Below are 72,089 nucleotides of genomic sequence, written 5' to 3' on the forward strand. Positions count from 1 at the left end.
GCCTATCCTCGCATGAAGCCATTATAAACCATTAGGCTTAATTTATTCTTTTTGAACGTTCCCCGAGAATAGCAACAAGAAGAAGCGATACGATTAAATTAAAATTATAATGACATCGCGTGACCGTATTATTGAATAATTATTATTATTTGTTTATTAATTAAGAATGTTATTGTTAATTGTTGACAAGTTATATTCTACGCGCTAAACTATTCCAAATATGATTTGTTGTGTTAACAATATTATATTTATTACAATGTGTGAAACCTCAGTGAAAAAATGTCAGACGTGCGTTATGCGTATTAAGCGTAAACAGAGGGCTTATCGTTTCTGTTATGTTTTAGACGATTATGATTAGTAGGTACTTAGTATATTTTTTTCGCACATCATACGTCATGCGTATTTGTGTAATATAGGTACATTTAATACTAAAAATAATTCAGTTTTGATTTTTTTAAATAATATGGAGGTTTAAGGTAAAATTATATAGATATGAAAACAATATTTTGTCTAGTATTATTGTATTTTAGTACTATTTTCATAATCTTTTTCCCTTCATCTTCAGACAACTACCGGAGTACGTCAGAAAATACCAGATCCCACATAATGACTCGCAGCCTACAATACAAACAATATTATTAATGTAATATAATAAAACGATCGATCAGCTAGTGACGTACCTACTAATTGTATGATTATTAATAATATGTTAAATATTTTTATCTGCATGTACCTATAGAATTAGGTGTAGGTGTATGTCAGGCGTGTCTGACCCAATGTCCGCAGGCTGGATTCCAACTAGCCTATGACCATATTATAAAAATAAAAATGTCTACACCTAGGCATAAATAAAAATTATAATTTACACAAATTATAATCACAAACAATTCTTATAATTTTTTTAATTTTAATCACAAGAAAACGTTTGTTTGCAAATACAAGTAGAAACAAATATAATATAAGTATAGGTACCTACGCATTGATAATTCTTTTATTTTTAAAAAATCATCAGAAAGGGTCTTATAAAAATGTATTAAATTTGTGTTTTTATCTGTGATTTCTTTATACATATAAATATTTCAAATGATTATTTTTTTTTTAAATCAATAAGTTCATGTAGAACAGTTTCTTGAACCTCATTTTCATCAGACTGAAATAAATTTTTAATAATCCAAAATGAAATCATAATATGTGATTTGAAGTATTGAAAACGCTTTTCAAATTCAACTGATAATTTCTCAAACACATTCACAACATTTTCGTCGAAATGTCAATAAAATAATTTTGTTTGATTTCTTAACCCTATTTTAAAATAATAATTTCTTCTTAAAATCTTAATTCTAAGATTCTTTAAAAATATTAAAACTCTTTTATTTTTTAATTTATTTACCTAAAATATAAAAAAAAATAATGATAAATATGTACCTTTACAAATAGAATAAACGTATTTGCCTTGATGTCGTTTAATATTAAAATATTTAAAAACCGTGACAGTTTCGTATTTTCGTAGCATATTTAACGCTTATCTTTATTATGACATACAATAAAAAAAAATAGAAGAGACTCCAATTATTGTTAAAAATACGGAATTCAGTATCAATTTTGTGTTTTTTGTTTTGATAGATTTTAAAAGCTAAAATTAAATTTATTATTTTTTGAAACAAGAAATGTAATGCGAAAGCGAGACTATAGCGTTGAATAAAGAAAACAAACTATAGCGTCTACAGTGTGAAAATATTCAGAAGGTACTTTACACACGTCATGATAATAAGAGTTATAAATTCGATTAGTGATCAACGGTAATAATATTATAATATGATATAATATATCTATTGTTTATTTTATCAAAATTATCCGGTAATTGTTACGGCCGGTACGGGCCCACAGTATAAATATAAATTTCGAATATTGCCCACAAGTTGAAAAAAGTTGGGTACGCCTGGTGTATGCTATACGTATGTAGTATGGGTACTTGGAAATACAAGGGTACGTAACACCAGAAGACATTCATTATATGAAATAGTTTGTATATAAAATTGAATACAAATCATATAATTTTACGATTTTAAGTAGGTTTTTAAAAATGGAAATCGATTTTTATCACGTGTTAGGCAATTTTAATCATTGTTTGTATACATTTAAGCCGGTGAATATCTTTTTTAGTTTAGTGCATAGTATATTACACTATATTAATTATTTTAAGTGAGTTATAATATCGGTACTCGCCTATTTACAGCCTGCATCACAGTAGCCCACCTGTAAGAGCGCGGTCGTGACAAACGTTTCGCACAACAATGAGAACTATACATTATAATAGTGTTTATTATTGTGGAATGGTCGCCGGTCGTTATTATTATAATATAGAATTTATTGTAGTACGGTGGGCGTTCAAGCGGCATATACGAGAAATACTGTTGCGGCTGATTGGGTCTACCGCACTCGGAGAGCCATGTGAATTGTATGTCTTTTGATGGCGGCAACGAAACACTTTAATATTGCCGCGGCGTATAGTTGTCCATCGCGATATAATAATAGATTATCAGTGGTATACAGCCTATACCGCCGGTATATAAGTACCTACTAAAATGCAGTTAAATGTACATTATAATATGGTATTTTGCACCAACAATATCGCAAATAACGTCGTATGACAACGTTGATAGACGATAGGTATGTAGTATAAAATATTAATTCGTCCACTACCTAGTATAATTAACATGTACGGCTAATATGATATTTCATTCGGATACAAAATCTTGTGGGCATAATTTAGTTACTGAATTTACTAATAATTATTTTCTGTTTTGTTTTACCATTATCCCGTAATATCCATAGGTACTTACGATACAAATAAGAGCAGTGAGATTTACAACCCGCTAAAGGGTAAATATAGAGTACGTATAGGTATAATATTCTAAAGTTACAACTGATATTTATATCCTGAAGAGGGCTCTAGCATGTGGCGTATGCCTAATAATATGACCGGGGAGACAGCATTACGATTTAAACCTCATCGGTATATCAAAAAACATACACATTTCTTTGGACAGAACATTAGTCATTACATTAAAGGTTTAAATTCAGTGGCATAAGTACATTCGATATCGGGAGGGGATTTAAATGACATAGACACATGTTCAAGAAAAAACTTCGCCCACCATAATTAGTACTATCATATGCCATATAGTCGTTGACGGTAATCGAAATAGGACTACAGGAGAATAGATTTAGCCTCACAAAAATTCCTCTTAACTATTCTAATATAGTAAATGAAAAAATATTTTCTTCTTAGAAAAATACTAATATCAAATATTACCATGGTAAAAGTGAACTTCGGTATGAATTATCTATAACTTATTGCAGCATTAGTAGCTTCCATTGTTTTAAAAATAAATTATAAAAATCTATGGTAAATCGGAAACGTATATAAATGTATGTAAAGTTTGTATTCAATGTATACAATTAGTTGACAAAAAAAAAATTGATTTCATAAACAACTGAAAAAGAGGCAAAATATTTTAAGAATTATATCGTGTTTAGAAAATGCTATTCTCAATATTTATTATTCGGTGAACATTTCAAGTCTCCGATAGTCTGATTATTTTTCTTGAATTAAAACCAAAAACAAAAATTAATTTTGTCGAAAAATGGTATTGCCTAAATATCTCAGTTTTCACTATTTCCAGTTAGTGATAGGTAATTATTGATAAAATTAGGCACCGAGATTTTACTGTTTTTCGCCTCGATTTTAGCGACTGGAGGAAAATATCTTCTGATCCAAAACGTGTTGACGGACACGAAAATAATAAAACACATCACTGTAAAACCATTACATTCCTCGCTTTGCTCCATTTCACATTCCGACGCATTCACGAAGTATTTATATATTTTCGTTTTAACTTTTAGGATAATTTTTTTTTCTGGTTTTTGCAAGGGCTCTATTTCGAGTCCGTACGACATCGTGCGCACCTATATAATTCCCATATAACCTGCCGTATAACCGATGTGTATCAGCTACCGGGTGTAGCCGGTATATACCCACACGATTACCGAAAAACATGAACCACCCGTAAAAACGTCCGACGGATTATTGATGTTCCCACGGTGAAAACGAAATTACTTACCTACATATATATATATATTATAATCGCGGACGACATCAACACAACAGAGATTAATATTATTATTATTATTATTATCGTCGTCGCGGGTACAACGCGAGTACCTATATAATATATATATGTATACAAACCAATCGTGTAGGTAATAATAAAAAATAATATTTTACAGATGATATCTGCGCGGGGGGATCCTCCGGAGATACCACCGTGAGGGGTCGAGTCTGTCCGCACCCACATCGTACCCAATACCTACTAAAAAAAAAAAAAAAACATTTTATATATATATAATAATATTATTATCGTCGTCGTCGTTATCTCGTACGGGTCGATCGAAACGCGGTCGTCGCACCGACGATCGTGTTTCGAGTCGTCAACTACGAAATTCAATAACGATATTATTATATGTGCGCCGCCGTCACTGGCTCGGGCCGTGCCCGTCCGGTAAAAAAGCATAGTACGCACTCGGCGCACACGCACGCACCGACACGCGCGCGAACGCAAACGTCGCCGGACGGTCGGCGGCGGCTGCGATCGGACTAAAGATAAACGCGCGACCGTCCACCCCCCCGACCCGCCCGCCCGGTGGCCCCGCGCCACGGCCGCCAACACGGTCGCGCCGTCCGTCGTCCGTCCGTACAACTATTTCAGGTTCATCTCTCCGTCACACGCACACCGCCTCCGCCTCCGCCGCACACCGCGCACTGCACCTCTGCGCGCGCGGTGCACCGGTGCGGCGGCGGCGGCGATGCACTGCCGTCTCGTCTCCAACGACCAAGCTTTATCGGTCGTCGCTACTCGCTAACGTCCGATCTGCCGTTGCACCGTACGTCATGCACTAATATAGGTACCGACAACAACAACAACAACAAAAATAATAATATTTATATACCGACGATAACGTCACGTGTACAGCGCTGACGACCGATCGAAATGTAAAAATATGTTCCGGGTGGGCAACCGAATTCCAGACGGAAGTCTGCGGAGACTTCATCGCTATATTACTATTTCACCCCCCGTCACACTATAATAGTGCGTGCCATAACTATATAGCTATTACGAGTGTGTGCGTTTATAATTTGGTTTTTGTTTCGCTGCCGTCCGATCGACAGCGATATAATAATAATAATATTATTGTACACGATTTAAGTGCCCGCCGGTAGGGTAGGAAGAGGTACGTGTCGTCGTCGTGCGTGTACGAATTATCGCGGCGAACGATCGCCGAGGGACACAACTCGAATGTCGAGCAAACGACAACACACCTACAATATTGTGTACTGCGCCTGTATACGCGCGACGATTCGTTACACCCCGGAGAGACCTTTCTTCTTTCGGATATTTTATCATCGGGATGCGACAATAATATAATAATATATTTTAATAGAATGTAAGGTGTATATAGTATGATGTTTTATATCATATTATATTATTATTATAACGTTTTAATATTATGCAGTCTGCACCGTGCAGCGCCGAGTGTGTTATAATAGCGTATAATCGTGGTAGTCCGGCGGCGGCGGCGGCGGCGGCGGTGGTGGTGGTGGTGGTAGTGCATTATACTCCGTCGTCGTCGTCGTCGTAGTAATGACTTCGGAGGTTGTGGTGGTGGTAGTGGCGACGGAGGTGGCGGTGGCGGTGGCGGCTACGACGATAGAATACGCGCGCGTTGCACCGGTGTGCGACTAGTGTCTGCGCGGACGGTAAACCGTGTACAAGTGTGTGTGGTTTGAGTGTGAGTCTTAGCGTTTTCCGGTGTGTGGTGTGTGTGTGTGTGTGTGTTCTTCTCGGTCGTGCCCTAACGCGGCCCGTGTGATTCCTGCAGGCTTCTTGTTCCGGACTGCGTAGAGTCAACAGTTGTCGACGGTCTTACAATATCCGCACCGTTCGGGTCACAGCCGTGTATCGCCATTCTCCGCATCGGACGGATCGTGTCCGAGTGCAATGACCGCGTGAACGCGGCACACGCCGGACGACGGACTCTCGAGGAGCGCTCGCGAAAGACACACCGCGGACGGAGGACGCGCGACGACAGAATTATTCGCGACGCGATAGTCACACCATGTCATCGGCTGAGGGAGCACCCGCGGTCCGCGCCCGGTTCCGGCCGAAGTCGGCGCTGGCGACGGCGCTTCTGATGGTCCTGCTGTCGGTGGTGCCACCGGCCGAGATGGTCTCCGCCACTACAGGTAACGTCGCATCGTCATTATTAGTAATAATAATATTATGTATGTTTATATCTCGCGGTGACATAATATTATGACAATACGAAAATTGCCTCTTCCGTTTTCGACACTCGCCGGTAACGACGGGTTTCCGCGGGTTTCACTAGAAGAAACGAGGCGATGGGGTATTTGTTAATTTCGATGAAAATTATATCTATAATTATAATTATGGGGGGTGGGAGGGAAGAAACATAATATCATACTTAGTATTAATCTAGCTGTACGCCCTCCCGAAATGGATTACTATTTTCCGTGGGGACTTCATCCACCGACGCTTCACCACACGAGTCTACTCTCTAGTCCGAGTTAATCTTATGATGATAACAAAACACTTTTGAAAAATCTTAATTATTATTAGTGTTATGGGAAGGAAAACCAAAACAACTCGTTGTTAAATTTGTCTTTTTTTTTTACTTTTTTATTATTATTATTTTTTTTTGCGATGGACAGCGTTACGGCGCAAACGACAGCGTGCACACTTAAGTGCACATAGGTACGTCGTAATGTTGTCGTCGTAGTTTAAGTTACAATTTGAATCTCGGTATTAAGTATAGGCATGTAAGTACTATTATTTATTAGTGACCCGTGGTGAAGGTCCCTACTGACTAGAGCGTTCTAAACGATCGTCAGACTCGTACACAATGTTAATAATATATATAATATTAAAGGATACTGAAAAACAACTTTAGTTGTTTGTTAATAGCTAGTAGTTTTTATATCTATGTGATATTGTTTACTGTGGTCGAAAGATACTCAACATTAATGGTACTAAGAACAAAGTATTTTTATTTGTGTTTAAACTGTTAAATTCTGTTCCATACTACTATGAAATATATATTTACTATTTAGATATACATTAGTTTATACCACCCATCACTATTGATAGAGAGACATTAAAGAAATATTTAATGAAAAACGATTTTTTTATCCTGGTTTGATGCTTACTTCTTTAATTAGCGATTGACTAAGTAATGTTTAATTATGTTTACATTAGATACAATTATATGGAAAATATAATAAAATATAATATATAATATATAACTATACAAAACTCGTATCATAACTTTAAGTATTTACTATATACCTAGTATAGAATGATATTGTTGTTCATAGTACCTACTAGTGATAGTAAATATTGATATATTATAATATATCACAATATTATTCGTTTTTGGGTTAACGATCCAAAAAAAAAAAAAAAAAACAAAAAATTTAAATAACATTTCAATACATTTGTAAAAAATAAACTGACAATTAAATTATTGTTCTAAGTATAGTATAATATTATATTATATAGGCACAAAAAACAACAGATTAACATTTATACCTTTAGTTCTTAAAAACCGTATACATAAACCTATATATGCGATTCTACAACAAAAATCACTTAATCACTTACCTACCTATATTTAATATTTCTCCCGTATTTCTTAAATATCTCATATAACATATATATTAAGGATACTTATTTTTCTAGACATTAAAGTTGTTCATATAATCACAAAATTCTAGATCATTTCCTTTATCGGGTCTTCGGGTTTTTCTTGTGACAGTCTAATAAATTAATATTTTTCTTGTTTTAGTTTAATAAGCATAAGCATTTTATATTTTGTGTAGTTTTAGTTTTATACTTTCATCACATTATTGTGTTAAATGTTTAAGATTTAAAGTTATTATTATTAGATTAAGCAATTACTTTTTAGAACATATACTAAAAAAAATATTAAAAATTTACTTAGTCATTAGTCTTATCTAATATAAGTACAAATTTTTTATTCGATTATTTCTAAATAACTTATTTTAAGTAATATAGGTATTCTTTAATTCATTTAAATCGGATAAAAATCTAAAAAAAATATATTATTTAATTTAAAATATGAATATCAGTAAAAATATTTTTTAAGTACTGTTTGAAATAATGTTATAAAAATATATTTATTATATTTTCAAAGTACTAACAATTGTAATTGAATAACTTCCATATTTTTATTATCTTTTATTATTAGACTTCTAAAGTTATCATAATATTACGATCGTTGGAGTGATATATAATATGTGCATAAAGTAGAAAAAACTAAATAAAGCTTAATACATTTCTACAAAACAAGTTTTTAATGTACAATCATAGTATTTGGTATAAAATATTAACGAATTATTTTGAGTAGGACAGAGTAAGTATACAGTATATACCTGTGTATATTTTGTGTTTGAATAAGCTGTCATACATGTAATCACTTAAAATATTTATTTAAGAGCCTGAATTGTGATCCCTCGACACTAGCGACATTGTAGCGATAAAAATGATTCAAACGTTTTTAGTTAACTATATATTAAGTAGGTATATGTAAGAAGTAAACGGTTTTGTTTCGTACCGGTTATTGTTACCTAGAGGACTGTTCGGTATGCGGTTGTTGGTTGAAAGGTGATTATGAAGGAAGAGGAAACCATATGGTTGACGAAAAACTTTATTTTTGTTTAAGTTTAACACATCAAAATGGAAACGCAATTCTTTTATAGAATCATTTATAAAAAAGTATCACAATATACCTCATATCAGTAATTTAATTATATATTTAATTATTTGTATGTGTATATTCTATAGCGTATTGTATGTATATTTTCTATATACAAGAAAAAGATAGAAAATATATTTGCGTCAAACGTGTACAAATAATATATTTTATAATTATTTCTATGATATATCTATTATGAATAAGTTCAATTTAAAAGTATCAAATTCATAATTCTCTAAAATAAAATAATCTTAAGTTCCCACATTTTTCCCTCTCTTTAATCTCGATGTCGTGATATAATTGTTGCTCTAGAAAGTAGATTCAATATTACCTTCTATCTTATTTCTATTAATATAGAGGTATATACCAATAATAAAAATTTATGATAAATAGATGGCCGTTTTAATTATTTACCCTCTGGAGGTACACGTAATTTTTTAACTACACAATACGTATTGCCTATCAATAAATAAATAAAAACATTGTTGATAGTTTTCCTAAGTTACGATGTTCATATTTTCATTATTATTTTTTTTCAACTGTAACTTTAAATTAAAACTTAATGCCATATTGTACTTAGGTACCTAATTTATTATACATATGAAAGAAAATATTTATTATTTGACTAATCGCTCATTTTCCGAAGCTTATAGCACAAACAAAATAATAATATTAAAACAATACAGTTATACATTTTTTTTTTTTTAAATTCGCTGATGGTCTTAAACATTTTTATGAAAATGATATAAAACATTACATTGTTAACTATTCGCCACTATGGTTTGTCAGTCATGATTATAATATATAACATATATATTCATAATATGCTATAAAAATGATATGATTTTGCTATGGGTATATACGGTATACCCTATTATTGTGTATATTAGCAGTTATTGTATTAATAACAAGGACTATCCCTGATAATAAAAAAATAACCGTCTAATTAGTTTTTGGCGTACATTTTTGAATTGTTGAACTTATTTCCTAATTAATTACCAAGCATACCTACCAGTGCTACCTCCCATGTTATAGCTAAATATCACTTTTAGAGTTTAAAATAATGTCCATGCATTATATTTAAAATATTATATCAAGTGGAAGTTGTACCGTCATGTGTTGACTCTAGCTTACTGTAATGTATACCATATTAAACTATACGTCAATAGTTTCCAATCTGTGTCTTTACCTTTAATATTACAGTGAAATTATCTATTATCGAACTTAAAGGAAAGAACGTTATTTGTGTTATTTCGTAAGTTGTTTACGATACTTACTTTTTTAAACGAGTTATGAGTTTGTAAAATATTAATATTTAAAAATGCTTATAAATTACTTAAAAATGAAAACACCGTATAAAACCAACCAAAAAATACAGATAAGTAATGTAGTTACTCTTAAGTTTGATAATAGATAATCTAACTCTTATATTTAACCTAAACACAAAATTAATACTGCTGAACGTATCTTTTGGTATGGTATGCGTTTGCTGTATAAGATGGAAAAACAACACAGCGGGTACGACGCCCCTTTACCTCGTTCATTTCAAACGCATGTTTACTGTATATATAGTCCATTATTAAATAATATATTTTTTCTCTCTAGAGAAATTTATTGATAAATTCAGCATTCTATATTTATTTAATTTGTTTGCAGTTTTTTTTTTTCATTATTACCAATAACTTTGTAATTGGTTTACAGTCATCTGTTATATTACCTATGTATTTACTAAGAGGATGTCAATGCATTATTTATTTTATATTTTTGTCCCTTTTGGGGCTAAAATGTTAAATACTAAAATATATTACGTGCAATATGCCAAATTGTCGTTCAATAGAACCAATATTGTATTTATAGCTTGAATAAATTGACTTTAAACTGAACATAAGAATAGTATTGACAATTGCACGTTTTACGATTTTATTAATATCTTAATCGTATATTGAATTATATTTGGAAAATTGATATTAAATAGTATTTTCTTGATTTGATTTAAAATACAAATATTCATAAAAACCAGTGAGATAATTAAGATAATATTCTTAATTTTAAGTTTGATAATAGATGGAAACTGATCTCTTATATTATAGTTAACTAAATAATAGTAAAAAAAATAAGATTGGTTCTGCTGAACGCGTATTTGTTATGAATGTTATGATGCAGGTAGGTCGGAGAATGAAAACAGAATATAAAGTGATTTTAATGTGCTTTTTATATCTCTACATTCTTTTAATAAGCTCTTGTTGAATTTCTTTATAAATTACGTTACTGAAAAGTTGTAATTGTCTTGTGCAGCTCCAATGAACAACAAAGATAAAAATAAAAATAAAAAAAATATTGATTTTCCAATATTTATTTGTTGTTCACTAGATTATCGTTTTCTGTCATTAACGCTGATTTCGAATTCATATTTTTTTTCTGCAAAAGTGATTTAGTAATTTATTTCTGTGAGAGGTAAGCTTTAATTTTAAATACAAAGTTATTGCATTTTGTGTAACTAATAATTTTCGAATTAAAAACTATATTTTATTGGTTATAGACTTACAGTTATTATCGATGATATAGTTATCACATAATAGTTATTTGTTTGATTAAGAATCGAGGTAGTGTTCATTCTCTACTGTCACGATGAAGAAAATCAATGAAACAATTAATAGCTAACACGGGATACATTGGTTAATTTAAAAATAATGTATTAGCGATTGTATGAGACGTGAGTATAGGTACGTTTTATTAGCAAAAAATCTCGTAGTATCTGACGTTTTGGCAATAATGATAATGATAATAATCGTAATAATAATATATTTTGTATTGCGACCGGCCGTTGAGTTCAGCGCCTATGCCATAACTATACGTGTGTGTGTGTGTGATATTAAAAACAATTCGTGTGTGATCGTGCGTGTTGGTGTATGTCGATTCCATAAAAATAACATTTTAAAATCTCAAACTTAGAAAAATGTCTCGATGCCCTTCGTCGGTGTAACAGTATCTACAAAAAAAGAATATATACATCGTGGTGACTTATATATAATATCATCTAAATACCGGTGAAATTCTCCGGTCCGAAGGTCGTAAACATCCAATGTTATATAATATAGTGAACACACTGTTGGAGTATATTATATATTATAAGTACGTGACTTTTAGTGCGTAACATAATAAAATCAATTTGATCACTTCGGGGAAGAAAAGAAAGAAAATAAGATTTAGAACGGCTCATTCGTTTCGAGAACACCGCACGAAACCGTATATGTACAAGCACAATAGACGTGTATACATGTTACAATATTTTATTATATCGGACCTGCAGTGTAAGGTTCGGTTTTGACTTGTGAATATTGGGTGTATTTATTGTTATTTTTTTTTTCCCCCTTACACTTATTTTTTCTCTCTTCATATTATTCCGCATGCTCATTGCTCATATATTATTATTATATTATTGTACCGCACATAACGCGCTGGTCCGTGTTGCATTGTGTACCACATAGCCAAACACGACGGTCGGCCGTGTCGTGCAAGGGACAAACAATACGACACTGAACATAATAATATATATATATATATTATATATATAACAAAATGATATATTTACACCACCAAGCCACCCTGAGTTCGGACCTACACGTATAATAATAATACGTGCGTATAATACTTACATTCACGCACGCGCGCTCCGACCGCAGGGGCGGTACGTGTTGTTTCCTTTTTGGTGGTCCTTGTAATATATTATATATTATTATTATAAAAACTCTCCGAGAGCGCATAGGTGCCACATGGATTTAGATTTCGTTCGATTGCGTTATATTATTTGTTCTTTTCGTTTTATAACTTTTAACAATACCGCGTGCACTGCTCCGGGTAGGTAATATATCATATATTATTATTATAGGGCCTACCTATAGTGCACATTGTATACAATTATTTTAAAATCCGATTATACGGCCCGTACACGAAATCGATTGGTATTGAGCCGCTGTAAGGACCGACGACGATTGTTGTAAGATTCCAAACAAAACGGATTTCGAGCGGCACCGACAATCTTTCACACGTTTCGAATCGCACCCCCGACAAACTCGTATGTGAACGAGAGACAGGTAACCGTGACGTATAATCGCGTGTTTCGATTATAATATAATGTACAAGTGTACGGAAAAGTATAAGAGAAACGAGTCGTAGTGATGATAATATTATAATGGGCCATCCGTTGTAAACGGAATATACGTGCGGAGACCAAACGCCAATACTGCTATACTGGGACATTAAATAATGGGTACCTACCTATATTATATTATATTGGTATTAAACTAGAACGCCGTGAATATGAGAAATTTAAATACTTGAAATTCTCGAAACGAAAATTCGAAAAATCTACATGTCGCGTTCGCCGTTCACCTGATCTGCAAATGCGATATTAAAATAGTTTAATATATTAATATCCTCAATATTATTCCCTTACGAGTCACGGCAGCGTGCACAGATAAAACGTGGAAAATCTATTTATTCGTGCGAAAATTAACCCGGTGGGTGGTCGTCGCGTAAATGCTATACTCAAGCCGACGGAATACCCCGAATTCCTTATAGACCCGACGTTCTCCGGTTTGAATATCATTATTCATTACTTCATTAAATACACGCACTAACACATAATAATACATAATATACGACTCTAAGATCATCAATTCCGGGGAGGTCCGTCGTAACGACTGCCGCTGCGGGCGGCTGACAAACACGGATGACGTTTTATAATCGTTCGATGGGGACTTCGTAAAGACCAAACAGAAATAATATCGTTATATTATGTATACCGATGTCCTCTATACGAACGTGTTTTGATGTCGGCGGCGAGGGAAAGAAACGCGACGAAATTAACGACCTGCAATAAGAGGACAGCGGCTGAAAGTCGTGAATCACGAACTTATAATATATCCCTCGCGCTCGTTTGCTAAACACATACACCTGTACCGTACATCGCAGTGCGTATAATATAATAATAATAATAATATATTATTATTAACTACAACCACTATATATAGGTAGGTACCTGTATACTAACCGCTGCCGCCACAGGCTACGGCGGGTCGTCGATACACGTTTTTCTTTTTATATTCGTTTTTATTATTACAATCTGGGTACCTCCTATACCGTTTTTACCGCAAAACTTCAAACGGTTCCTCATTAAGAGACCGCGTCCGGCGCTGCTGCAGTCATTAAATATACAGATGCTGCGACGAGCGGGGCATGTAAACTTCGTTGTCGTCGTACCTAGTCTTCGGCTGCGTTTTGTATAATATTATGTTATATATACCCGTATAATATGCCCGCGTCTATAGTACGGTCTTACACGTTCGGACGCGTAATAAAAATCGGACGTTAACGTTTTTCACACGGCCAGAAGCGAACGTGGTACTGCAGCAATATATAGGTACGAACGTCGTGTGGTCATAGGTATATGGTATAGGTATTTATTTATTTATTTATTTTTTTTTTTAGTAGAGCGGCCAGTTATATTATTATTATCATTGCCGTATACCTATATACGGTTCGGTCAACGCGGTCGCCGTACCGGTTGGTGGTGGTGGTGGTGGTGGTACATGGAGTTGGGACGACGAGTGTAATATTTACGATGGGAAAAATTCGGTGGTAATAGATGGGAAAAAAAAATAATTTCGTCCATCCTCCGTCGACATTTCAAGTAGGTTTATACCTTTTACCTAATACGGTTATGTACTACCGCCTCCCCGCGCCGTTAACTAGGATACACACACACACACACACACACACACACACACACACACACACACACACACACACACACACACATACACACATACATTATAATGATATGACGATATTATTATAATATACTCTAAACGCCTCGACGGTGGTGCGGTGCATACCTGCTGCAACTGTGCATTTAATGTATTATACATGCGCACACACACACGCACCTAAACACACAGACACAAGCATATTATACAGCTACGACTTCTGTCACGTGCGTCTTGTTGACATAAATCCTCCCCCCGTGTACTTAGTACGGGGCCACGAACGACACGTGTCTTCGGCACATTCCTGCGAGAACGGTTTCCATTTTTGGACGGTAGACCGCTGTTCGGATCCGGACCACTTAACGGAATGACCGACCGAGCCGGTGGCGTAGTACAATACCTGTATAATACTTAAAAACCTATAAACATATATAGTATAATATATATTAACGTATCTATCTATATATACATGTGAGTGTGAGTATGTGTGTGTGTGTGTAGGTATGCTTGTGCCGCAGCGAGCGTTCGTTGCGACGTATATACTCGCATGCCATTGCACACGAGGAAAAAATAAAAATCGTGTGTAGCACCCAGTTAAATATTATTATTATTATTATCCGTCGCAGAGACGTTTATTAACAGGGATAACTGTCAACACGTGTTTAAAATATTGTACTCGCTCTTACGAATTATTATTACCACTCGTTATTCTCCGCATATATATAGCGTATAGACGCTTTTATGCACGCGCTTGTGTGTTTTTTTTCTCTTTTCACTTGGTACGTTCACTATATATAGCGAACCTATACTCACTACGCGCGTTTCTTCGTGGCGCATTTTATATAATAAAATAATAATACAATATAATATATAAGCGCACACAAAACTCAGTTTTTACCGCCGCCACCGCCGCCAAAAGACAAATTGTTTCTGCTTTCCGCGTTTTTAAAACGCCGTCGTACCACTCGCATCCCCTCGCCGCTCACCGTCGCGAACACCGGTTCGAACACATGCGGCCGATTATAATGGTAAAAAATGAGGTTCTGACCATTAACAACGGATCGCATTCCGGGAACCCCGTGAGACCATTACTGTGCTGCTGTATGGGTATATTATATATAAATATACAAACAACAAAAACGACAAAAAAATAAAAAAAAATTGTAAACGGAAATGCACAAGGCTTTGTTATCGTTTTTTTTTGCGCTCCCGAAACTTTTTTGTTTTAAAAAATGAATATTCATTTGTAATACAGAACAACGAAACGATCTATACCTAACTGTCGCTGTGTTGTATGGTAGGAAGTATTGTAGATAATAGTACCTATAGCGGTTATAATATAGAGTATAGTAGTCTGTAGTAGTCCACATGTTGTCATCGTTTGACCTCAACAATAGAGAAAAGCTTTGGTTTAAGTTTTTTATTATTATTATTATTATTTCCCACGTAAACCCTTTATAATGTAAACAATCGAATACATATTCCTATTTGTGTGTATAATGTATATATTGGGCAGTCTAAACAGACCGTCTGCCGTGTACACTGTGAATACTGCATGTTTTCGAGACGCTTTAATTACGATAACCCTCCGTCGGCGTGTGCATGTACGGATGGATATTATATTACGTGAATAATGTATATGCTCATAATATACAAGGAATCCGGCGGAGCTGGTTCGGACTGCTGAAATAACTTGGGAAGGTATAAGTGCTCGCCGACAGGAATATTCAAGTCACGGAGATGGTAATTTCTCGACATTTGCACACCCGCCACCGCTGTTACATATCCCAATTCAATTATATACGGCTTTGACATAAAAACCTCAACATCTAATAACATAATAATATTGACTCCGACAAAATGTCCTGGAATGTAGCAGTGTCGATTGTTCCCTTCGACTTTTTTTCAGCTCCAAATAATGCTATGTGTTACGACGTCACGCGGTACACGCATTTCAAATCTTTACTAATCCACATATTGACACACCTATTCAATAACCGCTCAGAGGTTCATTATCTAAATTTAAACTTAAATCGCAATATTTTTTTTTTGTTGAGTATTTATTTTAAATAAGATTGCAGATTTTGTAGTATTTTACATAGACTTATATTATATTAAAACAAAAGACGACTTATTATTCTGATTATTGTCTAACCATACATGGTAGTAGCACTCAAACAATCGTTTAACTATATGCAGGTATTAAGTGTACATACTATATACATATCATTCAAACATCAAGACAAACTGTCTAAGCTTAATTTTAATACGAGTGAAAGTTGTACTTTTTTAAAATATAAATACACTTCATATTTGAATTTTTTTAAATACCTACATACGTATATATATATTATATACATAACAAATAAGAATATGATTTAAAAATGTAAGTTATGCATTTAATATACTTAGTGAATGTGTCTTATGATAAATTTAATAGGTATTGAAAGTTAACTATATCAGTATTATCCATTGTAGAGTTCTTTTGGTCGGTCAGATTTTTTTCTAAGCACTGGTATTTAGTATTTTCAAGATGTCAAGATAATGACCACTTGTATGCGTTACAGGAAAAATAATATCTATAATTAATGTTATCCCACTGTGAATCATATATGTATATACAGTATTTCGACGTAGCGAAAACTTTACGACCTGTCTGTATTTTTAAAACTTGTAGTAATGAGGGTAAATTTAATTTTTATGCTTTCCATACGGGACATTACCACAGAAGTCGGACGTCATTGTGATGATGATCGTAGTATGTGTATAATAATGTATTATACTACACTTATAAGTCTTATGTCTTGATGTTACGCATGTAAGCATGTTTAATTTAGTTTTAAAGTAAAAATCGTTTAATGTAAGAGTCCATCACATACAATTCAAAGATTTACACAATGAAAAAATTCCATAAGCGCGAGTATACCTATAACTGCACCTAAGGTGCAGATTTAATTATTTAATCCAGCGCGCTTTTGTCACGAATGTCAATTATAATGGTAGGTAAAATAAATTAAATATTATATTATATTAGTAAAATTTACGACCGATAATAAACACTGATATTTTCTTGAATATAGATACACCACCGTGTACGTATATTATGTTATTATATAGGTAGGTACAAAAATTAAATGATCAAATGTCAAGATTTTCGGTGATTTGTAAATAGTTTTATTTGGTATGTGAATTCCGTGAACCAATGGAAATATAAAAAGAAAACTGAGTATAAAAAAGGTAGATCTACCGCCTACAAAACATATAAGGTTCATTAAATTTATTGACATGTTCGACTGAATTATTAACGATATGCTCCACCGCCTCTGTGTAGGATGTTACCTAAATGGTGTATTATTTTTTGTACACTCCAGACCCCTCAACAGTATAAATGCCGAAATTCTTTTGAAAACACATAAACCCGCAATCAAAATCCCACACTGGAAACGCACACGGTGGGATCGTCTCGTACTTTAAAAACTACCGGGGATTTATTTTACTCAGGGTATAATTCGTTTATTCGGTTAGTATACTATATATTATAAAAATATAATATATTATAGTTTGATCGTTTCAACTTAAAACATTTTTTGATTTATTTATACTTAAAAGACATAAAACAACTGAAGTATTTTAATGCATTTCATGTGAGATAAACTAGCAGGTAGGTAAAAGCAATTATTATGATTATGTGAGTATATATTTTATTATATCGGCATATTTTTATTAAAACTATAATCGAGATAAACTAATAATGTCTGAATGGAAATATGTCCATATGCATATAAATCTATGGATTTATTTAAAATTTAAAATACCTACGGTAGTGATAAATGAATAACGAATTTAAATTGTATACATTTTAAATTCAGAGCTGAGCGATGTACGCATTAGTTTTATAGTACGATGTGTGTTTTTGTTTTGTTTTTTCGGCTGAGTATTTCTTCAACATTGGTTGGGCTTTTTGGTAGACAATTTGACCATACACTTGATACCTATTCTAAACATGGCTACATCCTCGATTTTAGTTATTTAGTATATAAATTATATTTTTGTATTAAATTTGTATCAGTAATAATATTATGATGTATATGTTATGGGCAAAGTAGAAAGTCGGGCATTGTGCACAATGACGATGTTGCCCGGGCATTTTATATAGTACCCAATAACATTTGGGCACTGTAGATTAAATATTAAATACATAACAAATTAAATAAAAAATCTTACAGAAAATATCATTAACTTGCACAGCTTTTATTATTATCTAAAAGTGGTTTGATATGAATAAAATAACATTTATTTTTAAATTACAATTATTTTGATAATTTTATTTTAATTGATTACTAGGTACTAAAAATTAATGAAGGGCTAGCATTATTTTACATTATTCATTTACCACACATACACCACTGTCCACTAGTATGGCACTTTGAGTTGCAAAGTCGACCAGATTTTTTACATTTACACCGGTTGGTCTTACATAATGTATTGCAAGTACACCTATCGTAAGCTTGGTTACCTAAATTAGAAGATCATTAGAAATAATTAGATATTATAATATCCAAGTATAGTTTTGTAGTGATATTGTTAAGTATAAAATATAAATGCAATTTGATATAAATGTGTGCAGCGCGCTGTATTTAATTCAATTGCCTACTTGAATCTGGGCAGGGTAAATTGCCCGGGCAATCTAGTACAATGCCCGGTCAATGTATGAACAATTTTAGTATTAAAATTATCATTCTTACATTGTCCAAAATGTTCGGGCACTGTTATACAATGTCCGAATTTCCTACTTTGCCCGTAACATATACATCAGTACACCACGATAACACTCAAATAATAATTAATAACTACAATAAGTATTCCAATATAGTTATAGTTACGTATTAAAATATGTATCGAAAAACAATATAGCTTATTCATTAATATGTGGTCGTTGAATGCACTTTTTATAACTTAAATTATATTTTTGTTAAGTACACGTCATAAATGAAAATTACATAAATTTTTATTTTAAATTTCACTGAAGTCATCAACTGATAATTTTAAATAAAAATATCTAAGTTTCACTGATTTTAAAATACAATAGATTAAAAAAATAGGTTTGATACACAGCAGCTGGTAATACAAAATTTAACCAGAAATAAGTAGATTTAATTTATGAATTAAATTTGACATGCAAAACTGTACAATATCCAAATTATTAAAATAGATATGCATCGTTTAGTTCTATATAATATGCTTAATACATACGAGATGGATACAGAAATAAATTTTCAAAAATAATAAAAAATATGTTCTTGATTTTTAAAAAGCCATCATAAAGAGACAAATGCAGTACTAGTAATCTAATATATTCAGATATGTAATACTTCGTTTTATTTGTTATAATATTATGATGTAATTTATAATCGATATGATCATATAACAGTTATCAAAATAATAGGTATATGTAAATTAAGAGTCTATTATTTTTTTAATTTGTATTTAATCTTAACTTTTACTTTTGTACAGACGTACTTAATTTTTTTTTATTATTTAAATATATTCAATCTGTTTACAAAATAAAAACAATAAGTAATAAGGATAACATAGAAAATTTACAAACATGAATAACGTGAAAAGGAGACCGTTCATTAACAGAACCTCGGAAATTTTTTTATTTAAGTACCTTTATCTTAAGAAATCTCTAGACGGTGATCGACGGTGAATTTTTGGTAATATAAGATAGAACATATTTTGAATGAAGGGTTTTATGTGGTTTGTTAATTTTGAATGGAAACTTTTGTAGTGGCTTTTTGCAAGCTCGTTTACTGTTTGTATTTTTAAGTCATTATGGAGGGCTGCATTTGTTATATACCATGGAGCACCGGTGATGAGTCTTAGGGTAATTGACTGGAAGGCTTGAATAGGGCGAATGTTTGCGGGTTTAGCTGGGCCCCAAATTTAGATACCGTATGCCCATACTGGCCTAATGATTACTTTGTATAGGAGTAGTTTATTTTTGAGACTCGAGTTTGATTTTAGTAGTGGTTTAAGCAGATGGAGGCGAGAGTTTAGTTGTTTTTGCTTTTGCTTGGTGTAGTTTGATCAGGTTAATATTTTATCCAAAGTAATACCTAGGTTTTGGTTGACTGGTGAACAGGAATTGGTTGTTATTGAACTTTAGTGGGGGGCATTCCCTTTTAATATATTTAATTTAAAGTATCTTTTATAAAGACTTACTATGTCCATACATTTTAATTAATAAACAAATTTAAAAAAAAACTTAAGAAAATGAATAAGAAAACTTTTTTACTAGAATAATTAATTTGTTAAAACTATCAGTAAAAAAAATTAACTGTCATGTGCAAGATAATTTTAAAAATGTATAACCTATGTAGATATCATAACAATTCTACGATAATTTTTATCAAATTTTAATGGAATAACTAATAATAAATATTATCATTGTAGGAATATTTTATTGAAAATGTATTGTTCTTTTCTTATTAATTATAATTTATAATTATTTTATTTTATTTATAGGTCTTAATAATTTAATTATTATAATATTATTATAATTATTCATAGCAATGGACAAGTAGAAATTTTGCTAAAATGTTTCTTATAAATTATTTGCGGTTGACTTCAACTTTAAAACATTATTAATTGTTCTAGGACGTTTTTATTGCACGTTTATGTGAAAATAAAAATAAATTATTATAAATATTTAATTCTACATACTCGGGTTAAGAAATGTAATCAACACAACAACGCTATATTAACTTATATTTATAATCTTGCTATCAAAATAATTATTATGAAGATACTACTCAAGTTTAAAAACTGCTTGAAAAAAAAATGTCTAAATAATAAGTAGATGATAAAATTGTAAATTTAACATATTAGAAAAATGTTTTTGTTTCATTCATTATTTTAATAATTTTACTTGTTCATACTCAAGTGCGTAAACAACTATTTTTTGTTTGCAAAATAACTTAACGTGTTCCAGATAAATATAGGTATATTATTAGTTATTTCTTATTATACAAAACATATTACATATGGCAACATTCTGTGATTTTAATTAGGTTTTTAATTAATTAATAATTCCACTAATGAACCAACAAAAATAAATGTATAGTTCTAGATTGAATAATATGAATGTGATTCATCTTCCCTAAATAATTTCTATGAGGATATTATTATGTTATTTAATTTAATTTTTGCAATATTATTTTTTTATTAAATTTATCTATTAAAATAAATTCTTTAAAGGAAAAAAACTGTAACCGTTCTTACTTTTTTTAATTTTCTTTTTCGACGAATTACCAGCTATAGGTCACTGACTTAGCAAATATATAAGTATCAGTACTCTCTATTGTATTTTTTTAGTTTTTATATTGATAACCAAATTACCTAATGCAATCTCGTAAAAATTATTTTATTCAATCTGATTATTTTTGTATACATTTAAAAAAATATTAATTTTCTATTTTAAAACACGTGTTTTATTTTTCATATCAAACATTTTATGCAATTCAACAAACAAATTTCAACATTAATTTTTATAGATATTATATTGATGGTTTTGATATTTCGTTATCAACAACAAGAACGCCGTTTTAATTTATTCTTAAAAAATAGGATATAAACACGTAGCCATCATAATTAAATTAATATATATGCTGTGCATAATATTCATATTATTGTTTATGTTTATGACTGAAATAATAATAATTAATAATTGACTTATCCAATGTGCTATAATATAACAAACTATTAACATAATATTATTTTATTTGGAGTGCATATTATGTGCTATTATTATTATTATTATTATTATTATTATGAAACATTATAGTTTGTATTTTGTTTGCTTATTTGTACCTATCAGATTTTATTTATAAAAATGATAGATCGCTATGCTTTAAGATCAACAAGAAATTATCACGTTATTCTTATAGGTTGAAGTAAAAAATAAACTTATACAGGTTTCATTAAGTAATACAAATCTTATGAAAAGTGAATTCGAAATTTAATCAAAATACGTTTAATAGAAATAATAGATATATTTTAACTATTGTACCTATATATATTTCTTTATTAATAAAAAGTTTGATTTAATATAAACATTTTTAGAATAGGTATTATAAATGTATCCATTATAATTATCATAATCATAAGGCAATGTATTAAATATAATAAATTAGGTACACTCAAATAATGAATGGATAAAATGTATACATCTGTTAAGATTGTCACGTACATGTATAAGGAGTATGTTTTGTTCTTTCTTAATAAGTTCAATTCGTTCTTAATCAATAATGTCTATAATAGTATAAAATATAAACCGATAAAGAAAATACGTATAAATATATCTTAACTTTACACAATAAACATAGAATCATTTAAAGCTCAATAATAATAATAATATATTATATGTTTTAATATATAATATACAATAAAATACTCTTTAAGAATGTGAAACTCAATTATAAATGATCAAATAGCAATATGTAAAATAAATAATGGCATTATTTTTTTTGAACACATTTTATTACACATTCGTACATCGCATTATACTTGCGCCATCTATCTACGGGCTGTATGACTTGGTCTAACAGAGAATCGAGATTTTGAACAAAATGTATTTTAAAAAATAATATTAAGAATTCTATAGTTTATGATGATTTAAAAATCACATCTGATTTGTTTAACATCTAATACGTATTCTAAACATACACGTTTATCAATTTACGTATATCTGCGTTACCTTTGATTCTATTATGCATATTTTGTTGTATTATAAAAATGTTTTATAACGCAAAAATAATTATTTTTATTTCGTCCATTAAAAACTAACTAAAATTTTTAAGACTATATTCATAACTCGAAGTGTTGGTTTTAAGTTTGTAATTGTTCTTCAAATGGTTATGTTTGAACAGGTAAAAAAGCATAGAACTACCTTTAGAATTGAATAATCTAAAATGTAATAATACTTAGAACAATGTGTAACACATTGAATCCATTAGCTCCGTATTCGTAACTATTAAGCTGCATTAAGCTACATTCCACGTTCATAAGTTTCTTAATATAGGTAATATATAGGTGTCTAATAAATCTAAGCCACTCTGTTCATTCGTCAAGAGATGATGAGTGTTACGTTTATGCATTACTAGATGATAATACAAATTGAATTTGTATTTTTACTGTTAAATTTACTTACTACTTCCTATCTAAATTAAAATTAAAATGGATACAATAAATAAATATATAAATAAATAACTATATAGGTACCTAATGAGTTTAATTTGATAAGGAAAAATAGATGCTATATTGTTTAAATAAATATAAACACAAATATTAAATATAAGATGAGATTTTGGAAATTACCCGTTCAACACATCATATTTACATATTTAACCATATTTTGTTATACTACTTAAGTGTCTTGTAAAATAGTGTCATAATAATATTACTTACATGTTTAATAGAGCCTAAAATGTACCAACATACGTTATGCAATATGAGGGAATAAAAATACTATCTTTATACTACGTATATTAAGTAACAAAAAATTATGAATTATAAATGCACTCTCCCAAGTGGGTATTTTTTATTTATTATTTTTCCACTTGATAAAGTTTTTTGTTTCTGATTCTTTTGTTTGGTTATAGGATTTGTTTTTATTCCTTATTGTGACGAGAAAATAATGAAAATTTTAATTTGTAATCGACACTTCGATTTCGATAGATGGACATTAATTCAGTGATTCATTTATCGAACAACTCTAATTATTTCAAAATCTCTAACGCACCACTCAAAGAGATCATAAAATAAACATAATATATAGGATCTCAATATATTATGTTAAAAAAATATTTTATTTTATTATTGTGCCTATATGTGGGTAGTTGAATAAATTTAAAATTGTAAATTAAAGTATACATTTTATGCACTTGGATCTTGGATATTTTAATAAATAATGTATAAAAAATAAAATATATACCTACTAATATTATATTTTTATTTATTAGCTTATTTTTTTTCTTTTGTAAATGTATTACATCATCTCTAAATTATAGTTAAATGGATTTGATAATAATATTTTATAGATATAAACATGCAGTATTTAAAAATGTTTAAGATGAATATTTTTAGTTGATACTGTGTACATTTTAACGAATTCCCCCTTTGCAGATCTTTGCTTTAAATCCATCCTTAGACCTTAGTTTATAAGGTTATACTAGAGCAAAATCTTTAAATTTTTACATTATATTAAATACATGGGAAAATAAACCGTTAGATGTTTTCTTTAGTAGATACACCTATTTTAATTATTTTATAGGTAGGTATAATAATATTGATTAAAATTCAGAATATTTATTCATTATACATCGCGTGATTACTTTATCAAGGTTTTATTAAGAGTTACCAAACATACATTACACTCACAATCATTTTCATAGAAGCGTTCAAATTGTTGGTATATTTCTATAAAGATGATGGAAGATGAACATGTGCATAATATTGATAACTAAGCCACTCGAAACGTGATTCTTGGTGAACAATGTATTAATGTCTACGATTTGGCGAATATGTAATAGGTATATATATATAATATATATAATAGCATCGTGTAACCATTTTGACGATACAAAATACAGTTGAAACTTAATGTTAAATATAAAATTTAGACGATTGAAAAAAAAATAAAAATGAATAAAAAAAATATACTGGGTGGTTATTTTATCAAACAACACTAATTATTTAAAAATCTATTAATGTGTTTAAAAATTTTTTTTTCACATACTTTCCAATCAAAATAAAAATGAAAATAATATTTTTTTAAAAGTTTTTACTTTTTTGGACAACAACGTAGGTACATTTTTTATTTCATATTCTGGAGCAAAATATTTTCAGAGTATTTCGATGTATAAAAATTAAAATTTGGTCAAGTCACAATGAGTTAAAGCTGATAATTCATCAAATACCTATTCAAATTTTAGATGAGCAAAGTGAAGAAGTTCAGAGTTTTTCTGGAAAATGTTAGTCTACAACAGTATTAGAGTAACTCTGATTACCTAAACTTTAAACACTTATAACTCATAAAATACTTGACTAAATATCAAATGTATTAAAATAAACATTAAAAACATTAATGGATTTTGAAATAATGAGCGTTGTTTGGTAAAATATCACTCTGTTTTTTAGCATTTCTAAAAGATTAATACAATTCGACAGCGTTTAAAATGCTAAATAATGAAAAGTTTCTATTACGCCTCAGCAATTATTATAGACATGACATTAAAAACGATATATTCTAACAAATTACATCGTTTGAATCAAAACTTATTTTATTGTTTTAAATAGGTATTAAATAAAAACCGTTTACGTTAACACAGTTGATAACATTTTGCTGTGAATTGCTGTGTTACTTGTATTTAATTATGTTTACGTTAAAATGATATCATCATTGTTTCCACTTACCAAGTGTATTGAAAATCAAAAAAAAAAAATTATTAATTTAATAACAATAAAAATTTGTCGATGCGATCAATATGTTAATATTAACTACATAATAAATTTATTATGAAATTTGCATATCCTTCTTAAAAAAAAAAAAAAAAAAAAAAATGATAAAAGACGAATAATTTTGTTGATCAAGTTTAAATGTACCTATTGACTATTATAAAATCAAGTTTTTGAGTCTACTATTTTACTATTCTACTGTTTTACTTATTCTTACTATTTTGCTATTTTATGATAGCCTGAATAACTTTATATACAATGATGCGTTATTGTAATTTAATGAAATGTAATAAGCTATCATTTGTCGAAATCAATTGTTCACGAAAAGACATGTACACGAGCACCCATTAGGGATGTAAAATAGGGTACATACCAACTCATGTGCAAAAAATAATATTAATATGTGGTTCAATAAATATGATTATTTTTTTTGAATTAGAATATTAGATTATGGGGACCTATAACAACCTTTAACATTGAATGACTTATTATATTATAATATATCATATAATAGTTAAGACAAGTAGGTATTAGATATAAATATTAGTATTTGTAATTGTTTGATTATATACTTATAGTACAACATTATAACACTTAGGAGTAAGATCATGATCGATTATTCAAAGTCTCGAAGCATAATTCAATGAAATTTAAAAATCAATAATTATAATGTAATTCATACATAGTGTATTCGAATGTGTCAACATTTCACGAATAATCTCCTTCGGTCAAATTAGTTTTATAGTGTTAGCTATAAAATTACTCCTCTTGATAATAACTATAATAATTGAAACAATGTTTGATTATAATGTATTTATGTTATTTATGTTTATTTTTTTAAAATTAAAAACAAATGTTTCTATCAATATTCCATTCACCTGCAAGGATTTGATTAGATAAACAAAGATAAACATTTTAAAAACTACCGTGGAGTATTGTAAAGATTGGTCAAAATATCAAACTTTTAAAACACGTATTCCAAATTACAAAAAAAAAATTATTTTAATTTTAAAAATATGTTAAAAAAATAAAATTGTTGAATAAAATAATAATAAAAATGACTTGCTGTGATAAAATATGTTGTGTCTTAACATATACTACGAGTAATTATAGAAGTAGGGGCCATTCATGATATAGTTAGGTCTGGTAGGTAGTTAAAAATGTGTAGTTAATTTTATTTTTATTTTTTCTCATTTAGCTCATAAGTTATTTTTATAGTTAAACTGACCGAGTTAGTTTATTATTTGTATTATAGGTATTAGGTATATTAAATAAAGTTCTTTTTATTAATTGTTTTAATCATCCAGTCGACAGCTATAATTAATAAATTTTAAAATTAGAGCACACTTCCCTGAAAATAAATATTCATCCATTATAACTATTTTTATTTAAATATAATGTATTAGTAGTAACAGTATTATATGTATATATATTATATATATATATATATACAGGGCGTCCCATGAGGATTTACCCATACATTAGGATATATCATAATTCTGTTTTTTTTTCTTAAGACTTATAGAGTCAAGGAATATAAATATTTCATATTTTAGTTTCATTTAAAATTTCGGTAAAAAAGTTAAAAATATAAATTTTTATTTAATCATTTTGAAAAAAATTGAAGATAGCCATTTTCTAAACTTTGTTTTTTGAAAATGTTGATGTTTTTTTATATTTTATTTTCATTCATTTCATTATTTTTAATACTTTTTCTAGTTTTAAAAAATATATGAATTATTTAACACCATAGTTCCAGTGATATCAAATAACACATGGCCTGCTTGTTTCAATGATAATAATTATCATAACAATTACCTATTATTATTGCACACAGTTATTTGTAATCCTTACCTAAAACAAAATAAAAAAATATTAAAAATTACGATGATAATGAAAATAAAATATTGAAACTTCGACATTTTTAGAAAAATAAACTGTAAAATGGCTGTCTTCAATTGTTTTTAAAATTATTTTCGTAACTTTTTTATCAAAACATTAAATGAAATTAAAATTTAAAATTATTATATTATTTTCAATTCAACTTATTAGTATTTTTTTTACATTAGTATTCCTAGTTTTGATAATAATTAGCGGGTTTGATGCATTAGTTGTCTTTTAGGGAAATAAAATTTAAATATTTTTATGTTATTTAAGGAATTACATAATATTTTGAATTAATTTAAAATTGTATAACTTAGTCAACATTTTATATGCAAATTGTTTCAATTGTTTTCAGTACCTATGTATGTATAATGTATATGTATATGTTTGTTTAATTATATTATACTTACTATACAAATATTTTGATGGGATTGTGTACATAAAAGAAAAGTTCTGACTTGATTTATTTTTAGAATTCTTTAAATAATTTTAAGCCCTAACGGTAGCAGGTAAATTAACTGAAACGAGAATCAAACCCTTTTTTTATTGGTGCAGAAACGGTCATTATTTTGACGGAATCGGGTAATTGCCAACATTGCTTATTCGACATTTTTAGTTAGGTACCTACTAAAAATAAATGAATATGAATAAATATTAACGATCTTGCAATTATTGATATTCTAATTATTGTAAATAGTAATCAGTAGATGCATAGCAAACCTAATCAATAATATTATTACGATTTATTATAAAAAAATGTTGTCATTCTTTGTTCGATTGAAATACGACTCACAGCCCTATTATTACACCATTTTATTATATTATTTTATTATTTTATACTTTGTCTAGGTTATTTATAACAGGATTTTTATTGAAAATTAAAGAACGTATAATGGTAGACATACAAGTTATACTATTTTATATTATAAATTAACTTTAATCCATATTTAACTTAAAAGTAAAAATAATATATTTAGATTTTTTTTTTAACTATAATATAATTTAGTATTTTAGTTATAATTAATTCTTTTATAAGACATAAAAATACAATTTTATTCAATAACTAATATAAGTATTCAATTCGACATAATATCGAAAACGATATTTTATTTATATCATAATAGGTACTTGATTCGCGTTTAAAAATTAAAGATTTATGTTGCAGGTTTCACCAAATACCGTTAAATCACTACAAAATGTAATTATGAATAACTCTTTTTTTGAAAACAAAGTTTTAAAATATTTTATCATAAGATAACTTGAGACTCTTCAACGTTGTATTTCCTATTTTATCATAACTTATGGTTTTTTTTTTATTTCGTTAACTTGTGTCCATTATTATAAATAGTTAAATAATTATAAATAAATAATTAAAATACTTTTTGGAGTATATTTATACAAAATTCAAATTACTAGTAATAAGTTAATTACCTATTTGCAGTTATAAATGTTAAAATTTGAGATAACATGCCACTCCTCTGGTCATTTTAACATATATTTTTTTGAATTTTTAAATACAATTCATGAAAATCTTGTAAAATATTCTACATTTCTACATAAGTTGTACTAATAAAAATTCAAAAATATTAGAAATATATAGATACAAGATACAACATAGACATTAGATACAATTTATTTTTATAAGTGTTTGTAGTTCAAATTTCAACAGAATTTTCAAATTATTTTGTAATTAAAAATCTATCAAAATTTTAATTTTATAATAGGCTGATTGCTTCAAAAAATCATAGATTTCTTTAGAAAAATATAAAAATTTCAAAAATAGTAAACATGCATATTTTTGTTTATAGTGACATTTTAAGTTTAAATTTAGATAAAGTTGAATATTTAAATTTTAAATGAAGATCTATAATTTTAATTATTTTGTAATATACAATTCAAAAAAAGTATGTGTAAGAAATTGAATTTTATTAGTTTAATATAGGTACCGCTATTCTAATAAACAATTACATTTTGAATACAATTAATACTAAGTATATATTATGATAAAGTGTTCTTAGATAATATTATAAAGGTTGATAGTGTGCGTCTCTTCTAAGAATCGTTTTTCATGAGTAATGGTTTATCATTGAATTGAAATTTAGCACATTCTTTACAGTTGCAGTGATCTACTGAGTACTGAGTAGATTCTACTAAATATATAATATATAATATCACATACAGACGTACAGATGACACCTTCTTAATAACAGAGTGACTTTCCCTGGTTTATTTTTTTATTAACCATTTAGTAAATGTTGGAATGGACAACTTGTAAAATAATAATATATACATAGGAGTTATAACAAATACTTCGATTGTAAACTCGGTTGATTAAATGTAATGCAAATTTAATGTATAGCAGTTAAAATACAAATTTCGTTTATAAATTCGGCCCAGATTGTTGCTAATAAATTAATGTTTTTTAAGGCGGCAATTAATTTGTGGGGGTGATATAAACAAGCTTAAAAAAATAAATAAAATAATGAATACCTACCTACATTGAGGATGTTATTTTTTAGAATAAACATTATCACACTATTAATACTTTTACGGTTAAATAACTAATACATTTTAAAATAAAACACAGTTTATACCTATACTATAAAATAGATAAAATCAGAATAAATTGATGATAAAATACACAGCTCTTTCCACCTGAGAGTATGGTCCACCATGTTGAAAGGGCTCATTATACTGTTGATCTAAAATATAGTACGAAATATTTTCAATACGATAAATATATAAGAAAACAATATTTTTTTAGATTTTAAGCTGAAAGGTTATCTTTTATTTGTATTGTAATAAAAAGTTTTGTTTACAAAAATTCACGATTGAATTATTTACTATGCAAAAATCTAGATAAACAGAGTAGCCAACTAATACAGAAATAATATAAAACATTTTTATTTTTTTGCTATTTGAGAAACTAATGATAGTAGATTAAAATTTGGGTGGTCAGAGTTTCCATTCTGATCTAATCTATTCTGTGCCTACAGTAACTATATTGTTTATACACCCGATTATTCTCGTACTTAACCCATTTATAAAATGGAAAAAAAACCAAACTATTTTTTTAAATTTACGGTGAAATTTACATGTATACTAGGGCTTTAAAAAAAGTCTTCTAATATAGTTACATAATTTTAGCATCTCCTACGTATTATATTGTAGCACAATGATGTTAAATAATACGATCATCACATTGTATATTATTTGATAAGTATACTCGCCAAAAACTACATGTGTATTATTATTATTATTATTATTATTATTGCCATTATTGTATTATCTTTGGATTATTAATCGTGACGTTTTTTTTTTTATGTATGCGCAGATGGCGGCGGCGGCGGTGGTATCAAACCCGTTCATCCACAAATATTCAACCTTGCATCCCGGGCCGTGGTGACGGCGAACGCAACCTGTGGCGAGACGGAAAACGGACCGGAAGTGTACTGCAAGTTCGGCTCAGCGGGACAGCAGTGCGGAGTTTGCGACTCCCGGTCCGGTGACCCGGCCAAGACACACGGCCCTGCTAACGCGATAGACAACGCCACGGCGGGCACATGGTGGCAGAGCCCGTCTCTGCACAACGGTGATCAGTACCAGTACGTGACGTTCACGATCGACCTGAGACAGGTGAGAGAGATTGAGCTGTAGTCGCAAATTGCATAAAAACATGTGATGCAAAATGTTTGTTTTACTCGGAAATATCTGACTTTATGGATCATAGACCACGGCCACTCTATTTATTCAAGCCGTTTTGAAACACGCCTTTAATATTATAAAACTACTAGTTCTAAAGCTTCCTACTTAATAGAAAATACACAAGTCACGCATTTTGTTAAGAGTGTTTCTATACGATATTTTTGATACCACGACGCAGGGGCAGATGTATGTTCATTAAATTAACTAAGAATTTGAACTGTTTTAAAAAAAAATTAAAATTAAAAACATGATTATTTGTACTATAAATAGTTATAAAAGTTATGTAACTTTATACACATTATTATATTCAAAAATGGATACGCCGTTTTACCTATATATTATGTATATTATGCGGTATTATGTTCTACAATAGTTCGATTCTATATAAGTCTTGTAAGCAGTCTAGCTGAAATCACAAACAATTTTTTTACGTAATTTAATAATCACGCAACAAAACAAGCATTGACAGTATGCATATTGCATACATTTTAATTTTTAAATAATTTCATTAAAATTGACTCTATTAGATATCTTAAAACGCGAGTTTGTATGACTATAAATGATATTGTCCGCAGAGGCGCAAACTAATTCAAATTATGTTGGGGGGGGGGGGGGGGGGCAAAACACAAGTATTCAATATCCACCTATTAAAAAAAAAGTTCGTTGTACTCATTTATAATTTATATATAAATTATAATAAAATGTATCTAATAAAAATAGAAAATATATATTATATTGTGAGACAACAGTATGAAGGGGGGCAGTTAGGCTCCCTTAGATTTGCGCCACTGAGTCCGATGCTCTGTTAAACTCGATGAATTTATAATAATTAAAGAAAAAAAAAGATATCATAATTTGACGTTTTATTTTTGTATTGACAAAACGTGATGACCTTACTAATATAATCTTTTTACGAATGAACGAATGAATGCGTAAGAATACTACAGAACAATTTGAAGGAAATTTTTCTAATGAAATAAACTTTCAAGAATATGATAAACATCTTGAAGTGACAAACTGTCTCGGTCTTTATGGTTTAATTAGTAATTTTCTTTCGGTCAAAAAAAGAGTCCTTTTAAAAATTAACTCAACATAGTAACAGAAATAATAAAATGTCCCGGAGGAAAAGTTTCAACATTTCATTGTTTTGCAATATTTTTTACTAACTAATTGTATTGTTGTGTACGTGTCTTTTGGAGATATAATAATCCGTATATTTGATAACATCTACAAAAATCAAGTTACGAGTATCATAGTATATCTTATTTTACTGATTCTTAAGTGAAAAAACTATTTAAAAATGTAGAAATGGTAAATAGGTACTGACAACCATTTAAATATAATATGTATTCTTAATTAAAATAAATTCACTATTTATAATATATTTATATATTATTAGTCTTGAGAAACATTTCAGTTAAACTTTATTCAAACCGAGTACTTACTACATTTCATTTATCTCAAAACGTTTAAAAAACTATAGCCTTCAACTTCAACGATATGGCTCGTTTCTTAGAGGTGTGCAGTGTCTGTACCCTAGATCATGGATAAATATCTCTATACAGCCAATAATGGCTGAAAGCCTGGCATAAAAAGACAACTGTCTGTCTACTTTGCCAAAACTATTTACAGCCTTGAATCTTAATCTACACATTATATCTAATTAAGTACACTATAAATAAATATATGAGAGTAATATGTAACATAAAAATTCGATTTATTCATAAAAACTCGTGGTTAGTATATTATTAAAAAAATGTGCTCATAAATTATTATTTATTAATATAATAATTTTTTCACCGAAGTACGATTAATAGCTTATACTCTAGTATTTTATTGTAATTATATATATATAACTATTATAATCTTATTTTATAACATATTAGAAAAATATTAATATGAAAAAATAGTTTTTAATAAATTATATTTAAATTTTAATTTATAATTAGGTGATTATGTCTAGGATTCTTTAGTTATGTTTTGTGATAATATGTAAAATAAGAAAATAACGCTTTTTTGTATAGAAAAGATATACTTTTTAGGGAATGTCAGGAAACTGAATTCAAAGATCACGTACAGATGGCTTTATTATGTTTATGAAATTTATCCGTTTAATATACAAGGCGAATCTTTTATCGAACACTCATTATTCAAAATCTACTAATATTTTTTATCATTATATTAATTAATTTTTTGAAAAACATTTATTTTTTAGAGAAAATAAAAAAAAAGTAATTTTTAGAATATTTTGAAGTATAAAAATGTTATTTTGATAATAAGAATAATAAGATATAAGTATTCAAATTTAGGTAAGTGGAGTGAAAAAGTCCGACGATACTTGTAAATTGTTATGTTTTGGTCTACTACTCCGCTTACTTAAACTTTAAATACTTCTAATATTTAATGTACTATTGTATACTATATTATTTTACTCATAAACTACTTTTGATTATTAATTTTAATTTTTATGAAGGTATCCAAATACTCAAAAAAATATTTTGCTTCAGAGTATAAAATTAAAATTGTATGTTGTTATTCAACAAAGTAATAATTGAATAAATTATAACGATCAAAATATTTTTAAAAAGTTAATGGAAATTGAAATAATGTGTCTTGTTCAATAAAAATGTCACTCAATATATTATACAAAGCGTCTTATTTTAACTTCTGTCTGTAGTATATTACGTATACTATATACACTATAAACAGAATAAACTATTATTTTGTTGATATATATTTTAACGTAAGTATTTTAAAGACTGAAAAATAATCATCTAACTCACAATTACTATGAATCCGGACGAATGCGGTCAATTACTTGGTTGCGAGCCAGCAAATAGTAAGAGTTAATGGTAATAGTTACCCAGTGTTGAGTTCCACAGAGAAATTCAATACCAAACGATTTAATTGTAAAGTTTTGCTATTGTGTAATTTTAACTTTTGGACAGTTGGAAATAAACCTAATATAGTATATATTTCGAAGATATATTTTTTCGCGATTATATATAGATAAATATATATATATTTATTATTATACATCATGATTTGTGTTATAAACATGATGAGCATTTCTTAATTTTAAACGAAATTTTAAAATATATTTTCACTAAAATAAACACTTTACATTGAAAATAGCGTAGGTATGATTTTTGTTTATCATCTCTTTTTGGAGTAGTTGAGTTGTGTTATGAGATCTGACTAGGCTCAAGGGGGAATACCTACGGTCAGCACACTTTTGGAGCAATGAAGATTGAAGATACTCAGTGCTAAACTTTGACAGTGATTTCTAGTATAAATAATTGATTAGTTGTGAAGTTATCTGTCTCTATATTCTAACTTTATATTATGATATTTTCATGATGCTACTATAAAAATTTCATTAATTATTATGATAGTTATTATATTTATATTATATAACATTTTCACTATTCAATTTTTATTTATTACCTACTTACCATAAAACGCTATAATATATTCGAGGTATAAATAAACAATAGCTTAAAGTTAATCTACATATTTTGAAAAATTAATTGTGTTTACTGTATAGTAAATAACATTTAAAGACATAAATTAAACATTTCATGCAAATTCCTACAAATATTATTGTTTTGAATTACAACAAAATAACAAACTTTGTTGAATATCAATTTTATTTATAGAAAAAAAATGTGAATTTATATGTTTATAAGGATTTATGATTTCTGCTAAAACAACTTCTAAATATGTTCAAGTCTTAGAACAATTTATAAGTTTTTAACTACATAACTATTTGCAAATTTTCGTGATTTTAATGTTTTCTCAATCACTTTATTCTTAATTTATATTTTACACCCTATCACTTCAAATTTTTAAGCATACACTCGTCACTAACATCTAGATAGTCAAAAGTCTTGCAATATATTGCAGTGTGTATCTCTATAACATAATAATAAAGCTTGGAATTTTTGGAATTATTAAACTGCCATTTTCAATACTAAACTTTGAAGAATATACCAGCTGTGGAAGAAGTTTCATAACTCGGAGTTGACTTCTATACATTTTAAAACAATAAATAATGCAATATCTCTCGATCATATAGCATTTTATATTTTATTTATAGAGTGGGTTAAAGCCGTTAATGGTATACAGAAATTGTAAAATATTTTCATATAAACACGTTGAATAAATATAATTCAGTAAAATGAAACATAATATTCATTACGTCTGATTAATTTTTAGTCGTTTTACTATTAAATGTTAAACAATTTAATTAAATAATTTGATAACATACTCATGTAAGTAAATTATATAAATATCAACGTTCCATATTATATAGGTAGTTTTTTCCTGATGAAGAAAATAGTGTGATATATTAAACTAAATATAAAAATGTATTAAACATAATAATTCTTGGGTATTATAAGTACTATAAGTGCCTACATTTTTTTTTTATTTTTATATATTATTATAATAAAATATAATATAAATGTATAGGTACATATAATTATATTTAGCTAAAAGTTTTAAAAATGTGTGTTATTTTATTATTCATACAATTTTAAAAATAAGTTGTGTCGGCACAATAGTGAAAAATACTACGTTGGACCGGGAAAAATTAACGTTTGAACGTGATTCTTCTGATCACATTTATGTTCCTACATGTACGAACAAATTTGTATTCTGTTTGCATTGTGGAGTAGTTTAAATTAAATTTGTATTTTTTAATACCAAAGAAAAATAATAATTTGGGTTGAAAAATAAAAACATGCAAATAAAAACTATATTTCATTCGTTTCAAGAATTATTATACTAGAAGCAATCGAAAATATAAAATCACGACCGACAATACAATATTACAATTGTTTACATCTTTATCATTGTTTGTTATTATTATTATTATTATTATTATGTTTAATGTAGTTACGTGGGTGCAGGGTGCATATAGGCTCTCTCTTGCCGTTATTCCTCAGTGTCTATCATCTCGATCAGTTTTTCTTTACCCTCCCAAATAAAAATAAACATAAAAATACAAACAAACAAACGACCTAAAACAAATTATGTTGCCAATGCGATTACGTCGAAATTGAAAAATTCTGTAAACGTCAACTGCACAGAAAAAGGATTTACCATTTGTCATTCTCGACCGTTGATGTTCCGCCCCTCCACCACCTCACAAACATAATTTTTACATTTGTCTATACTTGCCTACCATTTGGTAGTGAACCAGGTATTCTAACCTATACCTAAATATATAATATATAATATACTCGTGTCGATACTCCGCATACGAATCTTATTTAAACGATTTACGGCCGTGATATTCAGCCACAGCTGTTGTCACCGACATTAGCAAACATTCAATCTGCCGTGTTTATTTACTTATTTTACTGTCATTGAGACGATAAATAGTTTTATTTGAGTTTTCAATCATCTGTCTGTCATTGAAGAATATTCCATAAAATCTATCAAAATACGTGCTAGAGAACGTGATCTATTTATTATATTAATCAATCTAATAAGCAAATTTATCAACAATATTTATTCTAACAAAATAGAAAAATAAATTTAAATCTTTCAATACCTATTTGAATAAATATATTTCCATTGTTCAATATTTCATTAATAATATAGCAATAAAAGAATAAAAAATGTATAATTACAATAGCTATAGGTATGTATTGAAATAAAAAAGTATTTTAAATAAAACATCTGAGGATGTTAGAAAAATCTATGGGGTTGTGAGTGGAGTGAGATATCGGAAAATCCAAAGTATAATATATTATCAAAATGTATTTTATGATTATAAAAAATACAGCTAAACAAATTCATAGTTAGTTATTTTTAATAATTATAGAATACTTATGGTTAATGATCGGATTCCCGTGCAAGACATGTAGATTAATTTAATGAAAGTTTTATTTTGCACAAAATTGCACGATTTTTTTTATAACAATGTACTACTTAGTACTTTTGTACAAATATTTTTGCTCCATAATCTATAATATTATAACATCTATTTACTTTATCGTTGCTATATTATGCTGTTATATGAAATATTGGATTTTTATATCCAATAATAATATAATTATAATATATATTTCGATGTAATACAACATAAATAAGATAATGACAATACTACTACGATTGTCGATTACATATTATACACATTACACATACAGTAATACAGTCTATCAGCAGCAGTCGTAGTCAACTCGTGTTTAATACAACAATTTTTAGTTGATACTTGATGTATAAAAATACATAATTTTACAGAAATAAAACTTTGAAATGCATTTGATGAAAAATTTTAATCAAATATTTTTAATCAGTTTATCATTATTTTATTTAAATTCAATTCAATTTTAATTCTAATATAAAACTTAATAGTTAGGTAATAGAAACTAATAAACAATAATAATATTATAACAGATAAATAGCATTAATAATATAATTTTAAGTACCTACCTATAATGAAAATGTTGTTTTTGCACGAGTTTACACCGTTTAATATTTTAACTGCACTTTTTTGAAGTGTTAGCTGTACAAAAATCCTGTCTTTTACTTATGAATTATGATTAATTAGTTTATTACTAATTAGTTTTTTTTTATGTCAAATTCGATTTATATTAACACCAATATTACATCACTTTGTATTGATAAATGTAATTAATTAATTAAACATGGTAAATGTCGAATGACTTGTTGTTGATGTTGATTTTATCTTAAGTCTAGGTTACCTATTAATAGAGTTATTTTGTCCAATACTACTACGAATATTCATATTATTGTACTATAATCTTATTTGTTCGCTGAACAATAGTTTACAAAAAGAAATTTTCATTATCTCAAAAATATCATTCTTCTAAATATGGGAGTGGTGCTTAAATCCTAATATTAACTATTTAGTTGCCTCAATTTTTATTTCGCTTAGAATATTGCTTTATTGGCTGTAATACACGGTTTTATGTTTACTCAGATTTTCCTGATATATGCATCCGATAATGATTTTTCTTTGAAAACGAGGCAATTCTTAAGGAATTCATAGGAGCGCAACGTCTTTTGGTGATATTTATTTTATTCCAGTTTGTATATTTTTTATTATGCTGTATACTATAATATGCCGATCTATAACTAAATATATAAGCATATAAGCATATTGTAAATCAGCAAAAAAAAAAATGAACGCTAAGAATTTTACCTAAGTGTTGTATATTTTGAAAATAAATAAACAAAAATATACCATTAAAATAACAATAACAATAATATTGCAATCCAGTATTTTTTTTTTTTTTTTAACAATGCCCCACTTTATTTAAAAGCCCATTGTGTAGGTATTTATTAATTTTTTTCAATTAAATTCTTGACAATTGCCATTTTTGCTTCTTGGGCAGTTTTTCATTATTAAAAAATAAATAAATACTAAATAGTACCTATAATATTTTATAATTGAAAGTATGTAGACAGGTATATTTATTTATTTTAAAGTTATTTAATGTTTTACTTTAACGTAAATCAAAAGTAGTAATACAGTTTTAATACAATATATTGTAATATTGTCTATTGCAGTTTTTTTTTAAATTTCAAAAAGGTATTATAATCCAATATATTGTGCTCTTATTATATAATAAAAAAAAGCTTTATAGGCAAATGTAGAATTGCTAACTTTATCTTGGTCATTATGTTTATCAATCGAATCAGAATATATTTGATCTTTAAACTATTCATCGTTAAAAACACAGATAGTACGATTTATTTATTATTGACAGACAACCAATTTCACAAAAATTATAAAATACATTTATATATTCGATCTTACGTTGAAACTCTCGATCAGTTAGACATAGGTACTGGCTTTTTATAGGCTATTGAAATGTTTAAGTCAACAGCTGGTGTTTTAAGTCTATTGAAGTGAAATACCGGCCGATTGGCAACTTTAGGTAAAATGTGAAGTTAAACTGAAAATTATAAGTAAGCAAATAAAAACTTTTATTGTTAATATAAACTAATTATTTAAACTAGGTGTGTAACATAAAATATATATATATATATATTATATATATATGAAGTATAATATGCGTGTTTAACTTCAGTTATAACTTATATTATAAATTAAGTTTAAAAAAATAATAATAAAAAGAAATTATAAATCAAAATGACAATAAAAGTACATATTGTCAGATTTTTTAAAATTTTAATTTATACCATTAATTATTTTTAAATTCAATTATTTGACATAATGTTCAGTAATATTAAAAACTACTCGATTGAAGAGTAATTATATTATATTAGTGAATTCCATATTGCAATAACAAAATAATATTCAATGACTGTTTAAAAATATTATAGATTTTAAAGCTTTTTTTTTAGTTTGAAAATGAAATTAAAATTTAGATAATACGTTAGTTAAATATTAATTGTAATATATAATTTGTTAATATTGATTAAATACATATATACATATATTTAATAGTATATGTTTATAATTAATGAAAGTCAATAATAACACTAAATAGCTGTCAGTAATACAACTGTATTAATTTTATTTTTTATTTAAAAAGTGCTTTTTAGTAAGTGATCACTACAATAACATGCAATAGGACAGTTGTCGAATGTACGAATGTGTAATGTAGATTCGAATTCATAATATAGCTTACAAAAAATGGATTTGGAGACAGTATGTCAGCTTAAATTTTTTTATTTATTTTGTTATAGATTTACACTGCTATATTACATAGTAATTCATTTTTTTATAAATCATACGGAAGGTTGAATAATTTTTTACAGAAAACATATTAAATTTATTATATTACTAATTATTATAATAGCATGGATATATTTATATTTTATAGCATAATATATTAGTGTTTTTTACTTTTAAATCAAAATTAACTTACTGTAGAGCAGAATAAATTTATTCGAGAAAAATAAATCTAAATATTTTGAAAATGTCATTATATTATGTATATAGTAAAATATACTTAAGAGTTTCAAGTCCCCGTGAATAATGTTTTTGAGTTTACAAAATAACTAAAATCGTTATTCTTTTTTAAATATCTTATTTCGCTAATATTTGAAAATCATAATTCTATGATAAAAAAAAAAAAAAATTGTATTAATTTGTTTTTAAGATTTCTTTTGTATCAAATAACGTGAAGTCTTCATATAAGTACTAGTTTTTACCATTATTTAGATAATCATTCATATTATTTATTTAGTTTTATCTCAGAAACATAAATATTTATAACGAAAAAGCAAAACACTTGAGTAAATTAAATACCTATATAAGAACCAAAATATATAAAAGTTGTCATCATTCAAATTATTATATTAAAATTTGAGAAAAAAACTAAATCTCTTGTTCAGGCATATGTATAAAACATTAAACTGGCGAGTTTAAACTGTTTAAAAACGTATTCTAACTGTACTATAATTTGTAGAAATGTTCACTATTTTTACACGTAGTATGCTTATTGTTATAGATTTATCAAGTGTCGTACATTATAATGAAATTTGGTATTTCATCAAGACCTGGCAATTGGATTCTTGAGAGGTCAACAGACGGTGGCGTAAAATACACACCGTGGCAGTATTTTGCCATTAACGGCGAAGAATGCGTTCAAAAATATAACGTCCAGCCAGCATTTAACAAGGACAAAATAGTGCAAATCCACCAAAACGCAACATGCATTACGTCATTTTCGCGTTTCAAACCTCACGAAAACGCTGAAGTAAAATAACATCATTTTATACAAATTATAATTTATAAAATAAATATATAAATTATATAAGTTTATAATTTAAAAATTATGATATTAAATAAATGATTATTCGACAGATTCATATCAATCTGCTAAAAGGACACAATAGCATGAACTTATCGTCTACTGAAATTTTAGACTTCTCTGCGGCTCGACATATACGACTGAGAATGCAAAAAATAATTTTACCCAACGACAAAATGGCAATGTTGGATAATTCATTTAAACGAAAGCTTTTCTATTCGATCAAAGATATATTCATTGGGGGTAGGTGCATTTGTAATGGACATGCAAAAAAATGCAAGCAAACTTCAGAGAATGCCGTAAGTTTTATCTATTTAGTTACTATTGTTACTGATTTATGTTCCAATAATTTATTGTAAATATTAACTTTGGTTTTTCAAAAATTAATTTGTACATTTTTAATAAACAAATTTTTTTTTATTAATTTTTTCCGCATTTAAATATTATTATAATATACCTTAATAGCTATATATTTATCACTGATCAGTAATATATGGTTCACAGTAATATAAATCTAACCATTTTAAAAATAATACTTATAATTTAATAATATTAGGAGCCGAGTTGTGATTGCCTTCATAACACCTGTGGCCCAAATTGTGACAGATGTTGTCCGATGTTCAATCAGCGTCAGTGGAAATCAGGTCCGGTAATGTGTGAGAAATGTCAATGTTACGGTCACGCCACTGAGTGTCAATACGACTCGATTGTTGACGAAGAAAAGTCTAGTCTGGACATCTACGGAACGTATTCAGGTGGTGGAATTTGTATAAACTGTTCAGTAAGTATATAAATTGTTTTGGGGTGTCGATACCACAAATACAGAAATCTGTTATTTATTGCATATAAATATTTGTATAAATGAAAAACCTAAATCATTATAGAAACATACAATGGGTACGAATTGCGAAGTGTGTGAGATTGGGTGGTATCGGCCATTAAACGTCGAACCCGATGATCCTGAACCATGTTTATCGTGCGATTGTCATCCTGACGGGTCTGATGGCAACGTGTGTATTCCCGATAAAGAAACGGTAAGTGTTTATTGGTTTTATTTGCTATAGTTTGAAGTTTTAAGTTTAGATAGAATGATACGTAATCTTTAACAATTTTTATTTCACTTGAAGGGAATTGCACTATGTAACTGTTTAAAAGGATATGGTGGTGCCAAATGTAATGAGTGTGCACCTGGTTATAACGGGTTTCCTAACTGTAAGCCATGCGCTTGCGATGAACGTGGAATTAAAACAGCGCCTTTATCCTGTGAAAGTCGATGCGATTGCAAAGTATTTTTACTAAACATTTCTTAGTTTTTAAGTATAAACTATGTATTAAGTATGTATAATGTTAATTTAGGAACATGTAACGGGAGATAATTGCGACGAATGTAAGACAGGCTATTTTAATTTACAATCCACGAACCCAAATGGCTGTGAAAAGTGTTTTTGCTCAGGCGTATCGTCTATATGCAAGGCTGCTACAAATTTAAAAACTACCAGGGTAACTCATTATTATGATCATTTTTAAAATCGGTTAAATTTTTTATGTATACATATTACAAGATGAACTTTAAAAATTAAACTACTTAAACTGCATGTGGAATTTACATGTAATTCTGTGTTTTAGATCAACGAAACCGAAGGATGGTTAATAACTGATTTAAAATTAACTAAAACAATATTTCCATCAACCGACTCGAGTACAGGAATCGCGTCAATAAGTAGTTTTGATATACCAGTTGATGTTGATAGCTTTTATTGGCTCTCTCCTATTCAGTTCACTGGTAATAAACTGTCTTCTTATGGTTCAAGTTTATACTTCAGTATTTCATGGGTCATAATGCGAGGCGATTCTAGTGGCAAACAAATGCTTGATCCAGATGTAATAATTATTGTAAGTTCTAAAAAATCCTAAATTATTAAATTATTTTTATGGAATTTCTAAGGCATAAATACCTAATATTTATTTTTATATATTTATTTGTTAAAATCAATGTTATACAAGATTTTATATTCCTGTAAGTAAGATATGAAGTAGAAATACTAACATAATCAATTATTATTAATCATACTGGGTAGTTGGTTATGTAAATGTTATACCATTCCTAATATTTAAAATGCATAAATATAAATGTAAATCAAATAAATCATATTAAGTAACAAAGTGTATTAATAACAAGTGTATTTTTAGGCAAAGGAAAATATTCTAATTGCATACGGAGGTAAAAATTTGAGATCAACCAATAATATTTCTGGTAATGTGAATTTGACTGAAAATGATTGGTTTTATATGACCAGGGATTTTAAAAATCTCGAAACACCTATTGATAACACTGAAGTATCACGTGATGAATTTTTATCGATCTTGTCTGATATCAAGCATATACTCATCAAAGCAAAGTATCACACCAATCAAGTAGAATCAAAGTGTGTAATAATACCTACAATAATATTTATACCTAATGTTGACCGTATAATGATTTACCGTAAAATGATTTCAGTTTGATAAATGCGTATATGGATATAGGAGATATAAATGGAAGTGGACAAATTATTAATGGAATAGAGAGTTGTACATGTCCAATAGGATATTCGGGACTATCGTGTGAGACTTGTGATTATGGTTATGTTAAACAAATTGATCCGTTTTCCACTAATATAATTTGTAAAAAATGCAACTGCCACAACCATTCACCAGAGTGTGACCAAATATCTAGTCATTGTTCGGTAAAAAAATAATATTATTACCATATATATTTATATTTAACTGTTAAAATTAATTATAACAAATGTATACAATATATTACATTATAGATTTGTGAACATAATACAACTGGACCGCAATGTAACGAATGCGCTATTGGTTTCTATGGAAATGCAATTGAAGGCACACCAAATGATTGTAAAAAATGCGCTTGTCCTCTGAATGAGAGTACGAACAATTTTAGTCCTACTTGCAAACCAAATAATGTTGGAGGTTATATTTGCACTGAATGTCCCGAGGGATACTCTGGAGATCATTGCGAAATGTATATTTCATTCTCAACTAATTGTCTATAGTTAAGAAACAGTTAACATTATTTTGTTGATTTATAGATGTGCTCCTTCATATTTCGGAAATCCATTAGTAATTGGTTCTACTTGTAAACCTTGTGATTGTAATGAAGCTCCTTGTGATAACCTCACTGGACAATGCATTAATTGTCTTGGAAACACCATTGGGTGGAACTGTAAAGAATGTAAACCTGGTCATTTTGGAAATCCCATTATTTCTGACTGCAGACGTAAGTATGCACACAAAATATGGTCATTAATCATATATAGTTTAAAAAAAAAATGAAAGTTTAATTTTTTTAACCTTTTGCTCTTAAATGGTTTAAGCTTCTGTTATAAGTAATTACTTAACTATTTTCTAATTTTAAGTTAATTTTAAAAATAATACCTATTACTAGTATTACGTTTTATTAATAAATAAATACATATATTTTGTGTATTATCTAAACCACTACTAACTGTTAGTGTGAAATAAGAAAGAATGCATGAAATAGGATTCAACAATATGAGACATTTTTTTTTTAGTTTTGAATTTTGCATAGCTACTGTGTAAATAGCGCCGTGATTAAAATAATTTTTCACAGGTTTTTTAACATTTTAATTTTAATTAGGTATGATATTCACATGAGTACGCATATCTTACTTTAAAATATTAAAATAAACAGAATGTGTTGGTATAATTAAGTTTGATGATAGGATGAATAGGTTCATAGGAGTGGATTCGTCCACTTAAATATGAAAATTGTAACCTCTGAACACTAATATGCTAAGTTACAAGTTTTTAAGACAAGATAATTCATGAAGTTGTGCCATTCTCTTAAACAAACTGCTTGTTAATTATAACATAATATTATTAACAAAACTTAATTAATTTAATTTTTGATTATTTTCATTAACTTTTTCCCCATCAGTTAACACTAAAAGTAACTATATGTATGTTATTTATATAATTATATTTATTATGCAAATATATGAGAATATAAAACTTAAATAATTTTGTGTTTTGTTTACAGCATGCGATTGTAATGCTATCGGATCCGTTATCACAGATTCGTGTAATGTAGACACTGGCCAATGTCAGTGTAAAGAAAATTTCACCGGTAGAACATGTGATCGTTGTGTGGTAGGCAATTGATTGGTTGTTTTTCATAAGTAGAAAATTAATATTCTATAACCCAAATTGTTTACAGGATGGTTTGGGTAATATTACAGCAGATTGTGTGGAATGTAATTGTAATCACATTGGTTCTATATCTGATTTGTGTGATCCTAGATCGGGATTATGCCCATGTAAAAAAGGAGTTTCTGGAGTAAATTGTGATTCATGTAGTGAAGGTTTCCATTTTTTTTCAAATCAAGGTTGCACTGGTTAGTAGATTTATACATTTAAATTTAATAGCTTAATATTATGTAATTTTAATGAATATTTTATTTCGTACACAGAATGCCAATGTAACAAAACAGGAAGCATCAATAATATATGTGACCCTATTACTGGTCAGTGTGATTGTCGATCAAACGTCATTGGAACTCAATGTGATACTTGCAACGTAAGAATTGAACATTTTATGAAACATTTTTATTATTAAATTTGATTGTTGTTTGATAACGATTTATTATCACAGGATGGTTTTTGGAACATTTCTGAAACAGGATGTCAGAAATGTAGTTGTGACAAAATAGGTGCTATTAATGATTTATGTGATGCAGAAACCGGACAGTGTACTTGTAAGCTTGGCATAGGAAACAAAAACTGCGATCAATGTCTACCAAATTACTATGGATTTTCAATATTGGGTTGCTTAGGTTAATATATGAAAATAAAAACATAATAATATTTTCACGTCTACTTAATAAATGCATCTTATTAAATTATTTCAGAATGTGAAGTATGTGAAAAACCTGGACATATATGCGATATGGATACTGGCAGGTGCGTGTGTCCTCAACTAACCGAAGGACCAAATTGTAGTTTATGTACAGCCAATGCTTTTAGATGGGAAGTCAATAAAGGATGTCAAGTTGGTTTTTCATAATTTATCTAACAATACAAACAAGAATATCAATGAAACTATTCATTTCAGGAATGCCACTGTGATTCATTTGGTGCTTTTAATGGGTTATGCAATAATGAAACCGGATCTTGTGTTTGTCGAACTGGCTATGACGGTCCAAAATGTGATAAATGTTCCTTTGGATACTACGGGTATCCTAGATGTCGACCATGTGCCTGTAACTATGCTGGAAGTGAACCAAGTAAATGCAACGAAACTATGTGTGGTTGTGATGAATTTGGGCAGTGTGAATGCAAGGTAATATCATCTTTATTCATTAAAGAAAATATAAGCACTTTATAATTATAAATTATAATTTATTATTTTTCAAGATTAATGTTTACGGAAAACGATGTGATCAATGCAAAGATGGAACTTTTGGACTTCATCCTATAAATTCGGATGGATGTATACCTTGTTTTTGTTTTGGGAGAAGCAACTCATGCACAGCAGCAGGCTTAACATGGAATCAAATCAGATTATCACAAACGCGTACTTTATCCATAAACTATGATACGAATAATAATACTCTATATAGAGAGGGTGATTATCCAGTTAACACTCAAGAAATATGTTACATTAATGTAAGACTTAAGTTGTAATTTTTGAACATTTGTATATTATGACTGAATGATAATATAAGTGAATATCTAATTAGTAGGTTATAACTATAAAAGTATAAATATGTTATTTTTGTTTTCTATAGCTAGCAAATCCGGATAGTACAGGATTAAAACCTAACAAAGATGAACGAAATCAACTTAATGTAACTAATAATCTTAGGGTTATACCTGGAACTATTAGTAATGTTGAGATTGGAGTAAAATATTTGTTTGATACACCTGTTTATTGGCAGCTTCCTAAACGTTTTTGTGGGGATAAGGTTGATAATTATTAAAAATATTGATATTTTTGAAATCTTTACCAATGTTTTCAATTAGGTACTTTCGTATGGTGGTTACATACGATTCACCATAGATGCCGAAGGCGGAAACACTCTATTCCCTCAATCTATTCTAACTTCATACCCACTGATTCAAATCCAAGGTAATGATCATATAATATTAGAACATTTTCCTGAAACCATCAATGTGGGAACAAGCCATCAAGTAAGGTAAGTTAAAATTAAATTGTAAATATTTTATAACGTATAAAAAATTGTTTTAAGAATAAAAAAAAAATAAAAATTATAAATATAGGTTACACGAGTCTTTATGGCAAGTCAAAAACAATCCTAGCGCTAAAGTCAGCCGTGAAATACTAATGCTTGCGCTACAAAATATAAAATATATATTTATCAGAGCTACTGATTCGGTTGATTTCACTACAGCAACGTTAGTAAATGATATTTGTACAATTATTGTTGGTTTTCTATAATTATGGTTAACTGTTGCAGTTTAAAAGATGTTACCTTAGACACTGCTACATTGTCTCAAAAAAAAACTAACTACTTAACTGCTTCTCAAATTGTTGAAGTTTGCGATTGTCCACCAGAATATAATTCTTCATCTTGTCAAGACCCAAGTTTGGGATATTTTCGTTACTACAACACTTCAGTAAGTTCTACAATAATAGTACAAACTGTTGGTGAAGCTCGACAATGTGAATGTAATGGAAGGTCATCTGTCTGTAATGTTGATACTGGAAGTTGTAGTGTGAGTAATTTGCAATGGTTTTTTGTTTTGTGACTCAAAATATTTTATATACATTTTACAGAATTGTACGCATAACACTGGTGGTACCCATTGTGAAATTTGCGCGGAGGGTTATTACGGAGACCCATTTACCAATGGCTGCGAACCATGTCCCTGTCCGTCTGTTACAAAAAATTATGCTCAATCTTGTGAAATTGATTTTGATGGAAAACTAATTTGTCGTTGTAAACAAGGTTATAAAGGAAGCATGTGCGATCAGTAAGAATCAATTTTATTTTTAGCGTATTATAAGTATTCTAGTAAGATTTATTATAGATGTGAATATGGATGGTTTGGATACCCACGGGAAGAAGGAGGAAAATGTGAACCATGCCAATGTAATAAATTTGGAATAGTAAGTGATGAATGCCATGAAGAGACAGGACAATGTAACTGTATGCCAAATATAACTGGTAGAGATTGTTCGATTTGTCAAGATAAACATGTTTTGACTAGTAAAGGATGCACACGTGAGTTAATACTATATTATTAATAAACATTTAAAACATCATGACTGATCTTTTTCATTATCTAAATGGTTTTTATTTATTTAGCTTGTGAAGATAAATGTATTGACACATTATTAGATCATGTGTTCAAACGAATTAAAATGTTGAATGAAACAACTCTTCATCTTGCTGAAGGAATGATATCTCCACCATGGTCGCAACTTTCTTCTGTAAAAGAAAACGTATCATTTTTGGATAACATAATAAACACATCAAGTCAGGAAAATTTAAAATTAATTAATGTATCTGATGAAGTTGACCAAAATCTTAAAAAGAAATTTAAGTACGCTTTTGTTAAGGTACCTTCTATGACTATTATATGATATTATCGACATCACTTAATTTTATTTTTTAAGTTGATAGGGAAATTCACATATCCATTATAAACTTTATTTTTCCAGGCCAAAAAATTGTTAAAGTCATCTCAAACCAATGAAAATGAAATACAACCACTTCATGATTTAGCTGAAAACAAATTAGCTAATAGCATCGCTCTAGAAAGAGAAGTAGATGGTATATAAAATTATGTTATAAATACTCGATATTAAAAAATAATTGTTTTTTTTTTTATTATTATTATTTCTTGTGCATTTTTAAATTCAGCGTAAAATACAGTAAATAGTAAAATACATGTTTTTAATGTATTCACTTATTTTCTGCGATTATACAAATTTCAATTTGATTCTTTAGAAAAAACCAAATTATTATAAGAATATAACAAATATATCATACATGGATAAACATATAATATTTGATTAAACAAAAAAAAAAAAAGAAGTCGGAAAGGTGGGATACATAAGGTTATTTAATTTTTATCTGTGAGCTGTTGTATACCATTGCTAACAAAAACGATTCTGAGTGAAGCTCGGTGGAGTTTTCTGGTAGAAAACGTCATCCGTAGTTATTTTATATTATAAACCCGTGAAACCGTGAAATCGTACTTTGTTTCTCATTTAACCGTTTTTATATTGAGTACCGTTTCATAAATCAAAAAATGACCTCTCTAAAGTACTAGCTCAAGAACATTATCTTTCAGTAAAAATACTACACTTGATACCTTTGAGCAAGTTTAATAGCAGAAAAAGTGTTTTCAAAATAAAAAGGAAAAGAAATAAACATTATTGTAAAACCAATACATTCCTCGCTTTACTCAGAATCTCAATCTAATGCATTCATCTAAATTATTTTTATTCCTATAAACTGTCTGGAATTTAAACTACTAAATTTAAACCATTATCAACTTGTTTATTTTTCAGAATTAGTTAACAGTTTGCAGAGTTATAGTTTTGAAGATAGATCTCATGTAAATATAATAAGCACTATGAGAGAAGCAAAAAACTATCTGAGCAAAATAAATAGTATTGATTTTGGCCCTTCGATCGATCCAAAGGCGATACTCAAGTATTTTAAAACACATTTTAAGAATCTATAAAACTTTTAATTGCCTATTGTTTTTGTTTATAATATTAATTTATATTTAATTTACTTATATTTTATTAGAACTTGCTCTGATGCAATGCAGAATTTACAGTTGAATACCGGAAGCCAAGCTCAAACCATAAATCTTCGTCATAAATTTGAAACTTTATTAAATCAAGTGAAGGACTTCGATAGTATATTAATGAATCTTTCAGATACTTCAGAAATAGTAATTATAATTTCTTTGTAATATATTTTATTTTATTTTAACGTCATTTCTCAAACTCAAAAATAAATAGACAGTGCAGTTGAAACAACAAAATTTTCATTCACTTAATGAGCTTAATAAGATGATAGAAGATATAAATCATCTCGATTTAACCTTTAGTACAATACACGGAGATACAAAAGAACTGCTGAAAGAAGCCAGAGAAAACTATTTCTCATCTTTAAATAAACTTGAAGTAACTACTTACAAAATAGTGAAATATTTCTATCATATTGTACTTCTTTACTAAAATAAATTTTTTTTTAGGAATTATTATTAATCAAACCAAAATTAGAAAACATCAAGAGAAATATAAATAAAGGAAAAGACTTTAATCCTGGATTTGATGACGATCAATTTTTAGTTAATTCAGCTGAAATACATGCTAATTTTCTTTTGCAGACTGCTCAAAAATACGCAGAGTAAGGTTTATATTTACATTTTACACAAATAAAATATTTAATCGTTTACAACTTTATTTCATTAGGCTATTTAAACCAATTAGACATGATGCTAATATTGCTCTTAAGGCCAGCAATGCATATTTAAATATTGTCGATTCTCTTCAATTAGCTCGTAATGCAGCGATTAATGCTAGTATATTAGCTGATACGTCGTTCAAAACGGTGAGTGTAAAATAACTCTGAATAATAATTATTTTATTAATAACAAATATCAATTTATCTATCCAAAATGTCTATCTTCTATATTTTATAATATGTATAAATATGTATTCAAATTATGTAAATGTTAAAAATATTAAATAAGAAAGTAAACAATTCTGTAATAAATATAAATTATAAAAATAATATTTTTAAATTTAATTATATATTTTATTAAAAATATGTATTTTTTAAATTTAATATATTTAAATATTTAATCTTAAAGGAAGTAGATTATCGATACTAATATCTAATAACTATTGTATTATATACGTATTCTTTTTCGATTAAATAAAAAAAATATATATATTGAATGATTTTTCATTATACATGCAATTTTAATACCATTATGATCTTTTGTTCGGTACTTAAAATTCTAAACAGTAACAGTATGTGATTATTGTGTCGTATTTTCTTCAGTCATTTTTTTTTTCTGTTTTACCATAGTATATTATTTTTGTACACCTCATTTTATTTTATTTTATTCTTCTTTTAATGTAATATCATTTTTTTATATTTTAGATACTTTTTCATTATAATATAAATAATTAAATGTACGAGACTTATTTTCATACAATTCAATATAACACCTGACACAATGATCACAAAACATTTAAATATTAATTAATAATCATACCAGTAGTTTACATATTTGGTAATTCTAAAAACATCAACATTATATATTTATATATATTATATATATATATATGTATTTAATTATGTATAATGATACTTAAGATTTCATCGAACAATTCATTGAAATAGCTTTTTTCTTCTAACTACTACCAAACTAAATTTATTTTAAAAAGTTTATGTTACTTAGAAATGCGGTAATCATGTACCTATTTAATTTTTATATGTTTTAGGCATACCCAGGGGTTTATCAAGAATCATTAATTGATAAAGCAAAAACAGCTGAAGAGTTATCCAAAATGACTTATAAAAGTACGTCCGATATCAAGAATATCGTTGACTCCATTCAGTCGGATTTTGATATACAAGTTGACGAAATCGAAACCGTTAAAAATAACATGAAACAAATCGTGAAAAATGATAACATAAATTCAAAACAAATAACAGAACTTGAACAATCCGAAGGTATTTCAATATAGCTATCATAAGCTTCTTTTTACTTTATTCATTTTGCTTATTTTTTGTTTTTTTTTTGCTAAGGAATGAATATGGAACTAAACAATAGAGAAGACATTGATCCGTTAGTAATAGCTTCAAATAACGTTGAGACAAAAATCAAAAATATTCAAGATAACATTGATAACAAATTACGTCCCATTTTATCTCAATTAAATGAAGAAGGAGAACCGAGTTTATCGATCGCACAAGATAGGAGTAAGAACTAATATTTTTAATCTATCAATTAAAATAATTGAATGATTTTATATTTTATAGTTGATGAAACTGAAGAACACGGGAAAAAAGCCATTGATATGCTTAGTAGAATTGTCAAAACATCTGAAGATTTTAGTAAGAAAGTAGCTGCTTGGAATCATTCCATGAATGCTAAGCTTGATGCTCTACGAAATAAAATTACAAAAGCTCATCAAATCGCCGATGGTGTAAGTTAATACAAATATATAAATGATTGAAATTTTAAATAATTTCTATATTTTTTTTAGATTCGAATATCAATATCTGGCCAAGAGAACGGTACTGAAAATGCATGTATTCGTACATATCAGCCAAAGTTCTTGGAGCCTAGTACAAGAAATACAATTGTATTATCGTATGCTATAAGTTCTAACGAAAGAGATGCTTTGTTATTTTACCTCGCAAGTAAAACTACGGTATGTTTATTTACGCTTATTCATTTATTTCCATGTGAAATAGTCTTTGTTTTATGACAGGGTGATTTCGTGGCAATCGAAATGGTGAACCGTAAGATACGTTTCGTTTGGGATGTGGGTGGTGGAATTGGCGAGATTACACATCCAATGCATATACAGACTGCTAGTGATCTAAACAATGACCAACACTGGTATAGAATCGAAGCTGAAAGAATACACAACTTGGGTAAATTGCTGATCAGACCACAAGTAGTGCCAAATGGATCATCTTTAGCCATGGGTTCTCCACACACAAATATGTCTAGTGCAGGGATGGGACGATTGGATATAAATTCTGATGATCAAATATGGATAGGAGGGATAGACAAGGCACCTCTACCACCATACTTACACTCTAGACAACATGGCCTAATAGGATGTTTACACCAAGTTTGGCTTGATGGTCGACCAGTCGGTCTTTGGAATTTCAAATCACAACCATCAGGGACTTGTTCCGCCTGTATTGAAGGGTACATTTAATAACATAATGATCAATGATGTTTATTAACTAAAATTAATATTACAGTGCAGAAGATTTGGTTGATGATGGTTCCTATAGATTTTTCGGGGATGGCTACGCTGTATTACACTACGATACTACAACTACGTACAATAAGTATTTATTCAGCGTTTCTCTGAGTTTCAAAACTTTTGATGAAAGATCTCTACTGTTTCTTGTCGAAGGGTCTCAGCCGGTAAGCAGGATAATTGTATCTACTTGGATAAATATTTATATAATGGAGATTTTTTTTTCATGTAGGATCAATTTATAGAAATACGAATACACGATGGTAAGGTCGTATTCCGAGTTAGTTACTCTGGATATTCTCTTCTCGAAATATCTTCAACAAGCCGTTACAATACAGGAAGCTGGACTAAACTAGAAGCTACTCGATACTTTGATAGAAAAAAAAAGCTAGAAAAAGGTAAATAGAATAAAAGTTTAAAAAAACTTAACTGGTTATAAAATTTAAGAGATTAATATGGTTAATAATTTATTTTATTTAAGGTGTTTTAAAAGTGGACGGAGAATCAAAAGAAGGTGTGCCATCTCCACCACCAAATCAAAATGACATACCAGATTTATCAGAATCAGAATATATGGTTGGTGGCGTTTCTCCGGGTTTTAAATCTATAAATGGTTTGCCTAAATCGTTTTTGGGATGTATGTCAGACATACAAATTGCTCAGCAAGGATACAACCCAATGAGAGGAATATCATGGGGCGTCCAGCCAACTTGTTCGGATAAAGTATGACTTCGTTTAACTTAAATTAAAATGACTGTTTTAACATATATATATTTATCTTACAGCCTTTAACTGTTGTGGGATTCTATGGAAATGGTTATTTGGAACTTGTATCACATACACTCAAAAAGAAAGCATCATTTGGCTTCATGTTTGCCACTCTACAACAAGATGTGTTATTAATGTTATCTACTACTGAGTCATTAATTGTAAGTAATGATCCCTTCTATAAATATTTATGAATTATTATAAGTATGTTTTTTAAGCTATTATTTTAAATATGATTCATTATATTTTGATTATATTTCAGTCTGGAGTAACTAACACAAGTGACAACATCGAAGAAATAAATAATAATATCGATCAAGAGGTAATTTTGGATATTGTCTCTTAAGATGATATGATACTAATTCAAAGTTGTTATCTTGTTTCAGAATAAGCAAAACTACTACTCCGTTAGTTTAAGACGAGGGCAAGTAGATATTCGAATAAATGCTGGACGTGGAGAGGTTAGACTTGCTAGTGAAGGATTTGAATTTGGCGATGGTAAATATCACTCCATTATGGTGACCAAAAATGGAAAGAAGTTAGAACTACGCATCGATGACGTTCTACATTCATCCTCATCATTACCAGAAGGGTCAAATATCGTAAAAGCATCTGGTATAGCTGGAGGACTATTTTTAGGAGGGTTGCCAATAGAAATAAATACTACTGGAAAAGCGGTTTCCAGTGTTCCATTGATTGGCACTATTAAAGATGCTATTTTCAATGACCAGTAAGAAAAACAAAACAAATTACTCAGTTTAAATTATTTATACCATAGTATTGTAATTGCTTGTTTTGTTCTATATAGACTTTTGTTTTTCGATTCACCGATCGAATTTGAACACGCTGCTATTGGCCAAATCGGACCAGTGCCACAAAAAGATAATAATGTTTTCAGCGAGATTGCCTCAATGACATCGTCTGAAAAATCATTAGGGTGTATGAAAGAAGGAAGCTTTTCACTAGAACCTGGTGCGGTTAAATTTGGAGATAATCCACATAGCTATGTGCACGTTATGTTTGGTAAACGCCACAACATGCAGAAAAACTTTAAAATGGACTTCAGATTTAGGAGCTTCTATCCAAATGGGCTCATATTCATGTTGATTGTATAAAAATAATTATTTTATTTTGTAGTTTACATGTTTTAGTTTTCCTTATTGTCTGATTATTAGGGAACACGAGGGAAGCAGACAAATTATTTGTTGATGCACTTGTATAATGGACGTGTACAATTAGTCTTAAAGACAAGAAAAAGAGTTGAAATATCCACCCAAGCTGTATTTAACGATGGAATTTGGCATAAGGTAAGGAACTAAAAACATTTTCTCATGTGGTTTCGTCTAAATATTTGATTTATTTTGTATACAATAGATTCAATTGGTAAAAGAGAATAAGACGTTAAATTTCGTGATTGATTCAATTCCACAAGAGAAATTAAATTTGACTAAAAAATTAAGTATAGGCAATACTATGTACGTAGGTGGTATTCCAGAAAAAGATATTCAGCTACCAGAATCACTGGTAAGAAAATCACTTCTTAAAATATTTATACCATTAATTTTGATGTCTTTATACATTTGATTGTATAGAACGTTCAAGTGTTCAGAGGGTGCATGCAAGGCTTTTCAATAAATCACCAAGAAGAAGAATTGGTAAGCGAAAAAGCAATACGTCACAAAGTTGGTCAATGCTTTCCTCAAGTTGAAAAAGGTTCATTTTTCCCTGGCGATGCATTTGCCATTTACAGTAAGTCATTAAAAATATAAATAAATATGTATACTTATATTATACGTATATATCGCTTTCAAAAACACCACTAAAAAATTGTAATCAATTATTAATACCTGTATAATTTTGGTAGCCTAAAAAAAGTATTATTTAAAGTTTAGTTTGTTCTCCTAATTGTTTGTATATTATAATATAAGTGTTACATAAATAGATACTATGAGTTAATGAATTAAGAAAACAAATATTTCTGTACATATAATATTATAAACCTCATTATGAAATGTATGTAGGTAACGTTAAACTCCATTTAAATCAATTACAGAAAACAAATTTTATGTTGGCGCATTGTTGGAGTTATCGCTGGAGCTAAGGACGACGCAGTCTACTGCCGTACTTTTGTCCGTGTCCGAGCCGGAAGGCTATCCAGCATTATCATTGGAACTTAACCAAGGTAAAGTAATTATATCTGGCGATATGGGTGACCGCAGACCATTCCGCGTCGAACAAAGTTTTCAATCGGAGTACGCAATTTGTGATAATAAATGGCATCAGATTCAAGCATTCTACGTCGAGGATAAACTTACACTGAAAGTTGATCAGTTTGAGCAAAAATATTGGCTCCTTGATAACGGACACATAACTGGAGCTCGAACGCACAGTCCTCTGTACATCGGTGGATTACCAGGTAATTGCGATTGTTTGATTTTTGATAGTACCTACCTAAGAACTTATCGAAAATACGATTTTGTGGTTTCTCTCTAAAGATATAGCGTTATGTCAATTTTATTAATCCTTGTAAATAATTCATTTTTTTTTAAATTATTTTGTGATTTATAATTTATAAATAATATGCATTATAAACTGTCTGTATATACGCAATGTTTTGACATGTTTTGCAGACGCTGCATCAAGTGGTACCTTAGGAACCAGAGAAAACTTTAAAGGCTGCATACGAAACCTCGTTATTGGTGGCGAACGTACCGACTGGACAAACATGGCTGGTCTGCACAACATACTTTTGGGTTCTTGTCCATTGATCGTCCACTAACAATATACCTAATATTACCTATTTACCTATTTTATTCAGTTTTTCGTTATTAACGTATGTGGTCCGCAAATGTACCTAAATGCGATATTTATAGAATATTTATTTTTACAAGGAAAAACTATGTATCCTATTTTGTACATTGTATATAACTATAATTTTCCGAGACTGCGCTCCTCCGTACTTTTTTATTTTTGCACGGCGGATTTGACTTGCATTTATTTTTTCTATTGTAAATACTCATACCTACCATATTTCAAATCAAAAGTAAAATTAATATTTATGAGTATAATTTATAGATATAAACTATATAGTATATATATTTATATTTTTTTTATATTATTTTCATACGAATTTCATTATTGTTTAATTCCTTTAATTTCGTATGTTTTATATATTATATATATATAACATTTCCACGTTTTGTATGATGTATTTAGAAAATATGTTCATACGTTATATTTTTATACTTGAAATTATAAAATATAAGAAAAAGTAAACGTGGTTTATGATCTTATGATTATTACTTAAATAATTTTTTTTTTTTTTTTATTGAACTTAAGCTCGGCGACTAAGGCCATTTGCTGTTGTAGGGGTTATGAACTGTGGTAGGAGTGAGGGTTGGTTGGATAAGTTGTGTTACGGTCGGTTAGGAACACATGTATGTGTGGCAAAGTTTTTGCGCACTACGTACCCAGTGTGTCACCCATCCGAGTACTAGTGGCAGCGGCCGTTACTTACTCTTAATTACAATGCGTGATTAATTTCAGCCACTGCACCGCTCCGAGCCACACTTAAATAATGTATAGTTATTAAATCTAAGTCACAATTATTCCTGCAAGAAATTCATATATTGAATACCTATTACGGACCACGTAGTGTCTGTATAGTGTATACTGATATTACATATATAGTGTGATGACACATTTTTACATATAATAATTAATACAGGCACGTGAGGACAAGAGAGTGTGGAATATCTTATTAGTAAAATAAATAAACAATTGAAGTAGAAACATACGTTTCTTTGCTAAAAGTCGAAAATCGATGTATCTTCAATAAATCGTGTTTAAGAATACATAAACAGTCTTTTCGGGGCCCCCTCATATGATGTAGTCGCCACCTATTCTTTTACGACAAATCATTTATAAGGGAGAGAGATACAAGAGCTCGACAGACGGCTACAATGTAACAGACGGTTAGGGATATCTATGACATTCAGAGGTCGGTTGTAACACCACTCACCATCTTTTATATATATTAATAAACTATTATATTTACTTATATATTTCTGTGGTTTGCAGAATGATAGTACCTAATATATATTTATCGTAGGCATATAATCAAATTAGGCATTTTACTGAATGCCTAAGCGTATTGTCAAAGAATTTGATTTTTATGAAATTTCATTATCAACCTAAACATTTAACAAAATGCCTATTTCAAGTCAGTCAAATATAATATAATTTTAAAATGTTAACTTAATTTTCTATTAATCATTTAGTACTATTTCATAAAAATAAAAAAAAACTATATATTATTTATTAATATGTAAATCACGTAGGTAGAGGTATATGAAATATGTTTAATTTTGTGTCCATTAGTACTATTGTTTTGAAACTTAAATCATAAATAAATATATGGAAATTACTAATTGGAGGACATTAATTGGAATGGACCAGGATTCATATGATTGTTGATAGTTATTAAAAGTGAACGGCTTGTACCGCTATTCTTGTCCAATTCATATGTGTCTTTTAAATCTTGAAAAGATGTTTCATTTTCTTTGTAAATAAAATTATTTTTTATAAAATTGTTTCTTAAATTTTTATATAAATGAGGAACATCAAATATTGAAAATACCTTTCTCCCTCTAATTTCAATGTATGGTTTATCTTTGGTCATGTTTAAATCTTTTTGTAGTGCTGAAACGTAATTTGTTCCTTGATCGCATACCATTGATAAAACTATAAAGCCACATTTGAATATTTTATTAATTGCTTCTATCAAAAGTTTACTTAATATTTTATGACTCATTGACGTCGATAGTAAAAAATACGCAAAAGGCAATTTCCACTTTGAATATACTCCTCTTATCATAAACAATAATGCTTGACCAGCCAATTTATTTGCTATGGAAAATGCTTCGGAATATAAGTTTTTTTTTAAGTTAATACTTTTAAAATTACATTATCAGTTTCAAATATTTTTAGAACGGCCGAGTTTATTAAATTACGTTTATTGAAAGTAAAATCAGTATCGGAGAAATGTAACATAGATACATAAATGTTTTTTGTTTAACTCTTCGAGATCAAAATCTATGAGCTTAATATTACCTGTATTTTGTAAATATATTAAAAATAAGTAATAATTAAAATAAGTAACGTGATAAATATATTATAAGGATATCGAGAAAAACAATTACCTTTTTTTAATTTATTTTATTTTATGTCTCATGTAGTAATTAAACAGTACAATTTAGTGATTTACGAGTATGATTATTGATGATTTCTAAAATAAATATAAGTAGGTTTTGGAAATCTTTTTAGTATACATTGATACCAATAAATATAAATAACTTTTTTAGGTGTATACATAATGTTTAGTTTATTAAATTTACAGCAATAATATACATTTATAAAATTCAATATAAAAAATAAATTATTTAGTTATGTTTTTGGTTAGTAATTTCTAATAAGTTTTTAATTAAATCTGCAGGTACTTAGCTAGACGACTGTGCAAAAAATCTAAGTGTGAAGTATGTATAAAAAATTTAAAGAATGATGGTAACTTAGGTATGGAATCAGAGTTGGTAAATTTAAAAAGTAAAGGATTTTTAAGTCATCCTGTGGTAACTTATAAAAAATAATAAAAGTATTGGAAACTTGCTTTTGTAAACATGCAAGTGCTGATGATGTCTTTGAAAATATTTATAATGAATTTTTTCTTCATGTGACAAGCCTGAAATTTTCATGTTTTATTCACAAATATGAAATGATTACAGATATCTTCACCATATATATAACAATGCGCATGAGACAATTTACATACATTGAAAATCAAAAATCAAATAAAATTAATAGAGCCAAAAAGAAACTTTCTAAACTTGTATCTAATTAGATTAATAAATGTTTTATATTATCCGTGTTATATTTATGTATTATAATTGTTTATTTATGTAAAAAATCAAAACAAATCTCATAAAAATCTTAAAATATTGTGTTCTTTACCGGGCAAGTTAAAACTAAAATACATATCAGAATTCAGAAATTGCCGCAAAATTCAAAAAGTATCGTGGTCCGTGGAAAAATATAAATAAAGCTAAATATTACCGCATGGAGCGCTAGGTATCATTCTCGCTGGTATCCGATAATTGTCAGACTAGAGCCTCAATAATCACAGCTGTGTTTCGTAATCTGTTTATCTTAAGCCATGATAAGAACATTTATGTTCAGTATCTTTGGCTGATTACTATAGGCCGTTGCGTAGCCATTCTATCTACAACCGTGGTCGCGGCTAAAAAACGCGGCGATTTAAAACCGCTTTGGTGTATGTCACAGAGTAATAAGAATATAGAGATGGCAATTGTACATTAGCACATGTGTACAATATACTGCCATGTGTGTCTATTACCAAATACATATAAAGCTAGATAGCGCTGCGTTCTACCTATTTATTATTTTAGACAAAAATAGCCCAAGTGATAGCAAATAAAATAAGTAAATATTCAATAATATTTATTATATTATAATACTATTACCTATTATAAATTATAATATATTACCCGTGTCCCATAAGGCGTACAGTAAATAATTATAAGTAGGTACTTATTATACTATATTATTTAAGCATATACTATAGACTATAATAGTACATTATTACTATTAAAATGCCGAGCTGCGCTATTTGTGGTAGAACCAGAAATAAAAAAACTAAAGAGGAGCACATTACATTTCATAGGTAAATACTATATAAATTTATAATAGTACATAAGATATTAAGATAACTACTAGTAGTAACGTTGTAAGATATTAATGATATATTATAATATTATATGTACAACACAATACAATATACCTTTCATTTAGCTAAATTGGATTTATACTTATTAAATAAGAATCTTGTTTGTATATAGAGTTATAAGAATATTAAAATAAGTAGGTTATTTTTATTATTATTACCTAATGGTTAATACTGAAATTGTTGTCTATAATTCGAAGGCTTCCTCAATCTACTATGGTTCAAGCACAATGGTTAATATTTGCCAGGGAATATGGAATTCATGAGAGCTTATTGAAGCCTTCTGTTAGTTTATTTTGTTCAGCCCACTTCACTGCTTCTTGTTTCGAGAGATATACTTATACCACACATTTAAAATTGAATGCTGTTCCAACAATTATGATCAAAAGAGTAAAATGTGTAAGCTACATTATTATACAATATTTATTTATCATCTATATGTCGTGTTATTCACTTATATAAATATGTAATGCAACCTAGGAATATTAAAGCATTATAGAATCAGCTAGCTTTAAATAATAATCATAATAATTTTAGGCAAAAATTCTCTACCCAGAAATTAAGATACCTATTTGCATCAACGAACCTCTATGTATCCAAAGTAGTAGCTCAACACTAACTTGCAGCGATTTGACAGATCATCCTATTTCTGAAGAAACTACAGGATCTAGTGAATGTAGTTCTCCAACAGTTGTTCAAGTATTGTTTCATAGTAGATTCTGAACGAAGTGATGAATGTATTGATTTTACAATGGTGTGTGTTTTTTTTTTTTTTTTTTTTTGTGTCTGTGTACAGCATAACTAGTCGAAATAATGCTCCAATTTCAAACTATGGGGGTGGTTTCCGATGTAAAAGTGAATATCCTTGGTGCATTATACAGGTAAAAAGTTAACATTTTCCAACAGTTTTCAAAAAAATCGAGAAAAACAAAAAAAAAATGACGGAAAAACGGCAATTTTTACGCAAAACCAGTTTTCGACCAAATCGATTTTTTTTATGGTTGTAATTCAAAAACTAATCACTGAAAATACTTGAAATTTTCACCAAATGTTAATGTCAGTGGTATCCGTATATAGTTAAATTTTCAAAAAATTTTGACTTTTTTTGAGTTATTTATAGACCACTGAAATTTCCGATTTTTTTGAGAAATTTTTTTTAAAGTGTCGATAAAAAATTTTTGGATGACCAAAAAGTTTTGAAAATTTAATACAAGGTTCCTTATGAGTTGTTTTTAATGTAGCTAAAAAAAATTAAAAATCGTTAGTCACAATTTTTTTTTATAAGAGTTTATAGTTCAAATTTTTACGAAATCTGTCGAAAACGCGAAAATTTGTAAGTAATTTTGAAGTTGAAAAATCATAAAATTTTTTTCTTTTATAACTAAGGTTTGAAAATTTGGTACAAGGTTCTCCATACATTTTTCTTCAAATATCTGTAAAAAAAACTCTACCGGATTCAGACAAAAAATTTTTATGAGTGTTTGAAATTTAAATTTTTACAAAACCGCGCTAAATAACGATTTATCCTCAAACGATTTTAAATATTTGTTATTATTCAAAAAGTATAAGTCGTAGATACTTGAAAATTTTACCAGTTATTTAGATTAGCGTTTTCTTTACGTGATTTAATTTTCAAAATATTTTGACTTTTTTTGAGCTATTTATAGATAACTGAAATTTTCAATTTTTCTGAAAATTGTTTTTTTATGTGTCGATAAAATCTTTTTGGCAGTATCAAAATACTTGAAAATTTAATGCAAAGTTTCTCATAAGTTATTATTATAGTGATTAAAAAATTATAAGAATACATAGGCACAATTTTTTTTTATTAGCATTTGAAGTTCAAATATTGACAAAAATTCGTCAAAACCATGAATATTTGCAAATTATTTTGTAGGTATATTTCATAAAAATTTTTGTATAAGTAGCTAAGAGTTGAAAATTTAATACAAGGTTTTTCATAAGTTTAACTTACAATTATTATAAAAGAACTTAAATTTTGTTGTATTCAGGCCATTAAAACATAAACCACCTTCTTCACCAACCACTAGAAATTATATCCTAGGCTGACAAATCATCTTCGTTCAGAATCGTTTTTCGTATACAATGATAACTATCATTGGATTCAAATTTAACACTCCTATAATATATAATAATGATCCATACGGCACCTAATGTACAGCAGAGCGGTACTCACTTGCCCGCTTTTTTTTTTTTTTATTTTACATGTGTTCAATACAATAAATTTTTTTTATACAAAACTGCATATTCAAAATTACAGTCAATAATCTTAGATCGCTTTTTACTACATGTATTAAACCAAATAAAGTATTGAGTAATCAAGTAATAATTACTACGAATAAGTAACTCAAATCACATATTAATTAATTACAATAACATTTAATTTAATTACCATAAAATTATTTAAAAAGTAATTTCGTTATAGTACCTAACTTGTAACTTGAGTTAAGTTACTCCCCAACACCGCAGTTAATTATAGTATTTTAAGTATATTTCTTTAATAAAATATACGATTCTAGGTAAATTGATAATTATGTTGAATATTTAATATTTATTTTTGAATTTATAATGTTTTATCATAAAGTCTTAACATTTAATAATTTGTTATCACAACAATACTGCGGAAATGGACACTTAAATAGCTTATAAATTGTTTAAATTAAGAACAAAATATCACTGAACTTATTTCAATTATATAACCAATTATATTAAGTCCACTGTTTCATAGTTAATAATTATGCTTAAATAATATTGAGTGATTATTGTTTTAATTAATACCTACTACAATGTGTGTCTATTCAAATATTTGGCTACTGGTTCTAACTTTTTGACTTTACACTTCGAATTTTTAATTGGAATATCTACAATATCAAATATCTTACGCCAAACTTGTGATATAATATGGAAAGTATTACAACCAATTGAAATGGCACAACCAACTATTGACGATTTATTAGACATTGCAGCCGGATATTTCGAGAAAGCTCAGTTTCCAAATTGCGTCGGCGCCGTAGATGGCAAACATATACGTTTGGAATGTCCCAAAAACAGTCGGACATTGTATTATAATTACAAACATTATTTTTCACTTATCATGATGGCAATTTTTGATTCTACTTACTGTTTTAAAATCATAGATGTGGGTTCCTACGGCAGGCAAAGTGACTGTAATGTCTTCAAACGATCAGTGTTTAGTAAAAAAATTATACGGAAATAATTTAAATTTGCCACCCAAAATTTGTTTATCTGGTGATGATAATGGTGTTCCTCAGCCTTATGTAATGTTCTCTGATGAAGCATTTGCGTTACATACAAATTTATTGCGACCTTTTCCCGAAAGATCATTAAATGACGACAGAAGAATATTTTCAATTACACGTTATCAAGGGCTCGACAACATATAAAATGTTCTTTTGAAATATTGTCAAAAAAGTGGAGAGTTTTTCAAACAAGTTTACTAGTTGAACATGATGTTGCTGTCGCTGTGACAAAAGCATGTTGTTTGCTACACAATTTCGTTCGGCATAAAGATGGCATCAACAATGATGATATCCTTAGTTGTACAATGGACGATTTAACAAGCCGTAGAGGAACGGGAAATCCACAAACAAACGCCCAAGAAGTTCGAGAATACTTTGTTAAGCATTTCAACACTCCACAACATGCATCTAATATTGTCACTTAGACGTAATACAAAATAATAACTAATAAACCTTATTTTTTATTCAAAAACACTTTATATTTAAATAATATAATATCTTTTTATAAAATTCTTACAAAAAAATAAATAATAATAATAATAGTAGTTGTAACGTCACAGAATTTTAGGCCTTATTATTATAACAAACCACTGGGTATACCTAGTACCTATAATACAATATCAGTACACCTGTCGGTCCGTGACCATCCCAGTAATTATAGCGCGCCCGCGATTACCACTATGTTATGTAATAAACGATCCCCAACCTCCCCGCCTGCAACAGTGTTCACCGTCGTCACCACAGCATGCCGCCATCGGCTGCCGTCAGCGCCTCTGTCGCGTCCGTCGGTGCGCTCCAAGTGGTGGCTATTAGTATTTGCAAGTGAAGCAATGAAATGGGGGATCTTCATAGTGACCAAATAATAAAAACAAATTGTCAGTAGCATTATTATGTTTGTACCACTGTATAAATTATGAAGAGAAAAAATCGCGGGATATTCAAACGTTATATTATGTTATAATATAACATAATATTATAATATATTATAATATTATTATTATGGATATTTTTTGTAAGGACATCTTTTTTTTAGATTCTGAACGAAGTGATGAATGTATTGATTTTACAATGATGTGTTTTTTTTTTTTTTGTGTCTGTGTACAGCATAACTAGTCGAAATAATGCTCCAATTTCAAACTATGGGGGTGGTTTCCGATGTAAAAGTGAATATCCTTGGTGCATTATAGAGGTAAAAAGTTAACATTTTCCAACAGTATTCAAAAAAATCGAGAAAAACAAAAAAAAATGACGGAAAAACGGCAATTTTTACGCAAAACCAATTTTCGACCAAATCGATTTTTTTTTATGGTTGTAATTCAAAAACTAATCACTGAAAATACTTGAAATTTTCACCAGATGTTAATGTCAGTGGTATCTGTATATAGTTAAATTTTCAAAAAATTTTGACTTTTTTTGAGTTATTTATAGACCACTGAAATTTTCGTTTTTTTTGAGAAATTTTTTTTAAAGTGTCAATAAAAAATTGTTGGATGACCAAAAAGTTTTGAAAATTTAATACAAGGTTCCTTATGAGTTGTTTTTATTGTAGTTAAAAAAAATTAAAAATTGTTAGTCACAATTTTTTTTTATAAGAGTTTATAATTCAAATTTTTACGAAATCTGTCGAAAACACAAAAATTTGCAAGTAATTTTGAAGTTGAAAAATAATAAAATTTTTTTCTTTTATAACTAAGTTTTGAAAATTTGGTACAAGGTTCTCCATACATTTTTCTTCAAATATCTGTAAAAAAAACTACTGGATTCAGACAAAAAAATTTTATGAATGTTTGAAATTTAAATTTTTACAAAACCGCGTTAAATAACGGTTTAGCCTCAAACGATTTTTGATATTTGTTATAATTCAAAAAGTATAAGTCGTAGATACTTGAAAATTTTACCAGTTATTTAGATTGGCATTTTATTTACTTGATTTAATTTTCAAAATATTTTGAGTTTTTTTGAGCTATTTATAGACAACTGAAATTTTCAATTTTTCTGAAAATTTTTTTCAATTTTTTTTGACGAAAATTCGTCAAAATTATGAATATTTGCAAATTATTTTGTATAAACCACCTTTTTCACCAACAACTGGAAATTATATCCTAGGCTGACAAATCATCTTCGTTCAGAATCGTCTTTCGTATACAATGATACCTATCATTGCATTCAAATTTAACCTACCCTAGTCCGAGGTCAACCCCACCCCTAATGTACAGCAGCACGGTACCCACTTGCCCGCTTTTTTGCGGTTGAACCGTCACAAAGGTGCCGAACTACGTTAGCATTACTTGGCCCCAATTGTTACTTAGCCCCTTTGTAAGGACATCTGGACATACCTATCTAGGGTCCCCGTCCTTGAGTATGAATACAAAACTGAAAAGACCCTGCAGGTGGTAGCCTTGCCTTGCCTACCTTAACAACCCCACCAACATTCTTTTTGATTATTATACTCTACAAATGCATATTACTCTTTACAACATTGGTGCTGGACGGGCTAGTGTCATTACTATTTTATTCGTCTTGTGGTTAACACGTGTCCTAGTGCATTTAACTATAATATATCAAACATTTTTTACTGTTACCTATATCAAAATGCCAAGTTGTTTTGTGTGTGGTCGATCAAGTAATTCCAAAAACAAAGATCTTGGAATAAGTTTCCATCAGTAAGTATATGAATGATTAGTTTTAACTTTTATTCTATTGAACATTTTCAACTTTTTTACTTATATATTTTTATTATTTAAGAATTCCAAAGAATGAGAATCATCGGTCTCAATGGTTGGATTTTATTCAAAAATGTAGTGTTGACCATTTAAAAATTAAGACCAAGAGCATTATTTGCTCTGAACATTTTACAAAGGATTGTTTTAAAAATTATAAACGCACAAGATTATTAAATGAAACCGCTGTTCCATCCATTGCAGTTAATCGTTTAAAATCAGTATGTTTAAAGAATAATTTAAATTTTATTTTATTTCAATATCATCACATTTTTATTCTAACATTATACAATTTAAATTTTTAGGCAAAAATTGAAATTCCTGAGGTGAGTTATACACTTGGTGATAGTAACTCAAATCCTTGTTCCATTAAATCTCTAACTGTAAGTATAACAGTATATAGTAAAAAAAATTAAGTTATACAAGAAAATATTCTAATTCTTAATATTTGAAAGATTGACCATGATAGTATTCAAATGGAAGGTGTTCAACAACTTGATGAATTAAGTGTTCAGCAACCGTCATGCTCCTCAAATACCATTTCTACTGACTGTAACCAGTTCACATGTGAACCATCAACATCATTTTTAATGAAGCCTCCTACTCAGAAAGTACATATTATAATCATAATTAAAAATATAATAATTATATCCATATATTATAATAAAATTTCTTGTTGGTTTTAGGTAAATTCTAGGTCTTTGAATTTTGAATTTGTGCAAGAAATCAACAATGATTCGCCAAGAAAAAAATATTTAAAAAGAACAATATCTTCCCTAGTTCGTGAAAACTTCAATCAGAAGAAAAAAATCAAGGTTCTAAATCAACAACTAAGACGTCAAAAAAAACAAATTTCCTCATTGAAAAGTATGTAGATAATGTTCAATAAATATATTGTTGACAAAAAAAAATAACTTCAATTTCACTATTATAATTAAATTATATTAATATAGTAATCAATTCTAATTTACAATATGCATATTGTTTAAGGTGTTGTTCAAGTTTTGGAAAATAAAAATTTAGTCCATCAAGATCAAGCAGACATCATAGACAGCAATTTCAGTAAGCACAAAGATCTTATAACTAATTTCATTAAAAAAAATGCTGGAAAAAACTGCCTTTAAAGTATAGTGCTGAATTAAGGAAATTTGCTATCACCCTGAATTTTTATTCTCCAAAAGCATACCGTTTTGTACGAGATGAATTTAATTCTGTGCTTCCTTGTCCGAGAACGCTTAGCAAGTGGTATTTGCATGTTGATGCTGAGCCTGGTTTCACTAAAGAAGCTATTAACACACTCTCTTTAGTTTGTAAAAATTCACCTACTCAACTTTATTGCTCATTACTTATGGATGAAATGGCAATAAGGAAGCATGTTGAATGGGACGGTACGACTTATCACGGCTACGTCAATTTTGGATCAGAAGTACAAAATGAAACAGTAGAAGAAGCAACTGAATGTTTTGTTTTGATGGTTGTGGGTATCAATGCTTCATGGAAAATTCCAGTTGGATATTTTCTATGTAACCATTTAAATAGTTCACAAAAAGTAAACTTAGTTAAACGTTGTATAGATGTAGTTTCTGAAACTGGTATAAAAATTATTAGCTTGACATTTGATGGCTGCGCAGTGAATGTAAGCATGGCTAGAGCTCTTGGTTGTAATTTAGATACTAATCCTACTGATATTTTAACTAGTTTTAAGATCCGAGATTTAGATATTAATATTATGTTTGATGCTGCACATATGATCAAACTTGTGCGTAATACTTTTGGTGAAAAGTTAATATTAATTGATCATAATGGTGGAGTTATTAATTTTAACTATATTAAAAAATTGTTGGTCTTACAGGAAACTGAAAAGTGTCATCTAGGTAATAAATTAAAAAAGGAACATGTTTTTTTTTTTTAAAAAAAATGAAAGTTAAATTAGCCAGTCAACTTCTATCAAATTCAGTAGCAGATGCTTTATTATTCTGTAAAGATAATTTAAAACTTAAGGATTTTGAAGGATGTGAAGCCACTATAAATTTTATTAGGTTATTTAATGATGCATTTGACATTTTAAACTCAAGACATTTAATGTCATACGGTTTTAAAGGTGCAGTTTGTATACAAAACTTTGAAAACATTTATTCTTTTATTAAACTATTTTTTTATTATGTTAATAATTTAAGACTAGAAACTGGCCAATTATTATTAAAATCTCAAAGGTGTACTGGTTTTTTAGGATTTTTGATAAGCTTTAATTCTTTAATAGATCTTAAATCCAAATATATTGACACTAATTCTTTGAAATTTATTCCTATGTATAAACTCAGTCAGGACCACTTAGAAATGTTCTTTGGTAGTGTAAGAACTCAAGGTGGCTATAACAACAATCCGACTTCCAGGCAATTTAAATCTGCATACAAAAAAATAATGGTTAATGCTCAAATTAAAGACACTGGGTTAGGAAATTGTATGGCACTAGAAGATATTCCGGTATTAAATTGTTCAAGTGTTAATGATCCAATTACTGCTATTAACAATTCAAAATGTATTTTAAATAGCGATATTGATTTAGAACCTGAGCAATACAATTTTGAAACTGATGGGTTCCACTTGAATAATTTAAGCCAATTTTCTAAAGAAGTTTCTTTGTATATTGCTGGATTTGTATCCCATAAATTGTCAACAAAAATTAAGTGTGATATTTGTAATGGTGCATTGTTTGGTAATAAGGATAATTTTTTTTATTCCATCATAAATATGAAAGACAAAGGAGGTTTACATTATCCCAGTAATGATGTAATACAAATTTGTGTTGCTACAGAAAAATATTTTAAAACATATTATTATGATAAAAAACAATTTAATAAAATGTTAATTATTACAAATGTATTGAAAAGTTTTATTAATAATGATTCAATTTTTTATTCAATAAAACATCATAATGATCAAAATGGACCCCTTGACAATCATGTTGTACTATTAATTAAAGCGATTATTTCTGTTTATTCTGATATTAAAATTAATTACCTTAACCGTACTCAAAATGAAACATTGTCCTTAAGAACATGGTACAACAAGTTGACTCTTTTTAGAGGCCAGTAAATCTCTAGGTTATATATATTGTATTATATTTATTTTTAATTAGTGTATTTTTCAATTTTTGCATAGAGTAAGAATATTGTTTTTGGATTTATTTGACTTTTTGTTTATAGCTAAATATTTATGAATATGTGTACATAATTATTATGTACTTTAAGAACCTATTAGTTTTAAATAATAATAATAATAATTATATTTACCATTGTTTTGATGTACCCACATACTTGTTTAAAATAATGACTTCTTGTAAAAAAACCATGATAAATTATTGTATTTTAAATTTTAGTAACTGTTAATGAAAGATAACAATGTAACTAGTAAGTAGTAATTGTTAGATATTATATGTAAATATGCAATTCTTTATAATATATTAATATCTAACATAAAGTAAGTAAATTATAGTAATTAAACTATTATTTGTATCGTTAAATAATAATTTGTAATATATTTAATATTGTATTATCATCAATAAATTATATTGACAATATAGATAAGAAAATAATACCGTGTACAATAATTTTATATTAATTAAGTGGTTACTCTGATGGTCTCCTTTTTCCTTACTTCAATCTATTCAATAGACTAATATACGAGATGGCCTCTCTATATATTCTTACTCTATGGTGCGCTCGCCGCAGTGCAATTAGCGAAATTATCCATATTATTGTAAAGTCCCGTAATATACCTACCCTGACCTCCCCCACTACGACATCAATTGGACAACACCGACCAGCGACCGGACGCCGTCGGCCAGCCGTCTTCACTTAATTTCTCTGACTGAACCAGACACCACGTCTCAGCCGTTTACCGTTGTTTTTTTTTTTGGCTCGCTCAAACTCGTGGTCGAACGTCCGACCGAATAAACAAAGTCCTGTTTATTTTTATTATTTTTTATTTGCATCAACGCTGTAACGTCCGCCATGAGGGGCTAGACACCAACACGGGCCCGATGTGGGCGAAGCCGCCGTCCTACCAGTGATTGACGCCGGTGGGCCATGTCGACCACGTGTATGTGTGTCGAAGGTCACCCGACCAGCCTACCACAGCCGTCGGTCAACCACATCAACAACTCCAGTCATCAGCGTGGAGGTCACGTCAAATATATCTCTCCGAAAAACCATGTTCCCCCCAAAACCCTTATTATATTGTTCTCTAATATGCATATTATTTAATAGGCATGTTTTTTTCTTTTTCTCTCTCCCGTATTTACCGTCCTTAGCGATATGCCGGACGGTAACCCAACGGTCCGCGAGGTAATATAATAAAATATCATCTTCACAGTCCGGTGAACCTCGCGGGCCGATCCGAAGATTCGCTGTTTCCTCATATTATATTATTCCTAATGTTTGCCAGGTGCCTCCCGTAATTATACTAAAACTGTATGCTCCCTTTTATTATCAAACTATTGTAATTCTGTGTGCGAGAGCCACATTAAATTATTAATTCAATTATGTTAAGCATGTAAATTATACCCACGTGATCACCCTAATATTCTGTATTCTTATTATTTATTAATGTTATATTTTTGTTTCCCCTTTAAATAAATGTTTGGCGTTCATTCGTCACTGCGTGTATCAAAGCCTGTGAGTTCCATGGACTTGGCCCTTGGGTCATCACGCGGTGCGGCTCACAGGTCGTGAGTAAAGTGTTCCCCTTTACTCATGGGTGGTTTATTGGGACCGTAAAAATCCCGTACTCTCACATAGTTAAATTATAAATAAATTCCTTAAATAAATTTGAATAAACATGATAGGTTATATGATCATGATGATGTGTAATTAATTATTGTTATTTTCAAAATCAAAATGATGAAATGAATTAACGGAATGTGAGGAAGATGCAGATGGTTGAGGATTTGAGGGAGTAATAAAAATGCAAAGAATGATTTATAGTTTCAATTTGAGGTGGGTTTATG

The 72,089-nt window shown here is 28.8% G+C and overlaps 2 protein-coding genes and 1 long non-coding RNA gene across 4 annotated transcripts; 2 read left to right on the plus strand and 1 right to left on the minus strand.

Annotated features, from left to right (window-relative positions):
- The first annotated feature begins 5,789 nt into the window (after positions 1-5,789).
- Positions 5,790-57,583, plus strand: LOC114132102 (laminin subunit alpha-1). Its single transcript, XM_027997493.2, has 50 exons — positions 5,790-6,304; positions 31,357-31,658; positions 41,186-41,434; positions 41,542-41,787; positions 42,045-42,269; positions 42,373-42,522; positions 42,616-42,774; positions 42,845-42,988; positions 43,115-43,381; positions 43,679-43,914; positions 43,989-44,214; positions 44,302-44,516; positions 44,584-44,771; positions 45,555-45,664; positions 45,732-45,909; positions 45,985-46,091; positions 46,167-46,347; positions 46,423-46,562; positions 46,626-46,853; positions 46,928-47,179; positions 47,302-47,478; positions 47,537-47,709; positions 47,795-47,929; positions 47,992-48,250; positions 48,312-48,508; positions 48,566-48,759; positions 48,844-49,097; positions 49,200-49,311; positions 50,055-50,199; positions 50,299-50,446; positions 50,517-50,681; positions 50,753-50,907; positions 50,973-51,111; positions 52,014-52,245; positions 52,321-52,494; positions 52,555-52,721; positions 52,782-52,949; positions 53,010-53,458; positions 53,515-53,683; positions 53,749-53,914; positions 53,998-54,239; positions 54,302-54,445; positions 54,547-54,606; positions 54,671-55,014; positions 55,093-55,393; positions 55,460-55,591; positions 55,659-55,808; positions 55,877-56,033; positions 56,338-56,700; positions 56,915-57,583. Exons 1-50 carry the CDS (start codon positions 6,178-6,180, stop codon positions 57,061-57,063), a joined length of 9,750 nt encoding a protein of 3,249 aa, XP_027853294.2. The 5' UTR covers positions 5,790-6,177; the 3' UTR covers positions 57,064-57,583.
- An 8,092-nt stretch (positions 57,584-65,675) lies between these two features.
- LOC126552060 (THAP domain-containing protein 1-like) lies at positions 65,676-69,081 on the plus strand. 2 transcript variants are annotated; one of them, XM_050206529.1, is made up of 7 exons: positions 65,676-67,024; positions 67,107-67,302; positions 67,387-67,464; positions 67,537-67,692; positions 67,768-67,948; positions 68,072-68,143; positions 68,934-69,081. In XM_050206529.1, the coding sequence occupies exons 1-7, from the start codon at positions 66,819-66,821 to the stop codon at positions 68,939-68,941; spliced, it is 897 nt and encodes a 298-aa protein (XP_050062486.1). In that variant the 5' UTR covers positions 65,676-66,818; the 3' UTR covers positions 68,942-69,081. The 2 variants fall into 2 exon arrangements, with proteins under 2 accessions (XP_050062486.1, XP_050062485.1); XM_050206528.1 differs by lacking the exon at positions 68,934-69,081 and having other exon boundaries at positions 65,677-67,024; positions 68,072-68,217.
- LOC126552061 (uncharacterized) lies at positions 67,308-70,671 on the minus strand. The gene is made up of 3 exons (XR_007605918.1): positions 70,375-70,671; positions 68,268-68,670; positions 67,308-67,681 (listed from the first exon to the last, which is right to left on the minus strand). It is a non-coding gene; the product is annotated as an uncharacterized LOC126552061 (long non-coding RNA).
- Positions 70,672-72,089: the final 1,418 nt, after the last annotated feature.

This window comes from Aphis gossypii, chromosome X (genome assembly GCF_020184175.1).
Source record: "Aphis gossypii isolate Hap1 chromosome X, ASM2018417v2, whole genome shotgun sequence".
Taxonomy (NCBI): Eukaryota; Metazoa; Arthropoda; class Insecta; order Hemiptera; family Aphididae; genus Aphis; species Aphis gossypii.

Bases quoted from the DNA above. Each gene is read 5' to 3' on its own strand.
- LOC114132102 (XM_027997493.2), top strand. From the start codon at position 6,178: ATGTCATCGGCTGAGGGAGCACCCGCGGTCCGCGCCCGGTTCCGGCCG. The intron at 45,910-45,984 runs GTTAGTAGATTT...TTTCGTACACAG, and splicing joins TTCAAATCAAGGTTGCACTG to AATGCCAATGTAACAAAACA. The intron at 46,092-46,166 runs GTAAGAATTGAA...TTATTATCACAG, and splicing joins CTCAATGTGATACTTGCAAC to GATGGTTTTTGGAACATTTC.
- LOC126552060 (XM_050206528.1), top strand. From the start codon at position 66,819: ATGCATATTACTCTTTACAACATTGGTGCTGGACGGGCTAGTGTCATT. The intron at 67,465-67,536 runs GTAAGTATAACA...AATATTTGAAAG, and splicing joins GTTCCATTAAATCTCTAACT to ATTGACCATGATAGTATTCA. The intron at 67,949-68,071 runs GTATGTAGATAA...ATATTGTTTAAG, and splicing joins ACAAATTTCCTCATTGAAAA to GTGTTGTTCAAGTTTTGGAA.